Source organism: Manacus candei, unplaced genomic scaffold, assembly GCF_025592945.1.
Source record: "Manacus candei isolate 608988 ecotype Guabito, Panama unplaced genomic scaffold, ASM2559294v1 h1tg000050l, whole genome shotgun sequence".
In the NCBI taxonomy this organism is placed as follows: domain Eukaryota; kingdom Metazoa; phylum Chordata; class Aves; order Passeriformes; family Pipridae; genus Manacus; species Manacus candei.
The window spans coordinates 1,291,023-1,363,111 of NW_026138098.1; the positions used below are offsets into that span (position 1 = coordinate 1,291,023).

At 44.0% G+C, this 72,089-nt stretch overlaps 1 protein-coding gene across 3 annotated transcripts; it reads right to left on the reverse strand.

Annotated features, from left to right (window-relative positions):
• Nucleotides 1–35,824: 35,824 nt before the first annotated feature.
• Nucleotides 35,825–45,136, reverse strand: PRLHR (prolactin releasing hormone receptor). Of its 3 annotated transcripts, none has more exons than XR_007906772.1 (4): nucleotides 44,978–45,136; nucleotides 43,641–44,866; nucleotides 37,975–38,025; nucleotides 35,825–37,052 (listed from the first exon to the last, which is right to left on the reverse strand). XR_007906772.1 is itself a non-coding variant. In XM_051800418.1 (3 exons), exon 2 carries the CDS (start codon nucleotides 44,678–44,680, stop codon nucleotides 43,646–43,648), a length of 1,035 nt encoding a protein of 344 aa, XP_051656378.1. In that variant the 5' UTR covers nucleotides 44,681–44,866; nucleotides 44,978–45,136; the 3' UTR covers nucleotides 35,825–37,052; nucleotides 43,604–43,645. The 3 variants fall into 3 exon arrangements, 1 of the variants encoding a protein (XP_051656378.1); XR_007906771.1 differs by having other exon boundaries at nucleotides 43,604–44,866; XM_051800418.1 differs by lacking the exon at nucleotides 37,975–38,025 and having other exon boundaries at nucleotides 43,604–44,866.
• Nucleotides 45,137–72,089: the final 26,953 nt, after the last annotated feature.

Consider the following 72,089-nt stretch of genomic DNA (forward strand, 5'->3'; position numbering starts at 1 on the left):
TCGTGCAGTGAGAAAACTCACTCCTGTTGTGCTGCAGGTAGAGATCAAATTGCTCTTTTGGCCTGAGTAACGCTGACCACACCTAGAAATCAAAGGCTCTGCTCCGTGTCCGGTGCAGCTTGTGGGTGGGGGACAGAGTTAGGGCTGAGAAGAAGTCATGAACAGTCTGCTTTGTATAAATTTGAAAAATGTTAATTCTTTTTCATTCTTACTTGTCCTGCCTTTTTTTTCCCTTTTTTTTTTTAAAAAAACAAACCAGGGATGAGTAGCCTTATGGTAGCTGTTGTTTGGCTTTCATGGGGGTTTTGTTTGTGTGCATCCTTGCTTGCTTAGGTGCTCTGGGCTTCAATTCCATCTGTGCCTCCTGGATTTGGGGACTGGGGTCTGGAGTGTCTGTGTTTTCTGATTCTGAGTAAAATTACAAGTGTTGGCTTTGAGCAGTTCCACTCCACCTGCTGATTGTGCTGGTGCCCCTGCCCAAAGCAGGGAGAGGAGCCACAAACCAGCTGAGCTCCATGGCTGCTTGCTGGGGAGAGGGCTGCTGTGCAGCTGTGGGGTGTCTGTGGGGTAATTCAGGAATCAGTGATGTTTTTTGAAGGGGCACTGATCTCTGGGTTAAACCTGAACTTTGAACTTGCCCTATGAACCGTGAGCTGGGCTGTAGGTGCAGGGAGCATCCGGGACATACTCCCAGTGCCCCACGCTCAGCTCCAGCTCCAGTGCTGGTGCCAGCTAAAACTGCAACAGCCAACTCCCAATTGCACCATTTCCTTGGCTTTCAAGAGTAAAGTTTGCCAATCTTTGCTGGAAAAAAAAAGAAAAAGTGTACTTTGTTCTTAGTGTAAATATAACCTGTGTTGGCAGAGGACTGGCAGTGTTTCGGTGCCAGCAGCCAGCACACAGGTTAAGGGGCAAAGCAGGTGTCTGTAATTCCTCTTACAGCAAGCAGAGTGAGCCAGGCTCATCAGCAGGAGGATGTCCCTACCACCTTCTGACTGTGTTTTCAAACAACATTTGGGAGTGATTTATGCTGTGCTGTGACACTGGTACCATCTGTTCATCATCATAAGTATGAATGAAGTGATAATGAAGAAAATGTTCTAAGCAGCTAACAAGATGATTACACTTTAATAACATAATTTTGGCATAATTTGGATCTTCAGCGATCTACAAACACTTCATTTCAAAATCTAAAGGTCTGGAGCCTTCCTGCAGCTACCCAGAGCTCTCCTCTGACTTTTAATATTAGGGGAAGAATAAATTTTCATATTTTCAGTCTTGAAATGTGTCTGAGGTCCTGCCTCACCTGTCTGCTGACCCACACTGTCTCCTACATGGCATCTCCTGTTTGCAGACTCTCCATTCATTCCCTTGCCTGCTTCACCTCTGTTTTGGAAAATTCTTTGAACAGGCTCAATATCTTCCCAGGGCAGGAACCATCTCTTCCTCCTGCCAGGGGTTTCCAGCTGATTTACTCACTCTTTTTGTACATGGAAACAACAGAAACCATCCACTGCAAATTCTAGCAGGGCCCTTCAGGATTTTTTAATGGAGAATAAACTGGAAGTCCAGAGAAAACACAAAAAAGTGGTGATTTTGTGTTAGAGTAAGGGACATTTCAGGGGAAAAAAAGAATCTTTTTTTGTTAAATTGTTAAAAATTTATTTTATATTTGTTTTAAAAAGCTCGCTGTTTCAAAATGAAAATCTGCATAGAAAATTATATCTCATTGCTTCAAAACCAAAGATTGAAATCAATATTTTCTTTTGGGTCTAATGGAAATGTCACAGCTCATCCACTAAAGGCAGAGTTTTATTTTTCTTCTTGGTTGAGGGAATATCCTGCCCACCCATAGCAGCACTAGGTTAGGGTTTATCTTTGAGAGCCCTACTTTGGAAGTAGAGCTGGTGAGACAAGTTTGAGGTTTCCCCCCTGCTGCAGAGCTGACCACAGCTGTCCCCTCCCTGTGACCCCACCATCAGCTACTTCTCACAGACTCAACATCTTGCTGTGTCTTGGGGCCATTCAGCTGCTTGCTCCAAGTCCATATCCCACATTAGAGGGGTGACCAGGGTATAACACGGGGGAATGCATTTTGAGATGGATGGACTGGAAGCTTCTGGAAGGTACCCTGCAAACCGAGGGATGGTCTCGCCTCTGTTTGCTCAGTTGAGGGCTCAGAAGTGGAGCTTTGCACAGGGCTTTTGTTTCTGCTGACAGTTGTCAGTAACTGGGTGATCTGACCAGGTGTCTCCAGAGGTTCAGTTGTTCATTGTGGTGAGTCCTGGCTGACTGTGCCACCAACCCTCCCCTGCTTCCACAGTGGCGTGGCAGTGATGCAGCTCTGCGAGCAAATGTGCTCGACACATTTTAGGCTGGGGGAAAAAAAGAACCCCAGCACATTCCTAGGAACTCTTGAGATGATTTCTTACGCCTGCAAAAGCATTTCTTTGTTACTCAAGCAGTAATGCTGTCTCAACATATTGCTTTCTTTGTCTGGGATATTTTTTACTAATAGGTAATCTTTTGATGTCTGTATGACATCTTGTTGCCCTTCTGATATAGCTCCTTGCTAGAAGGGAAAAAGCTGTTTGTTGGGTTGGTAGTACAGCAGCTGAGCTGCCATCCAAGCTGATCTGTTGCTCAGTTAGGCTTCACTTAGCTGATGATGTAGTGATAGATTGACCAGCAGTAACAAGAAATAGGAAGCATAAAGCAGATTTTTATGCTGCTGTTTTTCTTCCTTGCATTTTCCTGGTTATATTAATCTTTTCAAAGCCAGTATGCCAAAAAGAAGGACAGAGCCCATATGAAAGGGGTGGTGCTGAAGGGTGCTTGTGCAATCCCCTGACTGCAGTTGCTCTGAGGATTCGTGAGGGTTTGTGCATGTTGGACATGACTCATGGAACAGCTATTCCTGCACCAGGTGGTTAAAACTCATCAGTGATGGGCCTACAAGAAACTCCTCCCTCATCTTTCTCACCACACAAGCGGATCAATGGAGCTGCAAGAGGAATCGTGACTCTTGTTTGTGTTGTTCCACGGATTCTGGCGCTGCTGAAAACGAATTCATCCCCTCTTTGGGCAAAAGCATTTCAGAAGACTACCAGAATCTGCTCTTGTTTATCTTCCAAGTGGGAGAACCACGCAGAGATGTCCCTTCAGCCCCGAGGAGTCTGAGTGTTCAATGCTCTTGACGCCTTCTGCCTCCACCCATCTGGGGCTGGGAGGGAGGAGAGCTGGAGAACAACGGTGAAGCTACACCCCCCTGGGAAACCAGCTCCTTCTGGGGCATTCCTGCAAGGAGGCTGAGCTGTTTTACACTTGCTTAAGGCCACTATCCTAGTCAGAAAGTGGAACACATATACATGTGTCGACCAAAATATAGAAAATATGTAGCTGACACCTGAGGAAAGCCTGAGGTTTCTGTGTGGAAACACGGGGACAAAGGCACAATCAACTTCCCCAAAAAGGAATGGCATGCAGAATTATTAGCAGATACTCCTCAGTGATCTAAAGAAGCAGAAAAATAAATTAATAAGAACCTACAACCTGAAAGAACTCTGTAAAGCAAAACAAACAAGCTTCTGTTATTGTTGTACAAATATCTGTCCTGATTTATTTTTAATCATTAGAAGGAAAAGAGGGGGAGAAAGGGAGTAACAGTCTTTGCCAAGTGCTCAGTGATTCTCATATACCTGATTCCCAGCTGCACCTAACTCATTATCACTCTTGTGAGTATAACACTTCTCTGCAAATGCTCCAGCCACTTAGATTTTTGAAGAGGGTTTTTCAACAAGGATGGAATGTGATAAATGCAATTTAAACAAGCTACTTAATCAACTTATTTATATTAGATAACAATATAAGCAGAGTGAGTGAGTCTTCCACACAGAAGCCCTCAGGAAACCTCTGTGGAAAAGAAAACACCACAAGATCACTCTTTTTGCAGCCACCCTCGGTGGCCCAGTTTGGTCCCTTGACCCTTGTAGATGCCAGCAGCTCCTTTTAAGGTGTGACATCCCTGGTCCATGAGCTCTGGCACCCCCCAGCCCTCACCTCATGCTGAGACTTGGTTGGGCCCTGCTGAATTTGTCCTGCCAGTTTGAGAAGATTCATCTGTTCACAGATATTGGTTGTAATTTTCTGGGAGGATGAGGAAGGGAAGTCTGGGAAAAAGAAAACAACTTCTATTGATTTTATAAATGTTATTAACATTTGATTAATTTCTGAGAAGATTGCCTCTGGGAAATGCTGTGTGTCCCCTGTCCTTCTTCCACACTGTTAAATATGTCCTGAGACCATATGGAGAATATGGAACCAATCTCTGTCACACAGCTTCCCCCATCCAAAGTGCCCACAGGCCCCAGGAAAACATTCAAGAGAGAAATCTGTGCAGGTGGAGCCACCAAAAATGTCAGTGAACAAAAGCTAGCTTTTAAAATTATATTTTCATATCAGAAATAGGAGATTATCCTCACATCGGGTGAGGAATTGCAAAATAGAGACAGAATTTTTATTTTAATTATTCATCTTACTTAATCTGAGAGTTTAAGTTGATCCTCATTTTACAGAAGCTTGTGGAATCCCTAATTTGAGATAAGGTCTGAGTGGGGATCAGAGACCCCAAGCAGAGAAGAGGGCTGATGGAAGTTTAAGCTGACAGAAGTATAAAAAGAAACAAATGGGCTTTGCCATTCAGAGAATGTAAGCAAAGACCACAGCTCTGGAGGGAAAACAAGGCAAAGTCATAGTAAAACAATTCACAAACCACAGACTCCACCTCAGGAAATGCAGAGGCAAAGGTGAAGCTCCAAGAGAAAACAGAGCAAAACTAGAGTTTGCTTTCCAGAGGCATCCTGAAGGTGTGCACAGGCAAGCACAAAACAGCCACACTCTGGAATCTTTGTCTTTTTTGTCTGTGTAAGAAGCTAAATCATGACTGCAGATATCAAAAAAATAAATAAAATACATGTAATTTGCACTGTTGAGAAGAATTACTAGGAAATGTTAAACAGACAGCTACATATAGTGGGGGAATATTCCAGTGAGCATGAACGGAGTCCTTTCTACTTGTCATTCCAACAGCAGTGCACAAGTTCACAGGAGACCAGGAGTTGTGTGAAAGGTTTTGAAGAATAAATTTAGTAATGTTGCAAACAGGAATGTAGACCTTCATTAAAAGCAGTGGGCAGTTTCTGAGCTAGATACAGAGAGATGCCTTTCAGCAGCAGGGCCCTCTGAGCTGTGAAATGGGGCAGAATGTGAGGATCGGAGCACACAGGTTCCTCTGAAGATCTGTGAGACAGAGGAGACCAGCTCAGACTGACTGAGACCTTCTGATATGCATGGTATATTGTCATTTCTGCCTTTGGGAAACCACTGACCAAACCCTCCCTCTCCATCAAAAGGACCTGCTTTGCAGTGCCTGTGGAGCAACCTGCTTTTCCATCAGGGATGTTTCTGTGCTGTAGCTCGGGTTCCTCCTGCACAACTGTGGAAGTCCAGAGCGGATCTGTCGCTCTCCCTGTGAGCACACATTATCAGTGGCTCCATCACACCCAGCAGTGGGCCTAAATTCACCCTTTGGTGGCTGCCACCCTTGTGTTACCCCCCCGAGCATTTGCCTTTGTGCAGCAGTGCCAGCTGTCAGCCACTGATGGCCAGAGCCCACGTCCCAGCAGGTCCATGGTGTCAGAGTTCCATGCTCACTTGCCAGATGGACAATCCTGCAGGAACGTGTCTTGTAGACTATCGTGGGCTGGAGCTGCGAGTTCATATGGAAATATTTTTTTGTGTGCACGCCGGTTTTGCCAAACGTCCTGTTTTAATTATTCATCTCTCCTCATGAATAAATGAAAAGGGGAAACATCAAAAGTCGCCAAATACTCTGTGCTGGTCACAAACACTAAAGGTTTCTTTTTAATGTACAATCAGAAAGTTGGATTAAGATTCACTCCTTTGATATGCAGCTGATTATTTTTTTATATATTAAAAAAGAGAGAAATTCCTGTTTCCTGCAATTAACTGTATTTTTTTTGAAGCGCAACAGGCATAGAGAAATCACATATCTGTGGCGACTCCTTTCAAAGAAAACAATTAGCATCCATATCAAAAAGCTAATTCAGAGAAATTAAAAGAACACATACATCAGTAAAATATAATATTTCCTCTTTAGCACATCTCATTGTGTACAATGTGTCACTGTAAAATTGTTAGGCTTGGAGATAATGAAGAGTGACAGTTGAAGGGTTCAGGGCTTCATATAAGACTTTTGGGTATGTAAAGATTTTAATTGCACATAATTATGAATGTGCAAGTGGAACGATTTAATTTTTTAGCTTTCATGCTATTAGAAGGCTAATAGAACCAATATCAAACTGAGTTAGTTACAGCAGAATTACTAGAAGAAGCTATTTTTTCATTCAGCAATTTCAATTCAATCGAAACAACAAAAAAATTAAAATAGCTTATATGTTTCTCTCTTCTTTTACATTTATGTAGTGGTAGCAAGATAAGTGGAGTATGCTATTAACAGAGAGGAAGAAAATAGTTCTTATAAGATTAGAATATCCTGGAATAAAGGCAATGGATAGTGGGGAGCACAGAAGAAAAGGGACAGCTATAAAGCGTGCAGTTAAAGTAATAAAATGATCTGTTAGGTTTGAGACTGACCGTTGTTCTTGCTGTGAATACAAACATACCCTCTCCACACCTCAGACAGATACATTACTGCTGGTGAGCACAAGGAAGGAGCTCCATTTGCTGGCTCTGTGGGGTTTGTGGCTGCTGCAAACACACAAATGCAGGATGGAATGTGCCCAACAGCCAGAAAGGTGTCTGAGCAGGGCCCCGACTGAGAGCCAACCCCAGCTTTCAGCCTGGCTACGTGAACAAGGACTATGTGGCAGGGAATGTTCTCTGCCAGCATCCTGGGTGACTGTAAGCAGTGCAACAGCTTCCAGGAAAGCTCAGGGTGGGTTAAAACAGGATTTCCCCCACAGTGCCTTTTCTGCAGGGTTCAGGACTCCCCATGAACACTGCTCCCCATCCTCCCCCGAGCTGAGCAGCCAGCCCAGCCCTGCAGCCCTCCCCTCTTCTCTCCGCACCATTTCAGTCTTGGGTTCACCTTCCCTCTGCTGCAGCCCCACTTCTGTGGGCATGTATTTTGGGCCTTACCCTGCCCAAAATTCAGCCCTTCTCTGCCACCTCCCAGCCTTGTCTCCGAGCGCAGGCGGGCTGGGGAGCTGCGGTTCCCTCCTCCCGTTCCGTGCGAGCGCCTGTTCCTGCCCTGCTCCTGCCCTGCTCCTGCCCTGCAGCTGCAGCGCAGGGACCGAGCGCAGGAAGAGCAGCTCTCAGCACACAGGAGGCAGAGGAAATAGTGTCCAGACCCTCTGCATTTTCCGTGTCCATGACCAGGTGTTTTGGTTCTGCATGGCTTTTGCAGTCCCCCTATAGTTCCTCACAACAGAGCTAGAAAATGATTTTCTATCTACCACTAAACCCCATTTAGGTCCATCTTTCAGCAGTAATTAGAAGTCTGTTGATGTTAGGATCTCTTTGCAGATCTTGGACCTTTTCAATTAATTTTAATCAGGTTCATTAGCACTTTTTTAATGTGTAAGAAATGGGCAAATACATAACTGAAGAGCCACTTACCTTTTAATGAAGGTAACAAATATGCAATTAAAAAAGCTCTGTCTTTCAGCAACTTTGCAGTAAATTAACTTGTTTTGTCATTATTGTGCATGTAGAATGTCACTTACGCTGGAGTTTTGACATAAAATTCTTTATCATTGGCAGAATTAGTGAGTAACATTAAGAACTAGGAAATTACAATTAGTTCGTGAATTAGGTGGGATATACAATGTGTTAATTATTGAGGGACCAAACTTCATGCAATTAAAATTTAAAATCAAGATAAGAATAATGTATTATTAGGCATCTGAGTATTAATTGAAGTTGCAGATGATTACCAAATTTTATAAATTAATTCTAAGGTTCCTTGACTATTCTTAGAAAATTTTGTGCCGTGAGACTTATAACAGGCTGCAGTTGTTTGTGAATAGAATAATAATATGAAACTCAGAAATTCTACAGGAATCTTTGCTTTTTATCAGTTCTAAGTTTGCCTGCAAAGATGTTTATTAAATGTCTTGCTGCTAAAAAATGTTGTACTGATGCTTCTTTACCAAGATCTCAGTTTCAAATATGAGTTTCACACACAACTGCCAGGCTCTCGTGCTGGCTGTGGGTGTCACTCACTGGACCTGTGCTGGGATAATGCAGTGTGGGTGATGATTCTGCATGCAGCCCACAAACAAGGCTCTGTGTAAACTATCTTATTTATTTCACTACCCTTCCCCCATTCACCAGGCAAATTATCACATGTATTTAGTTTCAATAAGATAAAAAATTGCCTAATAAAATATTTACTCAGCCTTTGTCCCTGCAAGTGTAAACTCATGTAATTACAGAGCACTCCAGAACCTGTGGCTATAAATCTCTAGAAATAAAATCCTCAGCACATTGACAGAATAAGGCTCCCACTTACTGTGAAAATGGGAAGCTAGTCCAGGCCAAGCTGTTAGAGTAACTTAATGTGCTCCAATTTATGCTCCTTCTGCCTTCAGTCTTCATGGATGGATATTTATGTCTTCCCACTGCCTAGTGATGGCTGTCATTACCTCTCCATCATAGGCTGGAGAAGTGAAGATCCCACCTTTGTTTCCCAGCACCTGGGATGTGCTGTTAGGAGTAAGGATGATGTGCATGGATGCTCTTCATAAATTCAAAGTATCCCATTAACAAAGTGGCTTTGATTATCTCAGCTGCTAACAGGAAGCTGTAGATATTAGGGTGCTCTACCCTGATTGTCTTAGTGCCAGCCTTCCATGGGACATGCTGCCAGCAGAGACATGGTGTGACCAAGCTGTTATTTCCAGGAAAACATTCCCAGACCTTCAGGGCTGAATCTCCACAGGGAGTGGGAACCTGTGCCTGAGGGAGGCTGTATGCAAAAGGCACTAAGCCATAATCTGTGTGTTAGATGGGCAGGGGAGAAGAGAGACTATTATTCTTTATTTTCAATAACGTTTAGGTTGTGGGACTTCAGCACAGAGGGATCAGAGAAGAAGGAAGCAGAAGGAATATAACAACCTCTTTTGTACCTGTCACTTTAATGTATGCCTGCTCCCACTTTGGCACAGCACCAGAGTCTTTGAAACACAGTAGCTCCGAGTGGTTGGGAGTGTATTTTGAAGTAACTTTTAATTAAATCTTCCCTTGGGCTACTGAGCAGAGAAAGGTGGGAGCGCCCAGGGCTGTTTTTAAAGGGTTCCTCTACAAAAGCAGGGGTTTTTTTCTCAGACTATCACAAGTCTGGATTAGGGCAAAAAAAATACCCAAAACAGGTAACTTTTCTAACTCAGCAGGTAACTTAACCCATCAGTCCCTGCAAAAGCACAGCAACACAGGCTTTTTACTTCCCAAACTAATTACTTGAATAAAACACTGCTTGGACGTAAACCAGGTATCAACATTGCACTCAGCATTGTCCCTCCAACCCCTGCGACCCTCAAACAGACAATAGGGGAAAGTAGGGAGAAAGAAGGGGAGTGTTCATTACTGCCAGCCCTGTAGAGAATCAAAGAGACCCTCAGAAAGCCTTCACAGAAATAGGGACGCAACCCAGTCCTTCAGGAACTCCTGGCCCAGGGTCCCCCTTTGAGAACCAGGGGAATCTTCCTGATGAAAAGCCTGGTTGCTTTTTCTTCTCAGCTTGGCAGACCGCTGCAAAACACAGGCTTTGCTATGGCAGTGTATTTGCTGTCTGAAAACATTTCCACTGAAGAAAAATCCCTGACAAGGTCTGCTACCAGCTCCTGCAGAAGGTGACCTGAGGTGACAGTAGCTGGAAGGGGTAGGAGGGAGGAATTTCTTCTGTTAAAAACTGAAAAAGTCAAACAGCAACCGAGTCTCGTAGTGGTTGTGTTTATGAAAAGGAGGCTGTCCTGTCAGGGTGTTCATCTGGATCTTTGTGTCAACCTCTGAGCTTCATCTCAGAAACTGGTTTACCCCAGTACTCTCCAGTGCCACATTTGCAATGGTTCATGCAGCCCAGAAACACCTCCCCCAGGGACACATGCCACAGACCCCTGCCTGAAATGAAGTCAGGCTGAGCTGAGCGCTCACACTGGGGATGTAACTTCTCTGTTTCCAGCCCAGAAAGATGACCAAGGATGGCAGCCTGGCACTTACAGTTTACAATGACAGCATCCAGTGTCCTTCTGCCTCAGGACAGACCTTCCCAGGTAAGATGGTTCTGCTAAAATAAGCTTTCTTCTCATGTTTGTCGTGTGTTGGTCTGGGAAGGGGTGAGGAGCAACCTGGAGGTGTGGGTAGCAAGGCTGAATGCAGACCCTATGCTATCAAACACCTCTTGGGGTCATCACAAAGCTTCACGAGGAAGCTGAAAATGGAAACTGGGGTTTCATTCCCCTCTCAGCTTAGTCCAGCATAATTTATGGCACCAAGAGGTGCTTCCCTGTGGATCTCCCAAATTGTTTAAGCTGACTGAACACAAAGGAAAAGAAATCCAATGTATCTCAGACCTCATTCATACCTCTCACTTTCTCCCTCACTTTCTCTCCATGTTGGTGCCAGAAGAAAGCTACTTCCTTCTACCTGGATGGCAAGGCTGGATGGCATTCCAGAGAGTTCAGTCTTTAAAAGCAGAACAAATCTTCTGTTTCTTATGGTCTGGCACTCCTATTCTCAGGGTCTCCAGCTGCAGATAATGTTTTTGTTGCAACCAGTGCTGTTCCAGTGCCTGAGAGGGATGAGAGCCCTGCCCTGAGGGCTGCCAGTTCCCCAGTCCATCACCACACAGGTCCCTGCTTCAGAAAAGGATCATAACAGCCTAAAATAAGTGACTGAAGGTCTGATTTTCTTCCTGTTTCTGCCCAGTCTTAATAAAAAGCAAACATCCCCTTTGGGAAGCTATATTAATGAAGTAAATTACATTTTAAAGAAAGGCCAGCTTCGAATTCACCCGGGCAGCATTAACTTCCCACAAACGCTTCCACCAGATGCCACCCTGTGGCTGGAAAACACCTTTCCCACTTGATGTCCAAGGAAGGTGTGCACTGCCCTGGCTCTGCCACAGCCCAGCTGTGTGGGGCAGGATGAGGGGGCAGAGGGGATCCTGGGCCGGGGGCAGGGGGTGTCCTGCCCCACATGCGTGCGAGGGTGTGACGGCACCGCCGTGAGACGCTCTGGCCTTGGAAGGAGCCGCTGGCTGTCACCCAGGGATCTTCCTAATGGAGACCAAACAGGGACGTGGGGATGCTTGTGTGTAATTAGACACAACATATAGGGCCATTTACCATATGGGAGCAGTTGGAGCCCTTTGATCCTTCTCACCCATAAAACGGGGCTGGCGGGGCCTGGCGTGGGGAGCGGGGTCACAGAGGGGCTCAGTGGCACTCCAGTGAGGGCCAGGGCTGTGCCTGTATTTTCTCATTTCCCAGGAGTGTTCAGGAAAGAGATTTCCAAGCACAGCTGGAAGAAAGGAGGAGAGCACTGCTGGTGTTTGCTGGAGCCCAGCTGAGACGCCTTTGTAGGATAGGCCAGAGAGATGCTCTGGGGAGGTTTGCTGGGGCCAGAGGCTCATCTCCTGCAGGAGGGACCCCTCCCCTGCACCCCCCAGTGCTGTGGAGGGCACCCCTCATTCATAGCCCAGCACAGAGTGGGGAGTCCTGGCTGAGAAATGGTTGTAACACAGGGATTGCTTGTGCTTAGGGTGCCTGAAGGTGGGAGGGAGCCCAGCAGCTGCATCCCAGAGCCTGTGCCAGCCAGGATGCCAAGTGCTGGCAGCAGAACCGGGGCAGGTGCACTGCCAGTCTCCAACACCTTTTTGGGAAGGTCTCAGCTCGCCCCCTCAGTCCTTCCTTGTCATCTGCTTCACCTGCACCCATGATGCTAGTACAGGCTTTTCCAGGGCAGGGCTAGGATATAGCTGCTCACAGATTTGAATAAGGCTCTGTCATAGCAATGCCTGTTTTTTGTGCTTTCCATAGTTCCCTGACTGGACAACGCTGAAATTATTTCATGAGAAGGAATTAAATACTACAAATGCTACACAGACTCAGTTATTTCTTTTCCTTTATTTTTCAATTCTGAAAGGAAAAAGAAAAAGTCACTTTGCACGGACAGCTGGGAATTTAGCTGTATTTTCCATGGTCTGGTGGGCATCGGGTTGTGATTCCTCAGCCTGAGTTTATTTCTGGCTCTGCCACTGAGGTGTGAGTAACCCTGACCAGACCACTCAGCCCCTCTGACTCGGTTTCTTCTTTCTGCTTTCAGTTTCCCGCAGTATAAATTCCTTGATATAAAAGCTGTTGTTAGTTTGCATTTGGGGAGTGTGTCGTGCAAGGAGGGAGAGTGCAGGGCTGAAGGGAAGGCACTGCAGAAACCCTGCCAACAGTGTGAGGAAAACAATTGGTCACGTTGCCAAGGCTGAGGGGGTTTAATCGCACAGCTTGTCTGTCCTCCTTGCTCACCAGCTAAACCCAAGCCTGAATGCCAGCCGAGCCACTGGATAGTCCAGATCTTGCCCCAAAAGCTGCTCCAGAACTCTTGGCAGCCCTGGCATGCCCCTGCTGTCCCTGCACCCTGACCCTGGGGACCTGCAGGGCCAGCACAGCATCACAACCCTCATGCCCAGAGGCTTTCCTTCATTTACAGGCCTGCTGGCAAGGGAAATCCAGCAGGGAATGCTGGTGAAGGGTAAAGGTGTCTGTGCTGTCTGCTCCCCCACACTCACCTGGGCAGTCCTGCTGAAGCTGAGGGAGGTGCCTGGGTGCAGAACCACCTGCCTCAGTGCCCAAGTGTTTCAAGGAACTCTGCACACATGGACCTATGCCAGTGAATCTCCCTGGAGCCAATTGCTAAAATGTAAGGAAAGACAGAACTCTGCCTGCACACTGTGGTGCTCACCCAGCCACCACCACCAGGAAATCCACAGTGCCTCACAGGTACTTGTAAACTCCTTCCATCCATCCTACATGGACAGCATTTGATTTAAACTTCTCCCCCGTTTCTCAAACTTCTTTTTTTTTTTTCAGACTATTTGAGCCACAAGACTGGCCAACAGACACAGCTGGGAAACACACTGCAGCACAAAGAAAAAGTAATAAGGGCTGGGAGGAGTTCTTTTCCCCTCTACAGAACTGTAATTGGGTCTTCTCTTTTTATTTTATTTTTTAAGTCCAGCTGGGGTATGAACCCCTTAGTCTTAGTTTGACTTATGGAAAAGAGAGAGCATTAGTATATTTATAAAAATTCACCTTGTTCTGAAACTGTAGACATGCTTCACCTTTTAATTTCATGATTAGTGTCATTTCACCATGGGGGAAAAGCCACTTTTTCTATCCAGCGGCACAAAACGAATACAAATCAAACACATGCTTTCTGGAATTATTCACACAATGTTTTCAAAAATCGACATAGTTCAATAGTTGAGCAATAAATTTTCTTACTAATGAGACACTAAAAAATGTTTTTGATGTTACGCCCAGGGAGAACTAGTTATTGCAGATTTATAGGCAATCTGTGCAAAGACTGTCCTTTGCTTCCAATGAGTTTCTAATTTTGATTTGATGATATCCAGCTGCCGAGATTTGGCCGTGATATTATATAACTTGTGATATCACATCTATACAGTATTTTCTTCACCCTCAGTGACTGGCCTTTTCCAAACACGAGCTGGACTGCAGCATCTCGTGGTTTCCCCGTGCAGACAGCCATGGCGTGTGGGTTCATGGATCCCTCTGCGTGTGCGTGGTTACAGTGTGTGCATCTCGGAACTGGAACACAGGAGGCAAATTTAACTCTTGCTGCAAATGCAGCTTTTCCTTCCAGCTCCTCCTGCTGTCTCCGTGGCTGGGAGCTGTAGCTCAGAGCAGGTTGGGCTGTGGGCACTTGTGCACTGAAGGCCTTGCAGACAGTATTTTGCAGTTCCCTTTTCTCCAAGTATTTCTTCCAGCATTAGGCTGGAGCCCAGCCTGACAGGCTTGTCCAAGCCAGGGGCAGCCACCACCCCATGGGCTGGAGTCACCACAACCCACCCCCACACAGAGGAAGGTTTGGAACAGTCAGTTCCTTCCTTCACTGGAAGGACAGTCAGTGACATCCTCTGTCATCCTTTCATCAACACGGAGGTGGAGGGTTTCCCCATTCAAGCCCAGAGAATTTCCTCCTCTTGGTGAAGGCAGAGAAGTGTATTCAGTGAAGTGACTATTCCCTGGAGGTAACCATCAGTGGGCCAGTGGGTTTATTCCTGTGACCTGCTTGAGACCCCGCTGAAGATGAACTCAGATCCCTGGGGACATTTTTAATCTGAAACAAACCGAGCAGTGCTGGTACTGATGCTGCTGGCAGGCCCCCTTCCCTAGGAAATGAAAGAATGTGGTATCTCTCAAAGGGTAATAACAAGGCTCCTTGCCTGGATACAAGAACGATGAGTGCTTCAGAAGTGCTGATGATTAAGGCCCGTGTTTAGGACGCTTGGGAAAAGCGGCCTCCGGAACGAAGCAGCCACAAGCTGGTTCTCCGCGCCGCTCGCCCACCTTCACCCACATGGCTGCCATGTGGGGAGGCTGCCCAGGGCCCGGCCAGTGCTCCTGGCAGGAGAATGCCACGCCAGCTGTGCCTGAGCACGCAGGGCTGTCCGTGCCCAGCACTCCCACGGGTGCCACGGACACCGGCCTCGCCGGAGCCACCCGCCCCACCACGGCCGTGGGCACGGCCACTTGGTACCCAGCAGATGAGCAGCGCTGTCACTCTCTTTTAATTCTGGTTTTAGGAAGTCTGCAAGTTGAGCACACTGCCAGTAACTAAAAAGATCGGCTTCTGGAGGAAGGCAGCAGGACAGTGCTGTGCCGTGCCGTGCCAAATGACTGCAAATAAAAGCTGCAGAGCTGTTCTGTGCTTAAATAAATATTTCTAGCTTCAAAAAGTATGATGAGCAGTCTGTGGCCGCCCTAAATAGTATTAAATTAACTGATAACTCACAAACATTTAAGTCAGTTATTCTTCTAAAAGGCTGCTGAAAGCACACCCGTAGCAGGGACTGCAGATGTCCTGAGCAGGAGCTCCCCTGGGAATCAGGTAGGGCCATCCTCCAGTTCCTCACATGCCATGCACATGCATAACTGCATGTAAATCATGGGCCTGAGCAGTGTAGAAGCACCAAACCAAGTTAAAAGTTCACGAGAACACGTTCAGAATGACATCTTATTCCCAGCTTTCAGTAAGCACGTTATACACTGAAGAGTTGCCATTCTTTTTTTTCTTTACAACCCAAGATTTCGGTCCCCTCCTGCTCACATGCACCTCCTCATCACATTCTATCTCCAAATTCGCTGCTGATGCAAAGGATTTCAATGGCCCTTCACAAACACAAGCGGAGAACACAGCCAGATGTCTTCCTTGGGTTTCAGGAAGGCAGAGAAATGTCAGAATTAAATCTGGATTGTGGTGATGTTGCCAAAAATAGTTTCTGCACTCACTCTGTGTCTGTAAAGATGGATCTCAAGGCCAAACACAGAAATTAGCTTCCATATCAACATTTTACTGTCACTTTCATCGCCACGCCAATAGTTTAGTTAAAATAACATCGTTTACTGGCATGGAGTGTTATTGCAAACAGATGTCATCGTTAGCATAAAGACAAGTTCTGCTATTTCATCCAGGAACTTATTCATGGAAATTCTGATTTTTTTTTCATTGAAATACGAAACAGTTTTCAATCTTTCAGTCTTTTTGCCCCCCAAAACACTTTAGGGGGGATTGTTTCATTTTTGGAGGTTTTTTGCTCTTTCCTCTCCAATAAAGAAGAAATCAGCATTTTTCTTGACCTGGCATAATTCTGGTCGTTATTTTCAGTTAAAGGGTTTCCTCCAGTGAAAGGCAAATGTTAGCTGGAAAAACTGTAATCAGCTCTAATTTCCTATATATGTTTCATAGTTGTATCTAATTGGATACTGCTTCCTTCAACTTTCTTTCTTGAAAGTTGAATAATTCTAATCCCAAGTATATTCATATTTTTTTTGTATGTGTAGTCACTAAGCCACCTTCTCTGTGTTATCCAGATAAAACTGGACATTTATTTGTAATGATTATTTTTTGTTGTCTCCTCTATTGTGAAGGGAATATGTCTGGATAATGGATATACACTTGACTTCTTTCATTAGAAAGGAATATGAAACAGTGCAGTGTAATGAGATCAGCCACCAGAACACACCAGCTCAGGAGGAGTGAAGTTAGAGTGCACCAGGCAGAAATCTGAAGTCTCAGTCCTGCTGGAGTGAGAGGCTGTGCTCTGGTTGACTTCAGTGAGGATTCTCGGATTCCATCCTAAGAATTTAATAACACTGCAGGTCCAAGTAAGCTCAAGCAGAAACGAGTGCTCACTGGTGTAGTGTAAGGCTCTCAGTCCTACACAAACAAAAGCCCATGCATTTAAGTAAAAGAATTTTGAGTCCCTTGGTTTTATTTATTTAATCTGCTTACAACATATTAAATATTAAAACCTACACTGTAATAGATTCTATGTTCCTCTGAGAAATAACCGTAAAAATCGCCCAACGCACAAAAAATGCAATAGTGGCCAATTTGTATTCTTACTCATTCTGCTCCAGAGAAGAGAGTAACAAATCAGGTCATGTTTGGCAACTGGTTTCATGTAATATGTTGACTCATTGCTGTTCTCTGGATCTATGTATTCCTTACTCCATGACTAATAGGTTGTGCATAACTTCTGTATGAAACTTGCAGTGTCCCCATTTCATGAGCTCTAGTGCCAAGATGGAAACTCCCAGCACTTCACCACAGCCCTGGCCTCTGCTCCTGCTCACATCAATGGAAAAGTTCCTTTAGACCTCAGTAATGGAGGGTCAGTCACTAAAATCAAAATCCTTTGGAGAAAATCCCTACTATAATCTGTCTTTAAAGTCCAACATTTTCTTGAGTCCTCTTGGATATGTGAGAATGGACACTGGCACGAATCCCTCACGCCACTGGAGCTGACAGGCACCAGGTACCCTGGCAAACACTGGACTAAATCAGCCTGAATGCAAAGGATCAAAGATCACAGAATGACAGAGTGGTTGGGGGTGGAAGGGACCTCTGGAGATCATCTGGTCCAACCCCTCTGCTCAAGCAGGGTCACCTACAGCAGAGGTTGCACAGGATTGCATCCAGGTGGGTTGTGAATATCTCCAGAGAAGGAGACCCCACAGCCTCCCTGGGCAGCCTGTTCCAGGGCTCAGTCACCCTCACAGTAAAGAAGCTTTTCCTCATACTCAGATGGAACTTCCTGTGCTTCAGTTTGTGCCCACACAGTTGTCTCTTCTCCAGGCTAAGCAGCCCCAGCTCTCTCACCCTTTCCTGGTAAGAGAGATGCTCCAGTCCCCTCATCATCCTCGAAGCCCTCCACTGGATCCTCTCCAGTAGTTCCTTGTCTGCCTACTGGCATTAACCCTCTCCTGTTTTTTTCCAGCCCAGGGCATTGTCACAGCGCTGCAGCTTTCTGGGACAGCCAGAACAGGCTGTAGAACAAGCATTTGCCTCATATCCTCACTCACAGCCCTGTGCTGAGCTTCCTAAATGCGTAAAAATCTTGATGCTGCATCTCCCCTAAGTGCCTACAGGGACCACCGCTGTGCCTCATTACACTGAGCTGAGAAAAGAGCAGGAGTTAGTTACTGATGGCAGAGGAGCCCCCAGAAACTCTAGCTGGAATTTCTATCTCCTTCTGCATTTGCCTTTACTGTAATTATGTTTCGGAATAATTTCTATGTCAATCTTCTGCTTCCAAATATAAATGTCACTTCTCTTGCCCAGATTCAAAACAAACTGTCAGTTTGAAATAGCTTCTAACACGTTAATAATGAAATACCATTTTACCCCCACTGAGAATAAAATGCTAGCACTAATCATATCATTCTAAAGGGCTTATAAATCAATAAACCGAGAGGCAGTGAATGAACAAAATGCTGATTGAAATCATAAGCACATCAAGTATCTGCAGATAATCAGTGTCACATGTTTTTTTTTAAAAAAAATAGTTTTCCCTAAACATGTGGATACACACACACAGTTCCTTGCTAGATTTCATTCTCACAGAGTGGTTTGATTACCTCACCAAGGTAGATGAAAGCACAACTGAACGCTAGAAAATGAGAGCAGCAGATCACTCTGTGACGTGACATTCATAACCCAAGTGCTACAACCTCATAATAAGCTGTTTTCAGTAGCTGGGGCTTTTCCTGAGCCTAATTTCCCTCTCTGCTGCTGGGATGCCAGCTGGCAGCTTTTGGTTGGGAGCAGTTCTGATGCTGCTCCCCAGGTCAGGGCTGTGTCAGGTGGCCAACACTGTGGTTACCATTAACCCAAATGCCAGTCTGGGCTCACAGAGTGGGAACTGCTGGAGCAAACCCCATCACACACCTCAGACCCAGCTGCCCCCTCACCCAGCCCACACCCCAGCCTGGGCAGCTCAGGGATGTGCCTCTCCCTCCCACCTGCACAGTGTCCTACAGAGCTTCCTGTTGCCTTCTGCCCCTGCAGCACATGCTTTGTGGCCAATGGACACAGAAATTTTTGGGAAACAGCTCCACAGGGGTGGTTATCTCTGGTATCTTGTTGGCTGCTATGGTGTCCTTCTTGGCCAGATGCACAACACCCCTGAAAATCCTCCCTGGGTGAGACACACTCTTCCCCATCCCACTGAGGCTAAGGGAGGTTTGTGAGTACGGTGTTGGGAAACTCTTTTCTCAAATTCATTATATTCTCTTTAGTAAGTGACTCACATGACCACTGTTAAAGAATTGCTCCCCTGTTTGGGGGTGTCTGCAACACTGATATATAAAATGTCAAGCTTTCATTTTCTAACATTTCATAAAATGTTGGCACCATGGAGGTGTCCAAGCACCTTAGTTTGGGCCCAGAAGCCCTGGCAACAGCATCCAGTGTTTGCAGGGGTAGGACCTCTTGTGTAAGAGCCTCCTGAAGGAAGGACCAGCCCTTTGTTGACTGACACTTCATCACAAAAACCTCAACTGCTCTCCCTGCATTGGTCACCCACAACCCCATCCCTCTTATCCCTGGAAACTAACCTGGAAGGAATCTCTAGTACCTTGGAAGTGGCACATTGCTCTTTTTAACAAACAAAACTTCTGTTTTGAAGGCAAGGGCTGGCACTGGATGTCCAGAGATAATGATAGATGCAAAACACCAACAGACCAGCTCCTCAGTTTTATGGAAACTAGTGACAGCAATTTTCTTCATGAGAGTAAGAATGGTTCTTGTTTACAGTCAACTCCAAATTATTTCCTCATATACTTTATTGAATCTTTCTTAAAGATAGATTTTGTAACCCTCATGAAATGTACTTCAAAAAAAAAGTATACATAATATATCAAGAATCCTGTATAACTTCTTGCTCTGAATTCTGATGCAACATATTGAATAAGATACAATAGAAATGAAGATGCTGGGAATTTATGACAGAATTTTTAATTACAGATCTAGGAGTAAATAAGCATGAGATTCTCTTGCTAGAGAATTGTAAATTAAGCTAATGGATATTGAGATTAAGTCTTTTTTTTAAATTTATTTTGCAATACTTGATGTTAATAGAAACTTATGCTGTGTATTAGTCCAAGTGTCTTTAAAGACTTTTAGAGTCATTATTCAATGATGGATGCATGTTTTAAAAAATTTGCATTTCTGAATAGGTAAATGTATTAATTGAGAGAGGATCATGAAAAGCTTTGCAAATGTGTATTGATGAACTTGTTAATAAAACATCACACGAAACGTTTTATTCACACAAGATAGGTAAGTTCACCCCTTGTTAATATTCAACAAAGTTAAAATATTCCTGTGAAGTGGCACTGAGGCGTCATGATCTTCAAGTGATATGGGGTAGGAACTTCTTTTAATAAAATCTTCTGGGGAAACACACCCCCTCAGTGGTTTAAAATTGCCACGTGTTTGTGTTGTGTGCTGCATGTTATTTGAATTGTCTCATTGGAATGCTGCTGCTGCTCTTTGAAACGTTCCTCCCCAGGTGAGAGCAGCTCTTCACAAGTGAGGTATCTCTTAATAAATGCTTTAAAAACACAGTGGAAGGTTCTCAGTATGCAACTCTATTTGTCCCTTGCAAGATGACTGATTTTTCTTCATCTTACTTCCTCTAATAAACATTCAGTGATCCTCTTTTTTTCACCAGGGTGATTAACCTGCAACTCTACATCAGCTGGCCAATGTCGTCTGGCAGCTCACACTTGTTGGATCCAGTGAGCAGAGAGAGTGTCAGAGCTGTGTGGCAATAAATACATCCTGCAGCATTATGGAATTCAGGCACCAAGCTTCAAAAAAAAACATTCAGCAGCTCAGCCTCTGCTGGAATCCAGTGCAAATCAACCTGGTGCCTGGGAGATGGATATTTCAGTAAAGCCAAATGGTTGAACCAGAGATTTTTTTGGAAATGCTGCCTCCAGCTATACCAAAGCTCATGAACCCAGCTCTGCACCGTTCTGCAGCTGCTCACTCCAGGTCTGCTCAGCCATTCTTCACCACCATTGCTTTCTGGCACGGGAGGCTCTCATCCTTCTTGGGATCTCAGTTGAAAACTTCATGCTAGGTGTGTGGTTGTGTTTGCATGCACACAGGCAACTGAGGGTTCAGAGAACATCACAGAGCACAAGGACAGAGTATGTTACTCATTAACGAGATAACACTAAGATGAGAATATTGTTATACGCTGGAAAACAGAAAAAGTTGCCATTACCTTGCAAAGAATCTTGTAAAATTTCTCCTACATGCCCTTCTTCATAGTCCACCCAAGTTGTCACATGCCTGTCTCCAAGAGCTTGGAGACTGCCAGCAAAATCCCTGCTGGAAGATACTCTGCAGGGCCACGAGGATCTGAGAACTCTGGAATGTATTTCACAGAATCACAGGATATGCTGAGCTGGAAGGGACCCACGAGGATCATCGAGTCCAACCCTCACCCCTGCACAGGACCATCCCCCAGAGTCACACCACGTGCTTTTTAGTGGAAATAAATACCTAAGGACACTTGTTTGCAAATAGTAATGCATTATCTTGTATATTATTTTTTACTAAAATTAAAACCCTTAGAGTTTTTACAGATGCATGTCCCTGTGCAGCAGCTCTCAGCAGGGCTTTTGCAAGGTGTGGGTCCACATATGGCAGCTCAGGCCAAACACAAGAATGCCAGATCAGTCACAAGGTCCCTTTTTAGGTAGAGGTAAATTTTTTCCTGTTTTCACCTCTATGACAAGTATGTGTTCTTGTCTTGTGAACACTGTCATGATAATGGAGAAGTTATACTGTACAATAGCATTTTCTTAAACCTCTGTTATGTTGCCACTCAATGTCACCAGTAAAACAGAATAGCAAAGAAAGGCTTGAGAGCAGTTCAAAATGCTTGGAAAAGAATGGACCATGCCATTTGCAAGGTTAAAACTGGCCCTGCTTTTGGCATCACTCTGCCTGAAATTGTGTGGGGTGATTGAAGCCTCTGGAAGTCAGTGACCACTGTTCTGGGGGGTGATTGAGGGGGAGACCAGGGGAATTGCTAACAGCCTTACTGAAAACCTATTATTGCTTGCTTGGAGAGACACTAAAAAATATAAAACACATCATGTCTGTGCAATTGTGATCAAATATACAGACACCTCCTTTTTCCCAGTCCCCCCACAGGCTCTCTGGGTATAGCAGCACATCTTGGTGGTTCTGGTTTTATCAGGTCCTCATTAGTGCTCTAGTGAGTGCTAAAGCAGGGAAGATCACTCTGACCTTCACCCATCTTCATTCAGCCTCAATCTAGTCCTGTTCTGAAATGTGTATTTGTGCAGTTGTATCCATAGCAGCTTGACAGGGAGCACTGGGACATGGAGCCCTGGGTCCCAGCTGGTTTTTGGCACCAGCCAGGCAGTGCCAGCAGCTTGCACAGCCACCACTGGATGTACTTCAGTGGCAGCTCCTTTCTGGCTCAAGGAAGGTGTCTCTGGGACCACCCAAGGCTGCAGGCAGCCAGCAGGAATGGAGGAAGAGAAAGGTGTGACATGAGCAGCAATAGCACTGGTGCTCGTGGGTCAGGGGGGCTGTGGGAAGAGCACTGGCAATTTGTGGGAACACAGGTGGAGTCTGGGGGAAGAGATAACCCCCTGCCTTTGAGATGTACGACACCAGGCAGGTAGATGTCATATGGCATGTCTCCAGAGTTTCCATCAGTCACATCTAAAGCACTCAAATGCTAGGAAATGTCAGGATTTAAGCTGCTGAGAGAACCTTATCTCTGCCCTTTAGTGGGTTTGTGCTCCACAGGGTAAAGCACTACTCCAGTGAGTAAAGTCAGAGACCCTTAACTCCCTGTAGCAGTATGAGTGAATTGAGTCACTAATTCAGATGTTTCAAATGTATCCCTTCAATAAATGATTTAACACTACTGCATCAGTCCCCCTCTGAAGTCACAGCATCCCACTTTGCAAATTTTTGACCTGTACTTCAAAGGAAAAGAATAATTGAGTAACCTGGCTTACAATGACATTTCTCCATGGAATGGAGCATCCACTCTCTCCCCTGGCCAGGGAGCACCTTGGAGGAGTAAAAGGTGAATAAAGCCGTGCTTTGATGGAGTTTCTCCATTCTGTAGCTTCCACTGACACCTGCTGGACACAGGCGTTCCTTCCCAGGGCATTTTAAATTCTGTATCCAAGCGCGAGGGGGCCGGGCACTGCTGAGTCCAGTCTGGGGCCACAGACCTGAGCAGGACCTGGAGGTGCTGGGGAGAGTCCAGAGGAGGTCACAGAGATGCTCAGAGGGCTGGAGTACCTCTGCTCTGGAGACAGGCTGGGAGAGCTGGGGTTATTCAGCCTGGAGAAGGCTCCAAGGAGTCCTTAGAGCCCCTTCCAGCATCTAAAGGGGCTCCAGGAGAGCTGGAGAGGGACTTTGGACAAGGCCTGGAGGGACAGGACAAGGAGAGAATGGTGTCAAACTGACAGAGAGTGGGTTTAGATTAGAGATTACAAAGAAATTCTCTCCTATGAGGGTGAGAGGCCCTGGCACAGGTTGCCCAGAGAAGCTGTGGCTGCCCCTGGATCCCTGGAAGTGTCCAAGGCCAGGCTGGATGGGGCTTGGAGGAACCTGGGATAGTGGAAGGTGTCCCTGCCCATGGCAGGGGGTGGAACTTGATAATCTTTAAAATCCCTCCCAACCCTTTTCATGTTAGAACTTTCAGCAGTACCTGATGAGCATCTGAATATAGGGAATTCCAGGAATAAAAACAAGCAAACAAAACAACAACAACCAAAACCAAAACAAACAAACAAACCCAAAAACACAAACAAAAATCCAACCAACCAAACCAAACAAACAAAACAAAAAGAAACAAAGAAGAAAAAACAAACAAACAACAAAAAAAACCCTAAAAATATAGGCACAGTCCTAGAATTTTGAAAGCTAGGAAATTTATCACAATTTTAAAATAGGTCTTTTATATTGGTGTGAAGTGTTCCTGCTCTGCTTAGCCAGGGAAGAGAGCCAGTCTGATGGGCCTGAGCCTTTCCTTCATTTCCAGATTAACATCCCAGTCTATGCTGTTGCAAACACGCAGACAGACTTGAGCTTTGTGAACCTGGAAAAGCCTTTTCCAGAGTTAACTCACAGCATCCAGCTCACAGTGTTAGATTTTAACTAAAGTGCCAGACCACTAAAAAAATTAGAGCTCTGTGCAAAAATTATTCCATTTTGAGCTGTGGCCAAGAGGGCACATCCCAGGTGAGGTGGGTTCGCTGGTAGAAATGACAGGGTAGTTCAATCTTTGGTTTATTATCTTTTAAAGTTCATTTAATGCTTTCATCACCCTCTCGCTCAAGTGCCCCTGGCCGTGGCCAGAAGGTGGCAGTGGCAGAGCATCCATCGCCCCGCAAACACGGGGCTCCTCGGGGCTCGGGGTTCGCTCTCGGGAGGGAGTCAGCATTAGGGCAGCACCGCTGACCACAGCTTTTTTTGCACGTATTTGCCACATCATGACGAGATGGATCAAACCCCGCCCGAATTCTCCCCGCAGCCAGGCTCAGGGGAAAAGGCTGGGCCAGAGAGAGAAATGCAACAGAGTTGTTCTGATGTGTTCCCTTCTGAGTGTGTCTTATTTTCCACTAACAGCAGGATCAGGTCACACACAAAAGAAATCTTAAAAACCCCTCCTATCTCATATTTTTGTGGGATATTTGGGGTTGCTTTCATCCTCTAATGGATGTTTCTTTCTAAAAATTCCCTTCAAAAGGAAAAAAAACAGGAAATAATTACTGTGAAAGTCTTACAAACTCCTTGGATCGAAGTTACCTTTTTAAAATTTTTATTCAGGATGCAGAAAAAAAAAGGAAAGATTTTAATGTGCAGGAGAGTAGTGTGAAGCAGAGCAGAACTCTGAATCAGGCATAAGCTCATTTTATTGAACAGTATGGTGACACTGATTCCTTCTCAGCACATCACAATGAAAAGGACAATTGGGGGACAAACAGAGGTGCTGGAGAAGATTTGGAAATATGGGGGAAAGTCATGAGTTCTTCAGTGTAACCACAGAGAAGATGCCTACAGAAAATAACAATTAAGTGAGGCTCTTGAGCCAAGTATCAAAGAACAGCATGAGGAGACAAAACTGTAAAAAGGGAAGGTACAGAACAGGATTGTACAAGTGATATCAGGAGTAGCAAGAAACAATTCTCAATATGCACTGAGAAATAAAGGCAAAGAAACCAAGAAGTTATTGACTCATTAGCAAATGAAAAGGGGGAATGGTCAGCACAAAAAGCCAAGAAGTCCCAAGTTCTCTGGGTCTTGTTTTGCATTTCTGAGAGGAAAGACCAAGTGCAAAGACTTGCAAGCAGCAGCAGCAGAGCAGGAGGGTCTCTCCATGGCAGTGCAGGAGGAGGCATCAGCTCACTCAGAGAACTGGGAAGCTGCACACACCTGAGCCTGGGGGATGTTAGCCCAGGAGGGGCAGAGGAACAGGGCAGAATAAACGTCAGAGCCCCTCGGGGTTATCTCAGGGAAGTCGTGGGGTGTAAATAAGCATCAGAAGACTGGAAAGGAGCAAATCTATTCATTTTCTAAGAAAGGAAGGAAAAGACTAATGGGGGATTTGTCTATCAGTCAGCTTACCTTCAAAATGCCAGAAAAATCTTGGAAAGCACAAAATCTTGGTGAGCAATGAAAGAAAACAAGAGAATGATTAAGAGTCCAAAGGGATTTGTCAACTGCAAATCCTCTCAGGAGAAACTTGTCTCTTTTTATGAATGGGCTCTGGATAGAGAGAAAACTATGAACACCACCTAAAATCACAGCTTGGAGACCTTCTCAAAGGACCTTCTCATTGGAAAGGGGGAAAAGTCAGCTCTGCATCCAGCTCTGCCAGTGCCCCAGGCCAAACAGGCTGAGTGAACCTGCTGGACTAATGGACATGTAGCAATCATCCTACAAGCCAGGGGGCTGTTTTCTGACCCAAACTGCTGATGTGTGCTTGTGATGGAGTGACATTCCTGCAGCAGGACACTCAGACAGACGTTTGAGCCAGGGTGGGATGTTCCATTTCCTGATGCCCCGGACTCTCACAGAGCACAGGAGCTCCTCACAGGGATCCCAGAGTTATTCCTGGAGTTCTGGGGCCTCATGGGCAGCACCTGAGGAGCAGGTAACAGCAGGTGCAGCCCAGCCTGATTTCTTGAGCAAACCCATTTAACTCTTGCATTTATATCATGCTGGAGCTGAACTCTAAACACAAATAATTTAACCCCTTTACTTGCAAAATTACTGTCACTGTGTAGTGTGGAACCAGGAAATTACTGCTGTTTTTCAGTGGCCTCCTTGGTTTTTCTTAAAAAACAACTTATCAAAAAGTCTCCCTTCTCTATCCTTCCTGTGAAATGGTAGGGAAAAAATGTGGAAGGAAAGCTCTTTTAATCTCTGCCTCTGAAGCCTGCCTCTTTCCTCTCCCTGCAGCTGTATTTCTATTTTTCATTGCCTTAAAATTCCTGGATACAAAGCACTGGCCAGTTTGAATATCACAATATCCTCCTAGATTGCTAAAACTGAGTCCTCCGAGATTCAAAGTCCTGAAACAAGCTTATAAAACAGGCTTAAAAACATGAGATTGTTTAAAAAAATATTTCCTCTTTAAGCTAATATGTTGACTTAGAAACATTTGGAACAAGTATGTTTCTCAGTTTATTTATTGCAAGGATTGACCTAATTTACTATGTTTATTTATATACTTTATTTACTATGTTTCCTTACACATACACTATGTTTATTGATGTAGTTCTTTGTGAGCAGTGGAGGGTGTTTGTGATGACTCAATCATAACATGACATGGCAATTTACTCTTTCCTTGGAATAGATTTTTTTTTTTAATGTCATGATTTCTCTTTTTCCATGTTGTGAATCTCAGTTTTGAAGAGACCCAGATTTCAGTTAAAAGGTGTCTTGGACAAGATAAAAAAGCAATGTTTAGGATCATGACTACAGTCTCAGCTAAGGATAGGAAACAGAGAAAACATATTCCCCAAAATATATTGGAATTTGTGAAGCTGTTACCCAAGGGAAATGTTTCCCTGCATCTTTTTCAGTAAGACTCCTTTTCCTTCTTGCTATTTCTCAACTTGAAGGAAGTACTTACAGGTATTTCTGAGGCCACACATCAGGAATCTCAACCCCCCTTCAAAGACCAAGTTATTTGCAACCAAAGGAAAAAATGGAAAATTCTGTTGGTGAAAACCAGAGACAGGAATAGAAAGATGGTCAAAATGAGAAAGGTAAGAATTAAATGAAAAGCTCATACTGCCAGAGAAAAACATTGCTTTATAACCTTGCACACACACAGGCAGGGGGGAAGGCTCCACCTACATATGAACACAGGCTTAACAAAAAGGAGATTTATTAAACATCACAAACATTGTAACCTGTTATTTACAACAATAATAGTAAATAAACTCTAGGAACCAAACCACAGCCTATTTTGTTGCAATTCCTGCCTGTGCTGGCAGGCCAGGGCTGCATTTCTGAAAATATATTAGAAATAAATCCCAAAAAGCTCCCTTCAAAGGAAGCAAAGCGTTGTAAATATGAATCAACCCAGTGTGAAGGACCACCCTGAAATCTCATGTGTCCTCCTCATGCAAAGCAATGACTTGATGGATCTTCTTCCTCCATTCCTCTTAATGCTGCATTGATTGGCTTCGCTTGGAGATACACAGGGGGGTTTACACTGAGAGCAGCTGAAAAGAGTCAGGAGGAGGGCACGGTGGGAACCACTGTAGTGCTCCTGCCTATCCTGTGGTGAGGCTTTTTAGGGTGGAGCAGGCTGGATCCTGAGGTCCTGCAGTGGTCTGTTCTTACGTGTGGAATGAAATGAGTTGTAGAATCCAAAAGTCCTCTGTCTTGTTTGTGGGTGCAGCCCACAGGTAGGGTGGGTTTTGATGGGGAGTTATTTTGTTTGTTTGTTTGTTTGGTGGTTTTTTTAATGATCCTTGGATTTTCAGGATTCCACATTGTCTTGCCTGGTAGGTAGATGGGAGGGTTGAAAAGGAGCTTTATGGCTCCTCCTGTCCTGATTTGCACTGCTCTATTTTGTGTGTATGTATGAAGCAGGGCTGCAGTGGAGAAGCACAGAATTCAGTGGGGAGGAGTGTTCTCAGCTGTACAGGAAGGGGGGGGGGGGGAAGTTAAAATATTATGATCTCCTAGAAGGTCAGTGGATAAAATGCTTAAAAGCAACAGCAGTGAAATTTTGAATGTTGGCAGGGGCTTGTGTGGTGTGTGTGCAATGGGTTCCTCAGAGCTGTGTGGTTGCATCAAAAGGGCAAGGCAGAGGGCAGTGGGGAGTGCTGGCAGGGAGGGAACTGCAGCATCACTGGAACTCCAGGATGGCAGAGTCTCTCAAGAGCACCGAAGTCCACCCGGCTTTCCAGGGCCAGCAACACCACTGGCATCCTGTGTTTGGTGGTGAGCGAGTGAGGGGCTCAGAACTGGGAGCTTTCCTGCACTGTCTTTCCAGGCCTGATGTGTCCTCCTCCTGCAGGTGTGGACCAGGCTGAGGGAGGACTCTGAACCTGTCCTGGCTGCAGACCTGAGCTGTGCTGGGCTCCCTGCCTGACTGCAGTGTAAGCTACCTTGCTCTAGAGCTGTCACCAAGTCACTGCGCAGCCACCAGTGTCACAGCACTGAGGACCTGAAAACTCCTCTCCATGTGCCCTGTGCCCTCTGTCTGGTACATTTTCTTTTGCAGGCTTTGGGGTTTTTTCTGTCATAAATCCTGTAGGATTTAAGTTCTAGCTACTGATCCCTCTGACAGTAATGGACCATTAACTAGCTGGAGATAAAACAGAAGGTGTAAATCCCCCTCCCTTAGGGAATTAGAAAGCAGGTTTAGGATGCAGGCCATGAAAGGCAAGAGTTTGTTGTCATCACAAACGAGGCCTGATTAGCTCGGCCTGCCAGGCTTCCCCAGCCCAGCCAGGGGAGGAGCAAGGAAGCAGAAGGTGAGGTTCATACAAGAAAACAGAAGGTGAGGTTCATACAAGAAAACAGAAGGTGAGGTTCATACAAGAAAGCAGAAGGTGAGGTTCATACAAGAAAACAGGTGAGGTTCATACAAGACAACAGAAGGTGAGGTTCATACAAGAAAAGAGAAGGTGAGGTTCATACTTCATTTGGATCTGCCAAGGGAGGGTCTTTGGCCCTGGTGTTTGAGCTTGTTTATCCCATTGCTGGGGTGTTCCCTGTAAGATAGTGGGGGAATTATCCCCAGGGACTGATGCTGTCTCTGGCTGGGAGGGTGGTGTTTATTCCATATTGAGACAGGGCAAGATGAGAAGAGCAAAAGCTTTGCTGGCGTCAGAGGCGAGGGAGGGAAAAGCACAGGGTGTCTGTGCCCCAGGGAAGGGCCCAGACTGCTCCCAGCCTGCCAGGAGGAGGAGATGAAGCAGCTCTGCAGGTTGGTGTGAACCAAGTCCAGTTCCCAGTACTTCCCCTGGGCTCTCCAGTGCTGCAGAATGGCTTTGCTGTGTATCTGTGGGGGTGAGTTTGCTGCTTACTCTGTTCATTAGACCTTGAGGTCAGCACCCACTGACTGAAAAAGTTAATTGCCTCCCTCTTGCAGGAATAACTACTTTCAAGGTCTCCCAGGCCATTAATCAGCCATCTTCCTTTGAAAGAAGTTTTAATTGAATTGCAGTTAGTCATCACTAGAGCCAGGATGGCCAAGTCAGACAGGGGTGTCTTCAGAGACCTAACTGGGCTCTGCTTGTGGTTTATATTTATGCAGCCCCCACTCCCCAGCCTTCCCCCTATTCCTGGTGTGTTATGAGCACTCTTTTGTAAGTGTGTAAAGCTGAATATTTTAAACACTGTTTAAAATCTGTAATTCATGGGCAGAGCTTCAGAAGAGCAGATCAGTCATCTCAGGGTGCTGAGGGTCTCTCTCCATCTGCAGCAGCCCCCCCTGCCTTCTTTGGAGGTCGGACTCAAAGGGTCAAAGGACAGACTTAAAATGTCAAAGGTCGGGCTCAGAAGTCAGACTTTTGTTGTCTCAAGTTCATCTAATGCTTTCATTACCTTCTCTCTCAGATGCCCCAGAAGGTGGCAGTGGAAGAGCATCCATCGCTCTGCAAACACGGGGCTGCTCCGAGAGCCCGAGTTCACAGCCAGGGCAGAGCCAGGGACTGTTGTACATCACAGCAAACACCTGCACTTCGCCCTATTTTAAGAGAGATCCCATATCTGTGATACCCGAAGTGCCAAAATCTGTGCCCTAATACTTAATGACCCTAGATACGTGTAAGGAAATCCATTGTTCACTTGAAACCAGGAGGAGAAAAGCTCTTCTGAGAGTGTAATTGCAAAACACTGGACTTCAAAACAGTTTTAATCACTTTAATTCCTCAAATGAGTAAAACATCTGCATATCAAGTCCACTGCAACTGCCTGAAAAACATAAAGGATTCTCACAGTTAAGCAAAATAAACAAAATTGTCCCAGCATCACATTCTAATGATTGTGTGGCCCCCTTTTTAACCACCTTCAGTGTTGGGATAACCCAGAAAACCCCTCCATAGGAAATGCAGGTAGAGTTACTGGTCGATGTTATTTTAACTTGAATTTTAAGTATATTGTCATGATTAATATTATGGTCCTGAAAGTTGCTGCATGCAGATGGACTTGCTAGAGCTTGTTTACAATCCCTTAAAATTAAACTGGCCTCTTGCTTTTATTTTGGGTTGGGGTTTTTTTTGGTTTTGGTTCTTCTTTCTTCAAAAGAAAATTTTAAAAGATCTTGCTTGAAAGAGTAAACTATCAGTCTAGGAAGCATTTACTGCCAGGATCAGGTCACACACAAAAGCAACACTAAAAATCCTCCCAGTTCGTATTTTTGGAGGGTATCTTTCTTTAGTTTTCTTGACAGTATTGCTCAAATGGGAGTTTCTTTCTAAAAATTCCCTCTGAAAGGACTAAAAAAAAATTGGGGAAAATTCATGAGTTCTTCAATCACCTTAAGGACAGAGAAGATGCCTACAGAAAGTAACAACTAAAGGAGGCTCCTGAGACAAGTATCAAAGAACAGCATGAGAATGAGGAGACAAAATTGTAAAAAGGGAAGGTACAGAACAGAATTGTACAAGTGATATCAGGAGTAGCAAGAAAGTTCTAAATATGCATTGAGAAACAAAGGTAAGGAAACCAAGAAGTTATTGACTCATTAGCAGATGAAAACGGGGAAATCTTCAGCACAAAAAGCCAAGAAGCCCCAAGTTCTTTCAGAAGACTGGAAAGGAGCAAATCTATTCATTGTCTAAGAAAGGAAGGAAAAGACTAATGGGGGATTTGTCTATCAGTCAGCTTACCTTCAAAATGCCAGAAAAATCTTGGAAAGCACAAAGTCTTGGTGAGCAATGAAAGAAAACAAGAGAATGATTAAGAGTCCAAAGGGATTTGTCAACTGCAAATCCTCTCAGGAGAAACTTGTCTCTTTTTATGAATGGGCTCTGGATAGAGAGAAAACTATGAACACCACCTGAAATCACAGCTTGGAGACCTTCTCAAAGGACCTTCTCATTGGGAAGGGGGGAAAGTCAGCTCTGCAGCAACCTGTGCCAGTGCCCCAGGCCAAACAGGCTGAGTGAACCTGCTGGACTAATGGACATGTAGCAATCATCCTACAAGCCAGGGGGCTGTTTTCTGACCCAAACTGCTGATGTGTGCTTGTGATGGAGTGACATTCCTGCAGCAGGACACTCAGACAGACGTTTGAGCCAGTGTGGGATGTTCCATTTCCTGATGCCCTGGGCTCTCACAGAGCAATTAAACAAAATGGTTCATGTTCTGTGAGAGCAAACCTTGCTGGAAGGGACTGTGATAAAGGAAGGATCTGCCTCCACTAATGGCACTGACTCATTTCAAACCAAAAGCTGAAATCATTAAATGATCATCTGTAATTAAGAGGTCTGACACATTTTAAACATCCTCTTTCTACAGCTGGTCACTACTGAACCTTCCCTCTGAGCTGCACATGAAGCCAGTGCAGTACTGATGGAGCACTTTCACAAACCTTTTAGCAGAGGCACAAGGAAACAGAATTTTCTGCCCTAGCTTGTGATAGGCAACCTGCACTAAGCAACATTTCTGATTTTTAACATAGTTTTTTCTGATCCTATTTATCTTGTTCTAGCTCTTGTCTGCTAGAGAGGAAGGCCAGATACCAGAAAGCATCCTTCCTGCAGGAAATGGGAGGTCAGTCCAGGTACCCCACAAAATGCTCTTGAATATTTCTGTGTATGTTCCAATCCTTGGGAGCTGCTGGAAATCAGCAGCCAGACAGCTGAAATGGTCACTCTTACCTGCTGCACGTGTGGAACTGAAAAACCCACTTTTCTCCGAGGTCTGTAGGCTCCTTTTATCCCAACAGGAGCTGTGACCTTTATCAGCTATAGATTCCTGGTTCCAGGTACAAACCCTTGTTCATGTGGGGTGATAAACCAGAGGCACAAACAGGCAACAGGGCTCCTTGCCACACTGCACACTGCAAGCAATCATTCACTTTCCAGGGGACCTTTAATTAGTATTGATTTGTCTTCTTGCTCAGACAGATTCCAGGCACAGGGACGGGAGGCTGTGCCAGCTGGGGCAGCATCAGCAGCCTGTTATCCTGCAGCATTTTACACCAGTGGAGGAGGTCTCCAAACAGAAGACAGATGACACAGTCTGAAGCAGAGGTGGGGCTCACAGTGCCTCTTTTGAGAGGTGAGTGCAAGAGGAAACAGAAGAGGTAATATCAGTAGGAGCAAGAGACCCATTTGGAACAAAAAGGAGTTAATAAATCCATGAGGATGAAATCTGAAAGTTTCTTAGAAAGAATATAATGGCCTGGGGACAGCTTTTTAGTACTCTGGGAGAACAGAGATGTCTAAGATTAGGTGGAATATCAATCCTTTATGCCTCCCCCCGAATAGTTTTAATTCATTTTCATTAATTCTTTTCAGTATTTATTTTCCTAACAGATTAGGAAAGGCCTTTTAATTCTGTTTTATTAAGCTGCTTTATTAGTATCAGATAGTTATTCTAATCACTGTCTTGCCTATGTGGGCTCTAGCTGACTTCATGCAATAGTATCTCCTAATAACACAACCTCGGGAGACTCGTTTAATTTTATCAAATGCATTCATGCTGAATGTTGAAGAGAAACTGATAATTATTTCTTGAGAAGAGATGGTACTTGATATACCTACTAGCTCTGATTCAGAATTTTGTTTTAGCTTTCTATTAGGTTGATAATTATATATATTTGTGGGTTTTGCTTCATGGACTTCAGTCTGCCAGAGCATTAGGAGGAGATCTCTCAGATCTTGGGTTCTTCCACTTGTTAGAAACTGTTCTTGGGAATATTGTATCACAGGGAACTAACAGGCTGGCAGTTCACCTTATTCTGTTCTTCTTCTACTGGTGTTGAGGAGGAGAAAGGAAAAGGAGGGACCCCTTGTAAAATTCCTGTTTTCCTGACTTGAAATCAAGACTATTGCTGATGTGGATGGAGGTGTGATGAAGGTTCTCAGCCCAAAGTGTGACTGTAGCTGGTGGTGCCCCATGCAAGCATTGAGGAGTAACCTGTGTTTGCTCCTTGCCTGCTCAGACAGTGTGTCCAAATACACTGCAGAAGAAGAAGGAGCTATTTGGAACCAGGCCTAACACAGTTCTTAAATGCTCTGAGTCAGAGAGACCTCACAGGTTCCTCTCAGGCTTCTCTCTCTTTTCCAAATGCAGTGACAGCTTACCCACACTGCTGCTTATTCCAGAGTAAATGAAACTATTACTGTGCAGTGGATTCTCAAATGTCTCATTAGTAGCTGTGCAGGGTTGAGATTCAGTGGATAAGAGATGCCTACTGGATTCCCAGCCATTAATAAGAGAAATTAGCACGCTTCTGCACAGCTAAACTCTGCCATATCTTGTTGTAAGATCTTCCTTGCTGTGTTTCTGCAGTTACTAAAACGTGTCCTGGTGGTTAAAAGTGGCAATATCCAGCTCACAAGGTTAGAATATTTCCTAAAAGGATGTTGCTCTCCCTGACAACATATTTTGAATTTCATAGAAACACCTCTAGCTAACGGAGGTTAAACAGAGCACTTCAAAGCTCTCTTTCATTTCTTTTGGGATTAAACTTGTTTAGTTACTGTAAATGGGACATTAGCAAGAGTTTCTACCTACGTGATTCGCTGTTTTCTACCCTCTGGTTATGCTGTGAATGTCAAATTCAAATCTTGTGGAGAGAGAAACCTCAAAGCTCATTTTGGACCTATTATCTACAGCAGAATATCACAGTGGCTTGGTTAAATCACTGGTCCCTATTTAAGAAGACACAATAGGGACACACTTGTCTCTGCTCTAAACTCTGTTTCAAAGAGCTTGGACTTTCTGCAATAAAAGGTGAAATCAAACTGCAGATCCATGTTTCAGATATCTGCAATTTAGGATAATCTCTAGAGCTTGCTGTTTTTGCAGCTATTTTTAAATAGATGAATTGTGAAACTCACTGTAGCTCTACATTATCTTTATCCATCTCCTTGAGTCTCAATATTTGAATGTAAATAGCTTCAGATGCAGAAAGCTGTGCTGACACTTCATTTAGTTTTACTCACTGCTGACAGAAGGTCTAACACTATTCTTGTGCCAGTCTGGCCTTCTCCCAACCCACCTTCCACCTCTGTTTTCATATACCTCATGTTGGATCTGGAAGTGAAAGTGCTTGCCTAATTATCTCTATTTTTAGCACTGCAAATTAGGATGTTTGTTGAACATCACATTGCAGATTCAGCTTGTCCCGGTAATTCATTTTAACACTAAAAATCCTGTGCATTTTCTTCTTGCCCCCAATCTTTTTGTCCTTTTCTGATCACTCAGCAAACCCATAATGGTTTAGAAAGCTACCAAATATTCCACTTGGACATACCTCCTTCAGTGGTGGGCAAACATTGAAACATCTTCTACCCCTCTTCGAAGTGACCTAATCCCCAGGAACCAAGGCATTTTAAGAATTATTGAATTGTTATGTGAATTCATTCCTTTGACCTGGTGGGGGTTTGGGATTTGTTGATTGTTCTTTGCTTGCCAATGGAGTTCACACGTTCACAGGAGACATTTAACCTGAGGTTGCTGTTGCTGTGCCACTGAATCCTTGGAAAGCAGATCTGAGCTAAACCCACAAATCAGATCTAAAGTTTGTAAGACTGAGTGAACACACAGGAGCACAGACAGCATCCCAAGCTGATTGTACAATGCACTTGGAGAGGGTTTGACCCAAAATGTTGAATGCTGATGTGCAGAATGAGCTGCTGTCTGGGCTGACCCTGCTGACAGCCCCTCCTGAGGGGGCAAAGTGAAGGTGTGACTTCTCCTGCTGCATCTCTGAGATGTGACTGCCTCACACTGAGCTGAAGGGAGATGTCTGCATGAAAAATAGTGACCTGAAATTCAAGAGCCTTTCCTTAACATGCATGGGGGAAGGAGATAAACCTTCTCAGTCAAGGATTGAAAGGCAACTTTTCAAAGTTCTGTTGCCCTTAACCAATAATTTAATGATTTCAGGGTCTGAGAAGTCTGGCTTTTAATCCCCACTTCTCCTGTGTCCTCCCCCTGTCCCTGGGCAGCAGCATTTCCAGGTGAGCAGTGCCACTGTAAACTCTTCCATGGGAAAACCTGTTTCTTCATTTAGCAATGAAAAAAGAATGCTAGAAACCAGGAAAGCATGTAGATCTTGTCAGACCCTGTATACAACTTTTGGGGGGTAAAAAGTGTTTGGAACAGTGCTTTCCACAGTGCCTTAAAAATAAAGAAACCCATCATTTTTAACTACAGCAAAACACAGGCCTTCCACATCTTCCCTGCACTTTGTGTGTGATGTTGTCAGAAATTTGACTGGTGAAGATTTGCATTTCTGTCTGTCCTCAGTCTGTGGCAATTTTCCAAAAGGAAAATTGTTTTTTCGAAACAATCTAGAATTAGCTGTGACAAGTGACAATTGCATGGGTGGCACAAAAGGCTTTTACAAATAAACATCATTTATACAACAGACATAAATACACATTTTAACGGAGAAGTGATTCATAATGATAATATTATTGACTTGTTAAGATTAAACAGGTCTGCCATATGCTGCCTAGTGCTTTAGATGGTTTCAAATCTATTTTTATTTTTTTAATTTATGCATATTAACGACAGATGTTGAATTTAAAATGATCCAGTAATTGAGGGAAAATAATTCCAAAGCTTAGCATTGAAGATTTTGTCTTGTTAATGATTTTAAATACCTTTTATATAATATATATTGGTGATACAGCTCATAGCTAACTCTTGCACATAATATTTGAACTATTTTCATCTTACTTCCTGCAGAGCTGCCTCCAGTTGCTGAGGAGTGGGTTGGTTGAACACTTGTCCCGGAATTCCATCCCCAATCTTTCAATTATTTTTATAAAAAAACCCTTTCACAGGTGCATGTGCCCTCAGACTCACCTGCCTCTGGACTGTGCACTGACAGCCCTGCTCATGTGGACCTCACCCCAGTGGTTCATGCACATGCTTGGCCTGCCCCTGCTGCACTGTAGGGCTGAGGGGAGGGAGGAAAACCACAGTCAAAAATCCCCTGCAGTGGCACAGCACAAGTGAGGGAGCACAGGAAGGCTTGAGTGACTCCTGCATTCTCACAGGACCACCCCTGGGTGATCACAGCCTTAGCCCTTGGGTGGGCATTGTTTGCTTCAAGTGCAAAAAGTAATGATTTCTTCTTTCTTTCTTGCCCTGCCTCCACGAGCCCAAGATGGGCTTGGTTTACAACACAGGCTGTAGCTTCACCTTCCCACTCCCAAGGGCAGCTGGTCCCACAAACTGGAGCTGTGGCTGACAGCATCCCGCCACATTCCTGCCACATTCCTGCCACATTCCATCACGGCTCCGGGGTCCTTCGGCTGTGGAGTTCTCAGCAGAGCATTGCCCTGCCTTGTGGCTGTGCTGGGTAAATAACCACAGCTCCCTGTGGCTGAGAAGCTGCAGGAGAGAGCCAAGCCCTCGTGCTGCCCGGCCTCACCAGAGCCCCAGCTGCTCCAGCTGAGCACAGCGCCTGCTTGGGGATGCTGCTGGGGAGAGCCTGAGCTGGGCAAGAGTGACCCGCAGCACCACAAACGTCCCCAGGCTCTCACAAACCCCTCCTGCTGCTGTGAGTCACAAACACCTTTCCAGCAGGTTGTCTGGAAGCCAAGGGCTGTGCTCAGCAGGAGAGGCAGATCTCATCACCACCAGCTTCTCTCTGCAGTCCTCCTCGCTGCTGAAAGGTCTCCAGTGCCTCATGGAAACATAGGAATTGCAGGAAATGTAGATGTGGGGATTAAAAATCCCCTTTTAGATGTTCCCTGCAGAGATTAAAAAAAAAAAAAAAAAGCACAGGGAAATTACAAAGTGATAATTTAAGGATGGAGAGCCCAGTCAGCTGCAAATAGATAGCAGTGATCCCAAATTGATTTCCAATGGGTCAGAGACATAAAGCAGGGAGCTCTTGAGTGTGTGTTTTCTCGTTTATATAAATTACTAGCTTCATTAACTTAGTTTGACAAAGCAGGCTGTAGAAAGGGAAAGTAAGCAACAACAGACAAGAGAGTCAATCTTATCTGCTTCTTGTCCAGGAGAGTAAACTTATAGATCCCAAAGGGACATAACTCCCAGTGTGATATATTTGAACTCCATGCCCTTAACCTCTCCCTCCTTGCCCTGTAGGGAGGCAGCCTGGCCACCTTCTGACTAGTTCTGAGTCATTTAGTTGGAAAAGACCTCCAAGATCATGGAGCCCAGCCTTTCCCCCAGCACTGCCAAGCACGTCACTGAACCATGTCCCCAAGTGCCACAGCCACACATCTTTTAAATCCCCCAGGGGCAATGACTACACCACTGCCCTGTGCAGCCTGTTCCAATTCCTGACCACCCTTTTGGAGAATATATTTTTCCTAATATCCAGTCCCATGTAATCCTGTGTGAGTCCTTAGGAGAGAGAGCACTGTGATGTCTTTTTCTTCCCTGGGCAGCACCAAGAAAATGCTAGTATTCCCAATTTCAGATGGCAACATCCTCAAGGCTCCTTGTTCTCCTGAGTAGTTGATCAATGATTTCAAAAGTCTGGGGGAGGGCTGGGAGTGCAGGGAGCAGAGAAAAACCAGGCAAAGTTTGATTGAAATCAGCCTGTTATGTCAGTACACAGCAAGAATGTACTTCAAACCTGCTGAGACAGGGATTATGACAGTGATCTCTGAAGGAAAGGTCCTATTAATGTTGGCAGCATACCTCTGATGCACCTGCAGCTCCTCTCTGGGACTTCCAGTAAAGCATCTTGATCTGGAGGGAAATCAGGTACAAAGGAACAGTCAGTGATGGTTGTGACCCACAGTGAGGTCCCTGAGCATGGGGAGAAGTATTTACTTGCTGTACACACAAAAACCAGAGCTCCAAGGGGCAGGCCAGGCCAGCTGCAGGTCCACACAGCAAATGTTTCAGTGCAGAGCTGCTGTGTCTTTCTGCTTGCAGAAGAGAGAAGAGCTCCTTTCAGAAAGCTCTGCTTTCAGTGTGCTTTCCATGAGTCAGAAATGTTTGCTTTGACCCTTGGGCAACCTTTTCTTCAGGGTAAGGAGGAGAAATGTCACTATTTTTGTCTGAGAAAAGAAAAAGATAGTGGGCAGTGAGAGTGGGGGGCTGAAGGTAAAAGTTTGTATTACATTTCTTCGTGCAGGAATGGCAAAGGCAGCTGTGGCTTTACCACCAGCACATTGTTTTTCTCCCTACCCTCTTCTCATCTGGTGGGCAGATTGATTGATGTATTGTCCAATTCTGTCCAATTTTGCATTTTTTTCCCCAGCTGCAGGTGTACCATTTTCAGCTTTTATCTGTACCCTGCATCATCTCAGACATCTAATTATAACTCACCATCGACAGCTCAGCCAGCAAGATTTGCTCCATTAGAACTGTGCAGAGCATCTGTTGTTCAGCTGGTATGAGAAGTACCAGCTTTTCCCAGTCCATCAATCAGCTGGGAAACACTCACCATGCTCATCTGAGCAGTGGCCTTATGGCAGGACCTGCTTTTGCCCACCCCAGATAAATTGCCATTCCCCAAACACGATACAAATACAGCCTTGAATTTCCTTCATCTAAGTATGAGGAAAATTTATTGGAAGTAATGCATTGCACAAGCAATTTAGTCTTTTGTGACTGCTCTGAGCAGATATTCTCAAAGTGGGGGAGAGACAACTCTACCTGACCCTTATTTAGGTTTAATTAAGTGTTTTTCTTTGTCTACCTGATTTCAGCTTTAGTGACCTTTGGTCACTATCTAATCTGTTTTTTAGTTCCTGATCCAATACTGACTGACTTATATATGTGTTTCTTAAGTACACTGCCTTTTGATACAAGCCCCATGTTTTACCACAGGGCATAGCCTGTGTTTGACAAAGCATTAGTGCATCTATAAACACTGGAAATATAGCATATTTGCTGGAATGATGCTCTGTGAGTCTTTCCAACAGCTATGCAGAATAGCTTCAAATTGTGAAGCTGTGACCCTGCTGTCTAAATCTGTGCTCTTCACTGTAAGTGAAGACACCTCACTCTCCCCTGCTCTTCCTTCCATATCCATAGCACTGCCCACATTTCAGAGATGCTCAGAGCTGCAGAGGTTTGGCCCAGTGGAATCTTCCAGAGGATTTTTGCAATGAGGAGGTGTGATCCTCAGTGACCCTTCCTTTTCCAAAGCCCAAGACTGTCCATGCTCTGATAACCCACTTGCTGGCTCATGCCTTTGATACCTACCCAAAATCACCACCCCAAGCATGTGTGGTAACTCCATAATGCACCTAGGAGTGTTTACTGGAGACTGTCCTTTAGGAACAGTCCAAGGAACCCTCATAAATAACACTTACTGCTGTAAGACACAGAACACCTGGGTCTGTACCTGCTGACAGTCTCTCTGTACATGGAAATAACTGGAAAGAAATCCCAGCAGAGGAGGAGGATATTCCATTCTGCCAGACCTCAGCTCAGGTGCAAACCCTGCTCATCCCTGCAGAGCACTGCCCTGCTCTGTGCGAGTCCTGGGCTGCAATGTGAGCAAGGAACAACAAAAACCCTTCCAGGGAAAGTTAATAGATTCATCAAGTTTTGAACCAGGCTACCTTATAAAATCAAAGCATGCAATGATTTCTTAAATTGTAATTAAAAAGTATACCACCAAAAATACCTTAGTGATGAGCCCTGGCCCCTCAGAGAACCACAGCAGCTCCCTGGAGAGGGGTGGAGATTGGCAAACAAGTTTCTCATGACAGCTTTTAATAGAATTATTTGCATAACTGGATTAAAGTAGTGCATCAATGTGCCTGTAAATCTTATTATTGTTTATTACTCTGTATATCAGAGAAAACAGTAATTAAATTGAACAGAGGTTCTTGGGGCTCTATTCAGAGGCAGGACTGAGCCAACGTGGCTGTGCCTCGGTCCCTGCCAGGCTGCAGAACCCCCAGTCCTCCAGCCCATGGCTGGAATTCCTCTGTGCACCACACAGGGAAAGCCTGGAAAAATGGCAATGCAGGACCAGTGAGGGGGACCAAGGGGGCTGCAGAGGAGAGAGAAGGAGCTTCTGTGTTGGAGAATGCAGATCATTCCAGGGGGCAGCTGCAAAATCTATGGTGAGCAGTGCCTGAAGAGAGGGGCAGGCTCTGAGCTTTCTGCTGCCAAAGCACATCCTGACAGGTTCAAGGCATGTCCAGGTTAAACCAGCACTTAGATGAGGGTGCCTGCTGTGCTGGGCACTCCTGAGGACCTCTGTGAGATGACAGACCTTGGCACTGCTCTAACAGCAGCTCCAGAGGCTGCTGGAAAAGAGATGTTCCCAAAGCATCTGTCACTGTGGGAACAATGTGTGCACTGAACAGCCCTTCATTTCTGTCTCAAGGAAACAAAATAGAGAGACTAATCCCTTGTTTGCTTCAGGCAGCTCTCTGCAGTCACCATCTTCAGCCATTAACATTCAAAGGAACATTAATAACTCAAACTGTAGTGCTGGCAAATGAGGGTAAAAATATGATGTGTAAGAAGGAAATGATCCCTGGCCTGCTGTGGCTGAGAAAGTCATCCCAGTTACTGCACTGAGCTCTGGATCACTCTGGATTACAGCACTGTCTGTGTTTAGTGCAGGAGGTTGTGCACATTATGGGCCACCTCAGTATTAATTAACCTTTATAAACCAACAGATTAACATAATTCAGTGAAAGAAAAACCTCTGAAAGTCAGGATTTTTTTGTTATTTGAAGCTGCTTTTTGCAGTGTTGTTTCAGTGCTCTCTCTTGGTGTCCTATTCTCTGTGGTCTTCAAAAGAGTCCTGAAAAAAACCTGAAAAGCTTGTAAAATTTGGTTGGTTTGTTTGGAAGTGGTTTGGTTTTTTTTTGTCTTTTCAAAATCACCAATTATTCCAGTAGCTTGCTATATTGAGCTTGAAGGAAAAACAATTTCCTGAAATTCAGCAAAGCAAAACATTCTTTAACAGGTCATTCAAATCTTTAAATCAAGGTAAGCAAGGCAGATACACCTAATCTGAGAGTGAATGCAAGTAATGCCCGGCTTAAAAGGACCTCCTTCATTCAGTGTTTCTGTAATCACAGAGTCACAAAATCATAGAATGTTAAAGGGTTGGAATGGACCTTAAAGATCATCTAGTCCCAACCCTCCTGCCTCCCACTAGACCAGGTTGCTCAAGGCCTTATCCAACTGGCTTTGAACTCTGCCAGGGTGAGGCATCCACAACCTCCTTGGGCAACCTGTTCTAGTGTTTCACCACCCTCACAGTAAAGAATTTCTTCCTAATGTCTAACCTAAATTCCCCCCTTTCAATTTGTACCCATTACTCCTTGTCCTATCACTACAGATTCTAATTTATTGTCCTTTCACTACAGATTCTAATATCCTCCTTACTAGCAGCAAAACAACTTGAAATTTTAGGGAATTTGTGAAATGGGATTTCGAATGTTTTTCCAACACTTTTCTCAGTGTGTGCATATGGATCTGTGGGAGCTTTTTACCAGATTAGGCCTATTGAAAGGTGATGAGCAGAATTATATTCACAGTTTCACAGCAGGAGTACATGTGCAAACCAAAGAAACCTCTTCTCTGTCTTCCCTCTGCCCTCATGTCCACTGGCATTGCCTCACAGTGAGTATGTACCTGGCCATGTGCAGTTGTGGTCAGCCAGATGGCCAAAACTGCCCCTGGGTTGCTCTGCTTCTCTGGCTGATCTCCCCTCAGCATCAGGCAGCTCCTCATGCCATCACAGCTTTTAGCTGAGCAGCCTGGAAGAAACCTCTTCAGGATCAGTGGCTGCTTCCAGAACTTTGTCCCGTACACTCACCTGTGATCTCAGGTACTTTCAGCTCAGGAAGGAAGGAACTAGGAACCATTAGGTTGATTATAGCTTCTAACTCCCTCATCTTATCGAAATGTGAATGCCAAAGGAAATTGTTTCTTCCCAAAAGACTCCTTCAAAGGGGAGTCCACTCCCCCCTGCCAGTCCACTCCCTTTGGCAGCTCTGGCTATGACTGCTCACGCAGTGCTCGTGTGTGACTCAGTGTCCATGGCCTCTTCAGCCCACTGCCTCTTAACAGACACCTCCAGAAGGGCTCCTCAAGGCAGTATCAAAGCCTCTGGCTCTCTCTGGAGATCAAAGCTGATGGCACCATTGCCACCTGTCAAAACCAGCTCCTGGAGGAATGAGTGGAATTCATCTCAGCACTGACAATGCTATGATGACAAAGGCAGCTGACTTGCAGTAGGGCTGCATGAGACAATGGCAGGAACACAATTCAATGTCAGTAAAGTGGTGGTGTGTCTTAATGTCCCCTATTTGAATGATTTTCCACTACAGGTTGTGTTTCCAGTCAGTCCATCCTTGATGGCAACACTTGCAAATCTACCAAATAGGCTGTTGCCCACTCTGCATCACATTTCACATCACAGAAATAACATCACTCTGCTTTTATTTACCCTCTTGCAATACTGCATCTCACCTTGCTACATGCTCTGCTGCAGGCCCACGAGACAGAGGGGGGTTTGGGATTGCAGGAAGATGCTGGGTTCCAAAACCAGAAAACCCAAATTCCTGTGCAGTCCCAAAGGCTGTGACTCCACCCCCTGGGCCTGGGGCAGGGAGCAGATGGGGGTGAGGGAAGAAACCATGCAGGGCAGACACAGCACACCCCAGCAAGGGCCACAGGCACACAGGTGACCCAGTCATCTTGAACAGAGGCACCTGGAGGGGTTGCAAGTGAGCTGCTGCCATCACCCTGCATGTCACCCACACCCCTGGGAGAGGGGACACCGCTGCATCCCCCTGCTGCCAGCACAGCTCAGCTGGCACAGGGAGGCTTGGAGCAGCTCCTGCCAGCCTGGTTTCCTGCCCACAGCTGGGGTAGCTGCTGAGGGACGGCATTTCAGAGACCTTTATGCTATTTGCAACTTGGCCCTAACCCAAGAGGACTACAGGAATATTGTTAGTCCTCTGCCTTAGATCCTGGGCTAAGGAATGGACTCTGGGTAGATAGCAAATTTAATTTCTACCCAATCCAAAACACTCCCTCATTGAGGTATTTAGGTTTCATACTCATCCTTGCTTCTCCCCATCCCCAAAACCCATGTCTGTACTGAGTAATATCCAAAGCAGATAGGAAGGATCCCTGTATCTTATTGTGGTAATATCTCCTTGCCTCTAACTCCAGTCAAAGAAGAAAAGACATTTTTTAAACATGGCGTCTGCCTGTCATTCTCCATTAGAAGTGGAGGTGCTGAGGAAGATAAGCATGGGAATTGTGTTGTTATAATTGAGCCCTGAAGACAAATGTCAGGAATGAGGACTAATTAGAAGTGGAAAAGACTTACAATGTTACTGTACAAAGGAAATGCACTCCCACCAGACCTCGTTTACAGCACCACACTGGCCATAATGCAGTTTGTAGCGGGTCCAATTTTCTTCTTTCTCCAGGCAAACATTTTCTTCAGCTCTCCCCTGAAGCTGTCGTGGAGCCAGGCATAGAGGAAGGCGTTGGTGCAAGCAGACATCATTGCAAACCAGTGGCACAGCAGCTGGATAAAGTTGAAATACTGCTTGTCAATCAGGCTGATGTCTATGTCCTTTATCACGTTGAAGATGTGCAGAGGCAGCCAACAGACTCCAAAGGCTGCCACCACTAAGACCAGCAGGCGAAAAGTCTTCCTCCTCCGTGCACGGTCCCACTCGGCCTGGCCCTGGGTGACATTGCCTGGCACCACACGGTTCCTCAGCTTGACCGAGATCCTCAGGTAGGACAGGGAGATGACAGCCAAAGGCAACACATAGGTGATGATGAGGGTGCTGTAGGCATAAGCCAAGCGATCCCTTTTCATGTGGAACCAAAACTCCTCACAGATGGAGAAGTCCAGCTCCGGGAACTCCGCGTGGTAAGTGTGGACTAAGGCTGGGGCAGCCAGGGTGCAGCTCAGCAGCCAAATAGCAGCCAGGATGTAAGCACAGACAGGGATGGTGAGCCTCCTGCGGAAGGGGTACACCATGGCACAGTACCTGTCCACAGCTATGACAGTCAGGGTGAACACAGACACGAACACCGTGACCGGCTGCATCAGGAAAACGAAGTAGCACATGAAGCGCCCGTACACCCACCCCCGGGGCTCGAAGGCGTAGGCGAGGGTCAGGGGCACACAGGTTGCACACATGAGCATGTCTGAGAAAGCCAGGTTGCCTACGAGAAAGTTGGTGACATTGTGCATTTTTTTTGTCTTGCAGATAACATAAATGAGCAGGTAATTCCCAATGACACCGATGAAAACCACCAGGGAGTAGCAGGGGATGATTAGTGGCTTGAAGGACTGAACAAACTGGAGACCTGAGAATAAATTGCTGGCGTTGCTGTGAATTGCAGAGAGGAAGCTTTGGGAGGTTAAATTGTCCGAATTCATCATTTTCCTCCTTTTGTTGTCTGCCTTCAGCCGAGTGAAGTAGTTACCGCTGCACTACTCCCTCACTCAATCAGTGGGGATAATGAATGGATTACTGGCTGTCCAGAGGTTACCACATGGATAGTAAACAAGCATCCGTAAAAGCAAAAGGTGAAGTTGTAATCCTCGAGAAGCAGCTTCCAGCAATTCCTAGGAAAAATCAAATACAACCAATTTCCATTAAATTCCTCCTGTATTTACTATTAAATCCAGGTTTTGACAGCATGCCACTTAATAAACATTTAATGCACGAGTACTTACTGCTGTGGGTTTTTAATCCCATACGATTTTCCTGGGGATGCCAAGAAGTGCCCTGGATGTCTGTCTTCTGCAAATCCAGGAGCGTGGATGTGTGTGTGTGTGTCAGAGAGAGAGAGAGAGAGAGAATATATGAGGGAGAAAGAGGGTGATGCGCATTTACAAGCTAAGTGCAGATCAGTGTTTTTAAACAGTCTTACTCCCAGGTCAGGACAGATTTGTGTACCAGCTTTCCTCCCTATTGGCTGTCCTGGGTATTGCGTTGCTCTTTGCGTGCTTCTTGCTGATAGTAATTAGTTCTAGAACATCCTTTCAAAAATTCCCTTCTCCTTCCAGTGCATCTATAATTGCCCCTCACAGCTAAAAATCAATTTACATTCATTAACATGAGCCTGCACAGCATCTAATCCCAGATTCACTTTGCCACAGCCCCCAGAGTGTCCAAAAAAGCTACCTGTGAATTTGCTGCTATAATGTGACTGCGAAAGAGAATTTTAATAATATGCTGAAGGCAAATAAATGTTTATGCCACTAGAGGGTCTCAGCTATGTACCTGGTGAATGAAGTTAGGCTTAGAAATGTGCATTTAGCATGTAGCTCAAAGGAACTTATTTTATTTGCATTTGTTTTCCAGTCATGGTACAATGTTTGCTCACCCACTGTGACTATTTTCAGTAGGATTTGCACATCTTTAAATACACGTGAGCATCTGAAAGGAAGTACTGGTATCCAAAAAGATTAGCTGTAAAGGTTTACCTGCCCTGAACTAAAGCATCCTGTTTCTAATATTCCAGCTACCCAAAAGTATTTGGGGTGTTTCTTTATTCCTGCAGTAGATTTGTTAACCTTTTCTGTGCCAGACCACAAGTACTAACCGGTCTGTAAATCCATATGTATTTGTTTTGCTTGGTTCAGACATTAGAAAGCAAAAAATCACCCCATCCAGCTCTTGCCTATTGCTCTAATTCTCCCTTAACTCCTCTCCACCTCAATCTGGCACCAATGCCTCAGCTGTCCATAAAAACAATGAAAATCCACTACATCCATCTGTACCAGCTAGGGAAACTAAAAAATAAATGGAGCAGCCTAATTCCAGAATACTTCAGAGCAAATAACATTGCTAGGTTTTGCAAGACACAATTTTAAATGACAGTTTATGTCCTAATCTGTTAGACTAAGGAAATATTGAGCCATTATTTTCTATGAGACCGTGGGCAGAACCGTATCCTTCTTTTGATTTGGTGTAATTTGACATAAATCAGACTTTAACATAGATTTAATTTCTGTCGTATTCCTTTCCCTAATCCTAAAACAGAAGCAATCTTGTGCAGCCCTTGTTCAGGCTGGAGCCATTCTGCCTGGGATGGATGGGCATTTTGAACTTGGTAAGTACTGACTCTGTGCTGCTCCATCCAGGGTTGGTTTATGCTCTGGACTGGAATATTGCTGTAATTCCAGCCTGAGGGGAGAACAGGCGTGTAGCCACATTACTCAGGAGTGTTATCCTTCACTTCACGCCTGTAGTAACCTACCCATGACCCAGACTAAAAATGGGATGTTAGAGCCCACTTCAGAGTCCAATCTCTCCTACCTGAGCTGGATGGGACCCAAGGGAATATGGTACCTATTTATCTCTACATACCCAAATCCAGAACAGGAGAGGGAGCTGAGGAGTGAGGCTGCAAAGAGGCAAGGAAAAAGGGGATTCCTGCTGCTGTCACCACCCAGTGCAACCATGGCACTTGGTGATAAGCACCATGATGCAAAGTAATTTCCCAAACCCATAAATGCAATTGCTTCGCTTAATGTGAGAGAAAAGCATGGCCTGATTTAAAGTAGGATTGCAGCAGGCTTTGGACATGATCTCTAGCACGAGCCAAAAGACATAGAAAAATGAAAGGAGGGCATATGCAAATGGTCCTCATGCTGCCACATCCTGCTGGAATTGCAAGGCTCGTGCCAGGAAAGAAGCCTCACGATGATATCCTTGCATATGTAGTAATTAAACATTTCATTTTTAACTAAGTGATTTTTCTGCATCATTCCCAAGAGCTGCAGAGTAGACCCAATAAATATCCTCATTGTATTCCAATGAAAAAAAAGGTTTATGCTTCGCCATGTGAGAATAAAAATGAAACACAGAATCATCTAAAGAAGCCTTCAAGGTCACCTTAATGCTCAAGTCACAAAAAAACCTGTAACTAACCTTAGAGGTCCTTTTATTTCGAGCTGTATTGGTAAATCTTCCTGTATTTTCTCTTACCTTTAAATGCCCTTTTTTCACCTCTGAAATGAGTAATGAGTACACCTTCTGTTTGAAGGCTCCCACCTATTTCTGTCAGTGATTTTCTGCTTGTTTTGGCTTCAGGCAGAAAATTTCTTCAGTTCAGCTGTCTTCTACAGACAAGATCTGGAAAGATAATGTTTAATAGAGGCTTGAATAGAAAAAGCAGCCCAGCCATTTAGCCCAAAGAAATCCTCTTTCCTCCTTTTAAAACTGCAAATATGAATGTTGTTTAGAATTTCCTGGGCTGTGTGACAGAGTCCCTCTTGAACTGCCTGTAAGTCCATTTCACACAGAGAACTTTCTCAGTAAAAGAGAAAAGGTCACAGGAACGGTGTTACTGTCACGTTAGAACTGTTTTGACATTCCAAGTGTTTAAGGGTGCCACATGTAGGGATGATGATTAGTGTTCAGTGAAACCCTGGTCTTCCCTCAGTCAAAGGAGAATGTTACACCCAGAGCCAGACCAACACCCCACAGAAATGTTTCACAGCTGAGCTTTCATAATTTCTTATGCTCCTGTCCAACTCTGCACAGCACAAGCATTGTAAGGTGCTTTTAGGCTTTACAGACCAGAACATTTTCTTGTCTCATTAGTCTCACAGTTTCAGGTGTCAGTTTTCTATGTTCCTGTTTATCTGCCTTTTTTTTTGCATAAAGAATACTTCTTTTGCATCACAGACCTCCTTTAAAAATTCTTTCACATCATTCCACAAATGTTCTGTGCAGAACAGAACAGGTAGTTCTTGTAGAGCCTACAATAAAAATAGATGCTTTGCCTATTTTGAATGATGCAGATATGAGGGTTCCTTTAGCAAATTATTCTTTTGACCAGCCAGGGGACAGGATTTTATTTCCCACAATAATTTCATGTCGGGTCAGCCTGTCCCCCCCTCAATCATATAAATGCATCCTGCTTGCCCCTGCTGTGGACTGGAACACCACAGTTTCTAAACTCTAAGAACCATGTTTACAAACAAGGGTTTGGGTTTTTTTGGTTGGCTAGGAGTTTTTTGGTTGTCATTGCTGCTTTTCTCAAATTCAAGGTACCAAACTTTGATAAACACAGGATTCAGTTTAACATAATTCACTTTAGCTGAAGAGGAGCTTAACAACTTGAAGGAAGGGGATGTTTGAATTTCAGTCAAAACTTGCTTAAGGTTGCACACTGAATATAGAAGAGGGGCTCTACTCTACATATGCACAGAATTCTTTGCCTTCTGGGGAAAGTGACATGAGAAAAGTGAGTTGGTTCCTCAGATGACAAAGATCCTGTGCTGAAATAAAGACAAAAGCATAAAAGCTGGGGGGAAATACAAGTGATTCCCTGGGAATGAAGGTGCCAGGTCACAATTAAACAGTGAAACTTTGGAAACCCGAGGGAGAAGGGGAGGAAAAACTTGTCATAAAAGACAGGATCAAGGTCACCTAATAATAAGAATTTTTACTGTGGCTTAAATTTTGTTGCAGGTCTATACAATGAAGCAGGCAGTGCCTTTAAGAGTGGAAGAAAAGAAAATCTACCACTTTGTGAGAGATTCCAGGGTGAATTTGCCTCCACTTTGTTACAACCTCTGGACAATTTTCTTGCTCTAAGTGTCTATTCACCACAGCAGAATTGCACTATATTCTTTAAAAACACTAGGGAGGACGGTAAACTCCAGGGCAGGCAAAGATGTATTTAAGCAAAGGAACAACATTAATGAAAGACCAAATTCACCATGGGCAAATTTAGCACGGAAAGTAGAACACTTCTAAGTGGGAGGGCAACAAATTGCCCCTTGGAAGTGCTTGTTTTTGGAACAATCACTGTATTAGGGGGGATAAAACACCTGCTTTTCAACAGAAATCTTGATCCATTTATCACGTGCGTGTGGCCTGATTTCTTGCTCGGGGCTTGAGCTTCAGGAGGCTCCTTTCTATCCCTCATCAACACAGACTTTGGATTGCACTCACTCCAACTTGAAAATAACTCCACTGTCACATTTTTCGACAGTATTCCCATTGATAATGTTCAAAAGATAGAATTCAGATGTGTATACGTGCAGACCCACATACATGGGTACAGCTCAGACTACATCCTAAGACATTTTTAGTGTTCTTTGCTGTTCTTTGACAGGAAGATTTTTGCACTAGTGCCTGTGAAGATCAACTAGAACAGCACTTGAATATTTGCTTGATGAAGTTTGCCTGTTGCTGATCTTGGCACCTGCTGAGAGCAGCTGATTTACAAAGCAGGGAGAAAGGCAGGGCCAGCACAGTCACTCTGGAAAAACAGTTTGATCACAAGGCACTTCAGTCAGTACCATCACTGATTCTTTTTTCTCTGAACTGCCTTCCTAAAAAAACACTGCCTGGAGACTTGGTACAGCCAGGCTTGATTCCCCCATGTCACCACACCTTAAGATTTTCTTTGCCAGGTAAATCCATGCAGGAATTAATGACCAAGAAAGAAGATGACCTGATTTTTTTTTATGTTAGGTTTTGGTGTGCAGTTTTGAGGGATTTTTTGCTTTTTGTGTGTGTCTGTATGTGCTGTTGTTTGAGGATTTTTACTGTTGGTTTTTTGGGGTTTTTTTGTTTTTGTTTTTGTTTTTTTTTTTTTAATCTCTAGGCACAGGATAAATAGGTTAAATGCTATGATTACTCAAGAGGAATTTGTGTTGATTATGTTGCTTGAGCATGCTAAAGGAGTATTGAGCTGAAGAACAGTCTGGCTAACAAGTCTGATCATCTCTGAGTTGTCTGGACAGACATCAATGGAATTTCAGATTTTTGTTACAAGTCCTTCTGTAAACACACCTCTGAAATGGATCCTTGTCATGCTACAGTAAGAGAAAGTTGCTGTCTTTAGAGTTCCCATAGACAGGATGTATAACACAAGGAAAACAACCAATCAAACAAACAAACAAACCCACGGGGTAAAATCTTTAGGAATATCTAAGCTAGAGGTTTTCCTCTTTGTTTGTAACTATGATTTTAGGCAACAGTGCTGACACATCCTGGTAAAGTGTGCTTACTTTTTATTTTAATAGCTCAGTCAGGACTAGCCTGGGAAAAGCTATCTGAATGCCTCTGATTTAAAGGCTGTTACAAGGGAGGATGAAAACGGAAAGGTATGAAGGCAGATTTCCATATCCAACAGATCCAACATCTCCTGCTGCTCCAGAAAAACTGGCATTTCTCCTCTGCTCCCGAGCCCTGAAGGGATGCAGCATCAATACCAGTACATGCCCCAAGCCAGGGCAGACTGTGGGAATTGGCTGCCAGGAACACCTGCAGGTGGAATGCTGAGCCCTGGAGGAGCTCAGAGGAACTCTGAGGAGCTCAGCGTTGGGAGCGTTCCCTGCAGACGCGGACAGCCGGGATTGGGGTCCCCGCGGACCCCGCGGGTCCGGCGGGCAGGTCAGCCCCGGGGCAGGGGAGGGCTGGCGGCAAAACCGCCCTGCTGAGGGTTAAACATGCTGCCTGCCCCATGGCACCGCTCTAGGGCACCCCGGAGAAGCAGTGCCCCCCTGCCCCGCCGTGCCAGGAGGGGCTCTGGCAGGGTTTGGGCACTGCCCGAGAGGTTTCCCCGCGGCCGGAGCGGAGCGGGAGCGGCTCCTGCAGCACCAAGGACAGCGCCCATCCCGGGAGGAGCTGTGTGCCCTCGGTGGGACAGGGCAGGACAGCCACAGCCACCCCAGTGAACTGCTGTACCCTCGGTGGGACAGGGCAGGACAGCCACAGCCACCCCAGTGAGCTGCTGTGCCCTCGGTGGGACAGGGCAGGACAGCCACAGCCACCCCAGTGAGCTGCTGTACCCTCGGTGGGACAGGGCAGGACAGCCACAGCCACCCCAGTGAGCTGCTGTACCCTCGGTGGGACAGGGCAGGACAGCCACAGCCACCCCAGTGAACTGCTGTGCCCCTCGGTGTGACAGGGCAGGACAGCCACAGCCACCCCAGTGAACTGCTGTACCCTCGGTGGGACAGGGCAGGACAGCCACCGCCACCCCGGAGATGTTCCTGTGCCCCTCGGTGGGACAGGACAGGACAGCCACAGCCACCCCAGTGAGCTGCTGTGCCCCTCGGTGTGACAGGGCAGGACAGCCACAGCCACCCCAAAGGCAAGGGCAGGGCTCTCAGAACCCCCCTGTCCCTGGGGGTTCCCCCGCCACCTGCAGAATGTTCTTTATCCGCAGAAATCTTCTGTGTGCGACCCCTGAGAAACCATCAGAGCAGCAGTTACACCGAACCCCGCACCCGGAGGGGATCTCTCCCCAAGAACTGAAGAAGGAAAAGGCATTTCCTGCTTCCTGCACGTCGTGGGTTAACCACAGTGGCAGCTGAGCCCCGACAGCCACTGGCTCACTGCCCTGTGGTGGGATGGGGGAGACAACCAGAGGAGTGAAAGTGAGAAAACTCGTGGGTTGAGATACAGTTTAACAACTAAAGTGAACACTGCACACACAAACAAGGCAGAGCGAGGAATTCACTCACCCCTTCCCGTGGGAGGTGGGTGTTCAGCCACATCCAAGAAAACAGGGCTCCATCACGTGCAGCACCACCTGGGAAGGCAAACACCATCACCTCCAACATCCCCCCTTAATTCTTCCCCCAGATTTACAAGCTAAGCATGACACCATATGATAGGGAATACCCCTGTGGTCACTCAGGTTCAGCTGTCCCAGCTGTGTCCCCCCAAAACTCCCTGTGCACCCCCAGCCTCCTGTCTGGTGGGGTGAGGAGCAGAAAAGGCCTCGGCTCTGTGTGAGCCCTGCTCAGCAGTAGCTGAAACATCCCTGTTATCGACATGTTTTCAGCTCAGATCCAAAGCACAGCCCCATACCAGCTCCTGTGAAGAAAATTAACTCTATCCCAACCAAATCCAGCACTTTGCACTATCCCAAGGTGCCCACCCACCCTGGGGATGGGTGAAGGGCAGAAGAGAGCAACAGCTCTCTGATGTTCTGTAGGGACCACACTGACATGAGAAAACTTGCTGCTTTCATGGAACAATGGAACAATTAATACCTGTCAAACAAAAAGGAAAAAAAGACCAGAGGACCAACATCATCCCAGCTGCTCTTAGTTGTTTATACAGAGCAATAAAATCCAACTTCCATTTAATTAACTATCCCACTAACAACAATCTGCCCTGGAGCTTCGAAAGCTCTTAATACTAAAGGTTTTTCTGGAGGACTGTCATCTAGTTTGATTATAGTTTGCATAATAACATTATGTAGAGATAAGAACACTATTTGGAATTGAGTTGTTCTGCTCTCTCATGCAAATTCATGTTTGGAAAAAAAGGGAATAAGAGATATTGTACTTTAATAACCTACATCATCTCAATAAAACCTAACTTAACAGAACTTCTAATGAAGCCTTCTGCATGTTTTCAGCACATTTGTATTAAGAATAAGGAAGTGACATTTTAAAGAAGAAAATAAAACATTTTATAGCATATTCACAGCCAGGCTTATTTATGATCTCCTCTCCTTCCAACTGTACAGATCTATATTTGCTCTCAGGACTATTGTCTCACTCTGTCTGTGTGTATGTGCATCCAGCCCTTATAACTATGCTTCAGCATCTGGGTTAATTCTCTTTCACTCTCTCAATTCCTCTTCCACAGCAGAATTTGTCTGCTTACTTTTTTCTGCTTCACAGTATCACTCAAAATAGCCATTAAAGTCATCTGCTGTTGGATGAGCAAAACATAGAGCCAAAAATGCTAAAGGTGGAAGAAATTAGAGGAACACAGAAGGTGAGTGAACATTTCATGATGACTCCTACTGCCATGGCTTACCCACACACACCATTTCAGCTGTTTGTCCTCTCATGTTATTTTGGTACCTTGCAGCACTGGTTATAAATGTCAGTACTCCTGACCTGACATTCTGTAACTATGAAAATCAAAGTGAATTTTGCTACAGATTTCAACATTGCCCAGTTTCTCCCCTGCCATTTTCTTTAATATATTTCCTTTAGAATGCTTGTCTCCAGCTCTGTTGGCTTTCCCCCATCTTTTTATCTAATAGAAGAAGCTTGAAATCACAAAGACCACCAGATTTCCCCTACTGTGATCCCTTCTGGGTCACCTCTTTCAGCCCTTCCTGTGGATACTCTGCCTCTGTTAAACCTTTCTTACCAAGGAGGAGCCCAGCCCCATCTGCAGAGCTCCTGGGCTCTTGTTATTAAGTCCTATTATTCCCCATGGATGCTATCCCATTACCTGATTGCTTTTTGATTAAGAGTTTAGTCTCCTGGTAGCTTTCCCCTAACATTCCTTTCCAAGAAGTGTTTTGTTCATTTTGTGGCTGCATCAGTGATGGGAGAACTGTCCTCATGCCTGGGCTCTGTCAAGTACCTGAGCACAGTAAGAGCCACAGTTTAATTTTATGAACAGCCTTGTTTACATCTGAATGCACCTGCTGAACTCCCATCAATTAGAAGACTCCAACATGCAATTTCTACACTAGATATCTGACCCATCATTTACTTGTTTTTCCACAGACATTTTTATTCTATGGAACAAGTCTGTTTTACTTTGCACCACTGCTGAATGTCTGTTATCCATGGTCAGTCACCTCAGGGCTGGATGGTGAATCAGAGCAAAAGCTGGTCCCGTTTCTGCTGCTCCTCTGTTGTGGCTGCTCTTCTCTGAGACATGACACCTGCTTTTTTTTTGTTGAAACAGCAGATTTTCTCCTCCTTTCTAGGTGACTGATGCCAACTCCACCACCAACACAGTGCCTACTGCTGCATTAAACAAGTGAACTCCAGCATTTTGTGAGTGTTGATCTCATACTCATCAATTAAAGCATGGGAGAGCCTTAACCTGGAAGGGGGTTTTTTTGCTAAAACCTTGCAGTTAAGCACTGCAATGTCAAAATAGCTCACAGTCCCAGTGCAGGACTCTCTGATTCTGTGTAATAGAGAATTGGCTGGAATCTGTGTGGAATCTGGGGTCCAGCACGCCCCAGATGTTTACAATGAAGTGATTCTTACATCACTTTACACGTGTTTTTTCCATCATTGCAACAAAATAAGTCTTTCCTGTCAAGAAACAGAAGTGCTGTTTCAGATGGTTCATTCCTAGTAGTGGTGAATCATGAGAACCATATTCTAATTAGGGCAAAATACAAAAGCCCCATAGAAGTGAGCTGATATTTGCCACATAGGGCTCATTTATTATTTTGACCCTGTTGCTGTAGCAGCTCTCCAGGTGTTCAGACAGACTTGCAGTGGAGCAAGGCAAGACCTGCCCAAACAGAACTTAATCACTGCAAATGCAACAAGCCCAGAAGCTCACAGCATTTTATGCACAATAATGAGCAACTCTTTCTGATACCAAGTAAAAATCAGTGTCATTTCCCCTCTAGGCAGGACAAAACTGAGGCTGGATAATTTTTACCCTGAAGCAGGACAGATATTACTGGTAGAATTTGCTCCAGATCTCCTGATATCCTGTGTAGGCAAACCACCTTTCCCTACTACTGCATGAGGTGTCATCACTCCAGAAGAACAGTAATTTCTAATTAACCATTCTCCCCATCCCTTATTTCTTTTTTGACATTTTAAAGCCTGGATTTAAGCAGAAAAAATCAAAATACACAGCCCAGGCAACAAAGTCCTCCAAAGCCTTTTCTGAAGATACCCACAATATCATACTTTCAAAAAGGCCACAAATCTATTCTATGTCAGTAATGGTTCCTATTTTTGTTCTAGTAGGAATAAGAGCTTTTAAGCCTGGTTAGAGTTTTACTTAGCAAAAACATTATACAACATTCTTTCTAGTAAAAAATGAAGTAGAAAAAGCCCCCACTGAATTCTTACCTCTCAATTTCTCTGAGCACTGAAATAGTATATTTACAGTCATGAACCAAATCCCAGCCTTTTGAACAGCTTGGAGAGAAGTGGTGTATCTCAAAAACAGAACAGAAAGCACTGTTGGTTGGGGGGAACTATATGAGATGTATATTTAGAAGTTCAGAAGGACTGGAGCAGCTGTATTTATTTAAGTTTTTCTTTTTTGTTGTTGTTCCCACTGAGTGTTTAATTGAAAAATACATGGGAGCTTCTAGAATGTTCAGAAAAACATGCCATCAGATGGTATTTTTTTTTAATTCTGTTGAATCCTGAAGTGACAGTAGCAGCTTGTGCCATGAAGTGCAATGCTTCTGTGGGTTGTGGGATGACTGCCATTGACACACAGAACTGCACCACCCTGATCCAGAGGTGCACAGAGGCACTGGGACAATCATGCCAGCTGGTTTTAGTGTGTAGATCTCATCCTTCAGGGCAGAATTTATGAAGCCTCAACCTTTGTTCTAGTCTACAATGAAAAGTAAAAGCTCTGAAATGATTCACAGGCCATTTTTATTGCAGTTCCTCTGGAGCACACGTGACCCCACGAAGCAGTGGTGAAGTGAACAGCTTCTCTTCGTTTGTAGCCTTGGGAAAATGGGGCTACCACGAGTCTGGAGCCTGAATACCTGGGCTCTATTCCTTCATCAGTGACCTACCTCATCTAAGAGTCAAGCTGCTATTTTAATCCCAAAACTCCATCTCTGCCATCAGATGATGAAAATCCCCCCCCTGCATTCTGGTTTTAAATGCTCAAGGCTATAATTCCCCTTCACATGACCTCTGAACCAACCCTACACAGCCCTGGGTTCACACCTCGCTTCAGGAGGGAGAGTTTGAACAGACTGTGATGAAGCCTCAATAGCTGAAAGCAAGACAAAGGCACCTTTTAATCGTCAAATTAGCTGGAGGGAAGAGCTGGAACCGCTTTCAGTCAGGAAATAAGGGGAAATCATTAAAGGAAATCATCCCCTTTTCTTTCTCCAAGTAATTAGAAGAACCATCTGTATGTTCATTTCACTACAGTTAAGGGTGTGGATTAGCATTTCAGAGAGATTTGAGTTCACCCACCAATACTTTGATGTGTTAACGTGAATGATGCTAAAATTTCTAAGGCTTTCAATGTTATACAAGTTAAAAAGGGGTACACATGTCACCTTCCAGTCCCTCTTTTTGAATGACTATTCAGCAGAGCCAAATTTACATGAGGAGAATTTTCCTTTTATCTCCGAAAGAATATTTATAAAATAATATGTTCCCATTAAAATAAATATGGTGTTTACATAGTGCCCAGCTATAACCCTGCTGGACTGTGCAGCACACACTGCCACAATGAAATCAAAATTGTACAAGAGGCTGATAAAGTATCCAGATATAAATAAGCTAAATAAGCCTTTTAGTTATGACTACTTTTCCTCTGTGGGAAAAACAACCTCTCAGATATTTCTCTGGTGATTTACAAGGGTGTAACAAAATTTCAGGCACGGAGTCATAAATAACTAAAGCACACTGAAAAGTGAAAATGAAAAAGTTCTGCAGCCTTAGTTTCACATTTATTAAACAACAATCTCCAGTGTGGGACCACCTCTGGTTAATCTGGAAACAAATTTTTCCCAGTGTTAGTTCTCTGGGTACTATAGAAATCTGCATTTGACCTGAGGCAGAATGGAAGTTATAAGATAATATAATAGACCCTGCAGACCTCATAGATAAAAGACTGTGGGTTGCCTAGATGGTTCAATACAGACCTCTCCATGACTGAAACCAACCCCTATGGATAAGTGAAGCTGAATTCAATTTCCCCAGATCCTTTGTGACCGTCCAATTCTCTGAATATACTTGTTCAGGTCATTACACAAAGTTCTGTGCATTTATTTACCAATAAATGGTGAACTCCAGCTCCAGCAAGGCTGGAATTGCCCTCTGTGAGCCCAAGGCTGTCCTCATCACCCACCATTATAATTAATCAATTATAACTCGAAATAAAAATCCATATTTCTGGAAAAAAAGCCTTGAGAAATGGCCACAGCTTCAGATTTCCCAGCCACATGATGGAATTAGTATCTTGAAACAACATGAAATTTCCAAGGAAAAGCACAATACATTAGAGCTGGGCATGGCAAAACTGACAAAAACTGACAGCTCTCATCACTTCTTACTGACCCCTCTGTTCAGTGAAGCCAGAACCTCTGGAGTCTGGAATGTGATTCTCTCTGGTCCAATTTCCAGGACACTTTAATGACATTTTGTTGCTCATGGAATTGGAAAAGCAAAACAAAATATACAAAGAGAGAAGGTGCACAAGTAGAGGCCAAAAAAAATTTTAATCTGATTTATGAACTGGTCCCATTTCACCCCCCTTGGACTTGCTTTGTAGAGAACCTGGGTTCCTCCAGTTCTCAATTTCAGTCTTCAAAACACACTCGAAGGAGGAAAATTGCCACTCAGTCTGTGAAGGAGGAACTAAAACATGAAGTATCTAAGAACTTTCTCAACAGGAGAAAGAAATAATAATAGAGAGAGAAGTCTTAAACTCCCATTACTAACCTCTGCAATAGCTTTTTTCATAAATGAAAACAGAACAAAGAGGGTGTTTGTCCAACTGGCAGCAGTTAAAAAAAAAGAAGAATGATGAGGGAGGAAAGAAGTAATTTATTTTTCTGAATTAATTTTCCAGAAGAGCTAATATCATAGTGTCATCTCACCACCATGTCCAGGAGTCTTGTTCTTGAGCTCTACAGACCAAGGATTTTTCCAAGACAATATTAAAATGATGTGGCTAATGTACTCTTTTGATTAATTCAATTTAAATTAAATGGTATGCTGTGACATATCAACCTGACTGAATTTGAACACACACACACGTATCCAAAAAGAAATGATGGTCTGTAATGCCTCTCAGCATTCATGATTTATAATGAGAGACTTTCCTGCTAAAATAGATTTCAATTAATACATATATAACATGTACATACATATATAATATATGTATATAATATATAATATTATATATATAGTATTTTTATATATATATATATAAAATAAATATATTCTGTGGCAGAGGTAGGTGTTCACAGGGACTGAATTTAGTCTAGTGAGGTGTATCTCCCTGGGCTGGGGTCTGTGGAACATGAGACTGATTGAAGATAAACTAAACTCATCTGTTGAGTGGTTTGGAACCTAAATTTATCAGTCCCTTATCAAATGGCACCACGTAGTCTGTCCTTGGTTTCACACTTTAAAAGCCTGCGTGCCCATTTGTGAGAAGCTGAGAGGTTTTTGCCACTGCTGGTTTTTTGCTCTTCTGTTCAACCTAATTGGTTTAAGAGCTGTTAATATGTCTCGAGATTATATTCTCTGATTAACACCCTTGATTAGATTACTCAGACACTCTTTAACTCACTTTTTATTGCACAGCATATAACTTCAACATCAAAAGGGCCTAGAAGGTCAGATCTGAACGAGCAGAGTGAAATAATTTAGTATAGCCACAGTGCTTGCCCACACAAAATACCCCATTGCCAAGGGAGCAGTTTCCCTTCTATCCCATTTCTCTCTGAAGTTAATGCTGCTTGACTACAGTGAATCACAGCAGACAGTGTCCCATTATCAGAACAGCAAAAATAGTCTATAATTCATAACAAAGCAATTTTTCAGCCACTTGAAATGCTTTTTGCACTTGGAGTTACTCTTTTTTTTCCCCTGCCATGCGCAGCAGGAGTTGCCTCTATCCAGTCCAGCAGCTCAGTTGCTGTACAAACCTATTCCATCTCACTGAAATTACACACTGCTTGAAGGTACCAAAATGCTGCAAAGGCAGTGAGGAAGGAGCAGGATAGCAAAGAGATCACAGGAGCTGTGACCAGCTGGAAAACATAATTCATGTCGATGGGGCCTGGAGGGGACATTCACAAGCTGTGAATGTTAAAGGTGAAACAGAAACAAAGCTCTGAGAGCCTGAAATGCAGAGTGGGATATCTGCACATCCTTGTCGTGGGAAGAGACACATCCAAGCTGTTGGAGCAGCTTGTGTGCATCAGGTTATCAGGTGTCAAACACCCTGTCCATAAATTGGAGACAGAGGTCTCGGAGGCTCAGCGGGGCAGGATGTCTGGGGCAAAGGGGTGGGCAGAAAAAGCCACTACACCAACCTGACAGAGTGTTCCAAGCCATGTCACAGGGCCATGGCCTTGCTGCTCCACAGCCACCACCCCCTTGCCAGCCCAGCTGGAGGTGGCACAAGCCAGCTGCCATGAGTGGCTGCAGCTCGGTGCTCCCAGAGCCCGAGGGGGTGTGAATTATCCAGCTGGGGAGGCTAAAATTACTCCACTGGAGGCACAAGACATTAACTCCAGCCAAAAGAGGAGTTCTCCTGCTGTAAAACTCGTGTGCTGGCATTACTGACACCAGGATGAGGTGTTTGGAGTCTTCCTTTTCAGCAGCTTCCTGACTTCCTGCCCCTGACTGCCACCTGAACAACTTAGGGTCTTTATTTTCCCAGACATCTCATAAGCTTTTCCATAAAAAGCAAGTCCTGGTTGCGTAGATAGATAACTTATATTTCCCATCCCACAGGAGCTGTCTCATACCCGTGTCCCTTGGGACCTTCTCATCACTCCTGGTTCCCCATTAAAGCACCAACTGGAGAGGACTTGCTGGCTCTGGGAATATCTCCTAGGAAAGCTGACATTAGGGATAGAGCTCAAAAAGAAGATGGAGAACCAACTCTGTTATGCAACTCATTTGTTAACCAGATGTTTCCCGGGTTTTCTAATCCCAAAATACCATAATGTGTCACAGGAACCTTCTCCCACTCCCACACATGGACTGTGCTACCACAGCTGTTAAATTTTACAAGTCAATAAAAGTTTAGTGTTGAAAGCTTGGTCTTTCTGCCTAAAATTATGATGCCTAATTATTTTATACAGATGTTATATACATGTGCCCAGTTATCTACAAAATACCCACATATTTTGAAGAGGGGAAAAAATACGAGTAACTGAAAAAATAAGTTGTATGGAAAATTCTGGGCAGCCATGAGGCACAGTGATGAGTGAAAAAGGGTGGATGAGAAGGAACATGAAGAATCATGTTAGTGGAATATATAAACTATTATTTATGTGCTATATATAAAGCATGAATCATACAGGTTTTCAATACTTTCACAATTTGAGCTCAAGTCCCACTAGGAGTATGATTCAGGTATATGAGACTTGAAAGATTTTAATATAGAAGGACAGAAATAGTCCTGTAACAGGAGTTTGAAAGGGCAAATTGTAATCATCATATGAGGTGCAGCAATGACAAGCCAACACTGCCCAAATCTTCCTGCTGTTTCCCTTTGAACAGTAGCTGTGACTTTTTGAGTCATAAGCTAAGTTTGTGATTAAATTAAATTGTGTAACAGAAGAATTACAGCAGCCTGTCTCTGGTAGTGCCTCCTGGGAGAAGGAGAAGGGAAAGAGAAACAGTATGTACTGATGCCTTCCTGGGATGGCCTTCCAGCAATAAACATTTCAGGTTCCTTTAAGTCAATGCTTTAGTCCACAGAGACTTTTTCCATGGCTTTTCTTCCATAGATTCATCTGTTTCCTGATTTCCATTCATCCATATCCAAAACAAACCACCAGAAACGTGCTGCATTTGAACTCTGCAGCTTTGGGTTCTAAGCCTACTGCCTCTTTGATAACTTTATTGGTTGCTTCCCAGTTTCTGCTTCCTCAGATTCTACCACACAGTTTGCTTGCTACACTCAACCCATAAAGTCATCAATCAGGCAATAAAACTAAAACCCAAAGCCACACAATTAAAATATGGCACTTTTTTTAGCAAGCATCCTGTCTAAACTTCTGGTTTCTTTAACCTACAGAACCAGCCAAAAAAATTACTATTCCTGAGTACTGTTAAAGACACAAAACTTCAAAGCAGGAGAGTGTAGAGCCTACAGTACCTGGCACTTCTGCATAATCAGAAAAAACTACTGTTGGGATGTTGGCACAAAAAGTGATCAACACAGTAGATATTACATGAAACAGAGATATCTAATTGTTATATTTTAACAAGTTTTTGTTCTCCTTTCCTTCCTCAGCAATTTTCCCTCATCTTCATTAGTTAATTAGTTCTGCCTGGAGCACTAAGCTTGTGATGCTTAAGAAAAAAAGAGAAAATCAGTAACTTGAGAGACCCTCAGAAGCTTTGATCATTTGTTCTCTCATTTTAACCTACAAACCTTTCTCTTTTTTTTCCCTTGGAAAATTCCTGCTCTAAATTCCCATAGGAGAGTCAAACACTGTTGTTGGGGTCCTCTCAGGTGAACTTCTTGTAAGCACCTTCAGCCTCATATTGCTGTAGAGAGTTCTCCAAAGGAGTTGAAGGCCATGGAATAAACACATTAATCAGCTAGTCAGAGCTTCTCCAGATGATTAAACATCTCTAACCAGATACCAAAGAATAAATTCAGCATTTTTGACTTGTAATTTCACTCTCTCAACAAAATCCAAAAAATGATGTTGATCTGGACAGTTATTCACCAATGTTAGCACTGTAATGAGTTATCACCGACCTCAGCCAAAATCAATTACAGTGTTTGCTTCTTCAGACAGTGATCACTTCTCATTTGTCCTCCAGTAACTTCATTAAGTCATCATTTAATAATTAAGAATATCTTGCATCTATTATTCATCTTAATAAGATCAGCAGCTAAATCTCAGATGAAAAGAAGCTCAATATTTTTGAAAACTCCATGCAGATGAACTGGAAACAGTATTGATTTAGTTTGCATGATTAGTGATAATAGCTGTAAAAATTCCTACAGGGAAATACAAAGCAAGTTTTAAAAAAATCTCTTCCTTTTCCAAGTAATAAACTGCATCATTAACCTTTTTGTTCAAGTGCTATCTACATGAGATTCACACATTTCCCAGCAGAGCCACTGATTTCAAATCAGGCAATTTATTGAAATTGAAGCTAATTTGTAATTCAAAACTATTCCTAACAGCATTAGGATTATTTTATTTACCGGATGACTGGAAAGTTAATATTGCAACAATGGATTGATTTCTCAACTTAAACTGTTTCCAGAATAAAAATCACACTGCAAAAGCCTGAATACAACTGCCTTAAAATATGTGTCAGTGGAATTCACAACCCAAGACTGAAGTATATGGTCCAACATCCCTGTTAGGGAGAATTTGTGATATTAGCCTACTTAAGCATCAGATTGAGGCCAATTGAGGAGAGCAGCATTAGGAGCTGGAAATTCCTAAATTGTCCTTATTCTACCTTTGCTTGAATCTCAAAGGAATAAGAGATATTTTAAATATACAGAGGGCTTCAGGCACTTACCCTTGCAACTACTAGTCACAGAATATTCTATGCTGAAGTAGTACAAGAACAAGGATTTATTAGTACTTTATTCTGAGGATGTAGAGGAGTGAGGACTTTGTGAAGCTGCACTTCAGATCCTCTGATAAACCCACCAAAAGAGCAGATGACCTTTCAGAAATGTGTGCTTTGATAAAGGTTACACACCCTGATCTTGCCAGACCTGCCAGCAGAGAGGAATTTCGGTGATTCAGCACTTGAGTTCTGGATCTCTTAAAAATCCCTTTCCAGTTCCAATCCCCTTTGCCAGGACAGCCCAGGAGTGCTGGTCACTGCATGACAAGGGTACAGCTTCACAGAATCATGGAACTGTTTGGGTTGGAAGGGACCTTGAAGATCACCCAGTTCCATCCCCCTGCCATGGGATGCCACCCACCAGGTCAGGTTGCTCAGGGCCCGTCCAGCTTGGCATCAAACACCTCCCCCCTGCAGAGCCTGCCAGCTCTGCTCCTGTGCTCAGCTCTGTGGAAGCTCAAGACTTTTCTTCTTTTTCTTCTTTTGGTGTCATGACCATGCCCAGGTCCAAATTTCCAAAAGCCTGTGCTGAGCTAACCCACCAACCAGTTGCAGTGTCAAAGCTGCCCTTAGAGTTCAGAGGTTGGTTTCCTTCAAAATGCAGAACTCCTGGAAACAGCAGAGCCAGCTGATGCTGCTGCCACTTCTCTCCCTGCCTCCTGCTGCCACTTTGCTCCTGCCCTTCAGCTCTGCCCTGGAAGTGCCTGGGCAGCTGCATGGTGACCTTGGTCAGGGAACTGATCTCTTTTAAAAATAACACTGTGAAAAACAAAATTATTAATAAGCAGGGTTGGTTCACAGGCTGTTCCCAAACCACTGTATCTCTGACTCACCACAGAGTCCCAGAGAGTGACTCTGACACAGTCCCTTGTGCCTTTCTGATAATGGCAGAAAACAGGTTAAAAAGCTGGAAAAGCAGGGGAAAAAAAAAAAAAAAAAAAGGATGCCTATAGCCTGGTAAAGATCTACAGAACTGAAAACCAGAAGATTCCATTAACAGCTCACTGATTGCCAGGAAAAGCTTAATTTAACCAGATTGTTTGCCCCTATTGCCCTCATTTCAGTGTCACTAGAGAGAGGCATTCACATATTTTAAATCTTTTCCCTGTACATATTCTATTGCTGCTCAACAGACCCAGCTAATTTTTGCTACATCCCACATGCACACATATTTCTCAGTAAGTGGCAGCCAGATCCACATGACTCATCCTCAGAAATTATCTTTTTCTACAAAGCTCCAACGGGCACAGAATTCCAGCCACCTCCAGACAAGCAGCTCCATTGTTGAGTCCCCTGGGAAGTGGCACTGCTGGTGGCTTCAGTCACACTGGTGGTTTCAGTAATGATGGAGAAAGAGCATTTTATGCCCAATTCCCAGCTGTGAGCACAGTGATTCTGGCTCTTGGCTGAGCTTATTGACACACTGCTTGTTTACCACTCCACACATGGGAATGGAGAAGGAGATGAGTCTGAGTTAAAAATCCAGCACAGGCTCAAGGCAACCTCTGCGTTTCAGCAGAGATTCAGTGAGGCCATGGCAATATCCCCTACCTTGAAATCTGGTTTCATGTGACTAAATCACACTATAGGTAAACAAATGTGACCTTATAAGCTTCCCAAAGAAAGCAGTCAGCATAAAACAGGCAATACAGAACTGCTACATCTACAGGGAGTGAAGTTCTGCCTGTATATGAGACAACTAAGGAATAGAAAATGCCTTTCTATGTGTGTGTGTGTGTGTGTGTGTGTGTGTGATGCACAATAGTCTCTAGTTCTTCTTTCTCCCCCTCTCTTCCAGCTCAGCTGCATCCAGAAATAAGTGGAACCTCGAGAAAGGTTTTTCAGACCTTTTTGTCAGGTAACAAATATTTCTTGTTTCTCCAAGGGATTAGCTAGACCAAGGCTGTTCAGGACAGCAAGTACTGGTTATAATTGCAGTGTGAATAACCAGCCATGTGGAATTACTGTCCTCCCACTGGTACCATGCTGTGCCCAACACCAGCTAAACTCTGCACCCACCTTTATTCATGCAAAGGTGCTTTCACAGAGGTTGATGGGGCAGATCCACAGCTTGCAGAGACTCGGTACAGAGCAGATATCAGAGGCCACACAGCAGTGCCCCACTGAAAAAGCCCTGTCCTGTAAGGTGGGAATCAGATTTACCAATGTACTGCCCTGGACAATCAATAGGAATCCTTTGAAGAGTTTGATCTGATTATCATGATCACACTAGATGATTTTTTTTGTACTAATCACATCAGCCTCTCATCACTTTTTCTTTTAAGCCCTGGCTGTCCTGTATAACAATTAGGTTTAATGGGTGTAATCAGGTATAAAAGGGATGTTCATTTTTGCAAAAAGATGACTAAGTATTTAAAGTGTCCTTGAGTAAAATTAATATAAACTAATACAGAAATAAATCAAAAGAGGGAGTGAATTACTCTGAAAATCATTTGCAGTTAAAAAATATAATCCTGTTGACTTCCATAGAAATTAAGTCCAATGGAGGACACTGAAATGAAAATTACCTTTTCATCTACATAAATTATTGAAAAGTAGTTAGACAAGGTGATTGTTTTACAAAGATAAATCCAATGCAACCACAAGGCCTGGGAGTATTTTCTAAGAAAGCACGTTCACTCTTTCCAGCACATTATATCTGCACCCTTCCAACAGTGATCCAGTCAGGCTTTTCTAATCAGCCCCAGGTACTTTGTCTTGAACAGAAACATTTACAGTTTTGAACATTCATACACAAACACATCTATTTTTCATGAGTTACAAATGTTGCTGATGAAGAAACTTGCACTAACATATATACAAGCTTATGTAAACCATTTATTGCACTGCCACGTGGCATTTGGTTTAAAAAAAACCCCAGTGTACACAAAAGCAATATATTGTAGAAAGCAAGCTCAAATGTGGATGACACATACCTGAGAGAACGAAAGGTTGTCACACCATCTCAGGGGAAAGGATTGTTGGGTTGTTTTATAAAATTTGCAGATGTCACAAGGGCTAGGTTAGCACCCAGAGAGCAGCAGCAGAGGTGCAACCAGGGAATGAAATGATGACCTGTATTGCAGAGGAAAGAAAAGCAGATATCCCTGCACACAGCCAGCCAACCTGCCTACAGCCTTGGCTGAGTGTAGGGGCACAAATGGCCACAGGTCCCAAACCACCACTTGTCAAATGCAAAACTGTCTCGTGGAGCAGCTTTAACCCTGTGATATAAATAAGTAGTGCCTGGAGGAAGCTGAGGAAGAGAGAGTTGTCTCATGGCCACCACTAACTCAGGCTGTGTGCTAAAGAAGGCTCTGGTGGCTTCTGGCTGATAGAGGCTGGGCATGAGCCTCGGGTACCAAAACACAGGAATAGCATCCCAAAGGAGAGGAATGCTTGATGGCAAATGAGCCAGCCTCATGAACAGCAGAGCCAAAGCCCAGTTTAGTGACAGCTCTTACACCTTGCTGATGGATCAGCTGCAGTCCCTCACACTGATGTTTTTCCTGCCCTGTCCTCACCTCCTGGCCCCACTGCTCAGACCTAACCCATCCCATGTCCTGAGGTGCATGGTCAGCTCCTGAGGCAGCCCACCCTTCCCAGGTGCCCCATCTCCCTCCAACAGTCAGGAAAACCCTGTTGCTGGACCTGTGGTTGGTTGTGCCTGCCCCACTGACAGCACCATGGCTGGGGGCTGGGGATGTGCCTTGCTATTTGGTCTGTCTCAGTTTCTCAATACCCTCCTGAAAGTGCCAGAAAAACAAATGCTCAGGGGCTGCCTTTCCTAGAATTCACTGTGATCAGGAAAGACTCAAAGGACCTCAATATGAGTTCATCCAAGAGGAGGTTAAAAGGTGGAGATGTTCCAATTCATACAGACATGATGAGAACATCTGATAATGGAGGGACTATTAATCTACAAAAGGCATAATGAGAGCTGGAGGCCAAAGCTGGAGCTGGATAAATTATTGCTATCAATAAGGCACAGAACATCAGCTATGAAGTTAATTGGACATTAGAGCTCTTTTCTGAGAATATGGATTTCCTGTTGCTTAAAATCCTTCTAAACATTTCAAGATCTAAGAGCTGATTGTCTTTCTAGAAGGTATTCCACTGCTCACAGTGGATTTACAAGTTTCAAGTGATGATTGAGGTTGCTTCCGCCGTACACAGCACCCAATTAGCCAGAGAAAGCTCACTTTTCCCTTTCCTTTCCTTTTTTCCCTTTTCCTGAGGACAATATACTCCTCAGGAAGTGAGTGGGGGGCATGCATTAAGAGTTAAACCCTTCAACACTCTCTGATGTGCGTGTTCTTCTTCCTTGCCTGGGATTTGATTGTGCATCTCGCTCAGAATTTCTACTTCTATTTAAAGCCATGGGTGAAGATGTTCCTCACCCACGTGCTACATCCCTGGGTTACAAGCACATGAATGTCAGATTGAGCCTGGAATAAATGGATCTGTGATGACAAAGGCTCAGGAGTAATATTGACTTTAAAGCTGGACAGCAGCTGAGCATTTCCTAAACAAAAGAATGGTACTGGAACGAATATTGACACATCTAAAAGCTAGAGAGAAACAATTCAGGAACACTGTGTGTGTTCATTGTGCTTGATAAAAGCATGCCTTGCTCCTCGTGCTATTTTAATCAGGCAGCAATGCAGAGAATTAAGACACTTCTCTCAATCAACTGTCTCTCCTCTGCGTGCCTCTGCTTCTGCTCCCCCTATAACTCTGCTCAGCACAGAGAGAGATCACCACACAGCAGAGGAATTATGCAGTTTTTACTTCAAGGTGAGGGAAGGCACGAATTCTAGCTCCTAATGAGCTAAGCAAAGGACCTGCTCCCATGGATAATCATGGAAATGTTCTTACTGGTGACAGCAGACTGTGTTTCTGGCCTGTATTTCTGTACTTTTTTTTTTTTCTTAACAATGCAGCATACCTGAAAAAGCTGTGAAAAGTCTGTTGGTTGGGTTTAAAGTCTGGGTTTGCTTTTTGTTTTGTTTTGGCACCAGTCAGTAAAAAAGCATGATTTTTCCTGCCCTTAGATTTTTTTATCAAATACCATCCCAGAGCAGAGTTGGAACTTTTCAAAGGAAAAGTTGTGAAAATCCTTCGTTGTTTCAATTGCAACTCAGTTCCATAAATCATTTGCAAAGAGGCACCTGGGTCCACCCCATCACCTGGGTTTCTAATCTGTGTTTCAGTTACAAAATAAATCCCCTGGGCAATGTAAAAGCTGGCTAGAATAACCTGATGTTTTCCAAGATTATGACAAAAAGAAGTGTAATAGAGAAACTGTTCCTCAGCAGAATGCCAGCCCCACTGGCCTTTGTCAGATAACTGCAAAGAGGGAGTGGAGGCTCTTCTTAAATGTGCTCGTTTCCAGTGGCAACCAATGGGAAAAAAAGGACAATCAGATTTAATCAATTGATTTCACTGTGCCGGTCTCAAATTTAAGTTTTCCTTAAATGATTCAAGAGACAAAAAGAGGGAGAGAAAAGTCAAGCAATAAACTGTGATGGAACTCATTAACTGCCACGAATTCTCTGTTTCATAGTTTAACTTTGTCAAGGACTGTGAGCTTTTCCCACTTCCATCAGATGAGATATTCTTTCCAAGTGGAGCCACAAAACTTAAATCTAGGCTCAAGTCCTTTTGTTTGTATGCTGATTTCAGATTGGGCCCATTTTAACTTCATTTGCCCCAGATTTGCAAATAAACAAAATAATTTTCTCTGTCTAAAATGCCATCTGCATTTCTCTTAAATTCTCTTCCTTTACACATGAATCATCTGTATTTTCACACTGTTGCCAAAATGACATAAAAACCCTATACCTAAATTAGAAATGCAATGAGGCCGGATGACATTTGCAAAGAACGTCTTCTCAGAATAGTTTTCCACCTAACCTTTAATAAGTGTATTTTCCATATATTTATTACTGTCAGTAGGAGAACATTATGTCCTGGAATAAATTATTTATGGAATTTCTGTGTCTTTGTTGCTCAGGTCTCCTGGTTCAAAGAACCATTCAGAGGCTTTTAAACAGTTCACCATGTCACTGCTGTCAAGTGGTGCTTTTGCTGAGCTCTCTGTCCTTTTTTTTTCTGGTGCATTAATGCACATTGGGGTAGTTTTTCCTTGAAATCTAAAGTGACCTGAAACAGCACCACAGAATGTATCCAGCTCACATTCCTCGTGCTTGATTTAATTTTTAAACAGCTCTAAATCTTTGTGTGTCCTGTTCAGATTCCTCAGCTTCCAGTTCAGCATGTCTAGGGCAGCTCAGGACTTACTCAGCCAGCATAGAACCAAAACTTTTATTCTCTCTTCCATGCTGCTTTCCTATTTATATTTCTCCCTCTTGTATTAATCCTCATGTTCTTTGTGAATTTTGGCTGTTCATCAGCACACAGGCACACATGTAGTGGTGTTATTGCACCTTCTTATTGCAGGAGCTGTACCTGCAATAACTCTGATGCCCCAACATCCCAGCATCTGTCTATTTTTGTGTGTGGTGTTTCTCCTGGGTTGTTTTACCCCATTCCTGGTCTCTGCCCAGTAAGTTCATTACCAGGAATGTGAGCAGAAAGGAAGATTCTTGCACTTACATCCTGGGTTTGTTTCATTTGCTTCCCTCTGATTTCCTCTGTTCTTTTCTGAGCCTTTATGTTTTCTGTTTTCTTCCATGGTCCCTTCCAAGCTGGCTCCCAGATGCACGTTTCACGTGTTGTCTCACAGTATATTCATTTACAGCTGCCAGGGGAAAGAACATAAAGCAAACAAAACAGCTGCTCTTGGATGAGAGAAAAACTGGCAGGATGCTTCCCAAGCCACCACCTCGTGATGAGATTGCACTAGCTGGGAGTTTGACAGGATAGCCTAGAGTGAGAATAGGCTGTATCCTCCAGCCCACACTATTCTCAGAACCTGAAAACCAGTTCCAGTTCCTCTTTGAAACACATCTGTTGTTTCCAGCGTTTGTCAACATGCATGGCCTTTTCTCAGGAGTTGCATAATTCTTCACATTTAATGAGGAGGCTGGGAAGCTGGTAAACAGGTTGAGGAAGGTACAAGATAACAAGGAAAAGGTCTGACCAAATAAACATTGCACTGCACTAAGAACGAATGTAAAGGCATCCTGTATGATTTATTCAGAAAACAATGAACCAATCCAGATTTCTGCATTCTCAGGACAGACAGTAATTCTCTGCTGGACTGAAGGTGAGAGGTGATACTGCTACACATGAAAAACAGGTCAGGAAAACATTAATTGTATTGCAAAGTACTGGTAAAAGCATCCTTTCAAACATTCATTGCTGGTAAGGGAGCAAGAACAGGAGATCAAAGTTCAAACAGGATTTTAATTAGATGCCTTGCTTACTGTGATCTGTCAGACACAGGCTAAGAAGAAACTTTTCTCATCTGCAGCCATGCTCCATGTGGCACTTCAGTTCCTCTAGCATGTCAAAAGTTGGCCTGATGCAGAGAGAACCTGACACAGAAATATAAATATATAACTTGGCTCAGAGGAGCTCAGGATACTGTCATTGCCTTTCCCCATACTGGGCACAGCCAGACTCTGATCCCAGGCAGAGGTCATCTATTATTTGGAGAAAACATGCTTTTTAATTTGTTTGGGATCATGCCAAAGCATATCTTTCAAATTCAATGCAGTTTGCCACAGAGTAGACAAGTCCAAAGGAAAATATAGGTGTTAGAGCTGGATCTCGAGAGACAGGACTGAGACATGCAAGGCCACAGGACTGGCAGAATACTGCTCTAGCAATAAAATTTCTGGCTAAATCCTGCCTTCTTCTCTCATGCTAAATAATATTTCAGTCTGAGGAGGAATGGATGCTATTCATTTTATCTGATTAAACAACAGATCAACAAGGGACAACCATGATTCATTCAATAATTGACGACAGATTAGACAAAAAGCATCATTCTCAGTCTGCCCTAAAGGACAAAATTAAAATATAAAAAGTAGATGTCTAGGAAGGTATAAAATCACAACAGTTTTTCTCCCTTTTGTCCTTTTCTGCCTCATTACAGAAATTGCAAATGGTTTTATTATCCTGTGTTCATCAGACAAGTATCATGACAGTGAATAGTAAAGCCATATTTTTAATGAAATTCAGACAAGTGTAAGAATACAAAAGGGAAACAAAGAAAACTTTTGTGAGAAGATTGTTGTATCCTACTCAACCCTCAAAGCATTGCTGCCCGAGTCACTAAAATGAGATTTAGCAGGTCAGAAGGCCCATCTCCAAAGTATTTTATGGCTTTGAATTTTGCAAACCATAAGCCAGCTTTGCTGTTCTCCTCATGTGCTGTCCTTCAGCCAAGCCTGTTGCTAAATCCCCTGGATAACAATTTGTCAGGGACGTGAAGTCATCGCTGCTCCTGCTCGTTATCAAAGGCACACCCTGTCAGTCCCCCACTGCTCAGAGTTTGGGTCCAACAGCAAATGGGGAACTTGGTATGGAAATATCTGTGGCTTGGGGAGTCCAAATACTGCATCAAATAAGGGACCAGCCACTGGTTTGGAGGTGAGCTGTGTGACCAGAGCAGGTTGGGGATTTTCTGCCTCAAAAGTCAGGGACTGCTACACAACTGCCCCTGATCTTCCCAGCACCATGCAGCTCATTGCCACGAGACAGAGCACACTGAGAGAGGAATATGCCAGGGGATATTTCTGAATTATAATAATTTAACTCCAGCTGTTTTCATTATCCTCTGATGGGGATAGAAACCAAAGGCAGTCAATTCTGAACATAATGAAAGACATTCTTCTGGTTCATGGCAATGACTTATAAAATATGTCTTGCACTGGAGCATAGAAATATTAAAAAAATGCCTGCTTGCTTCTGTGAAGAGCAAAGTATTGTGCAACACAATGTTAAATTTCAGTAATTAATTACATGCTGCCAAATTCAGCTGCATAACTTGTGGTTTTCCTGAAATGCTAGCAGTTGTTTCAGCCAGTTTTTTTGGTTCTGTCTCAAAGCCCATTAAAATTGATCAATATCTCTCTATTGACTTCAAGTGGTCTTAAATCAGATCCTCAATGTCAGGGGATTGCTGGCAAAAAGAAAAAAAAAAGGGACAAAGTCTTAATCACAGAGGAATGAGATCTTTGGAGTACATAATTCATTAAAATGTCAGGATCCAATTAAGAATAAATTAAGTTACTACTGCAAAAAGAGAAGATACAGGCAAAAATCATCTCTGGACCTCAGAACAGTTTGAGGATTTTCTATTAGCTTTGCTGTCCAAAGCCCACTGGAACTGTAGAACTGGAAATGTCTTCTCTTCTCCCTGAAATCCAAAGTAAAATAATAACTCATAAAAATGTTCTGCAGATGGTAGACTTCTTTTGAACAATGATTTCAGGAGAGAACTGATATAGTTTAATTTAAAAAAACTATATATGAGATATGGTGCTTTTTTTGGGAATGGAACCTTGGCCTTTATGCTTCCAGTCTCCTATCAGAAAAAGCAGCAGCAAGACATGGAACAATCCACAGTCAAAAAAATGTGATCCTGGTGCTACAACCACACCTGGAG

Excerpts from the sequence above, each read along its gene's own strand:
- PRLHR (XM_051800418.1), bottom strand. The coding sequence starts at position 44,680 with ATGATGAATTCGGACAATTTAACCTCCCAAAGCTTCCTCTCTGCAATT.